This window comes from Perca flavescens, chromosome 13, assembly GCF_004354835.1.
Source record: "Perca flavescens isolate YP-PL-M2 chromosome 13, PFLA_1.0, whole genome shotgun sequence".
NCBI lineage: Eukaryota > Metazoa > Chordata > Actinopteri > Perciformes > Percidae > Perca > Perca flavescens.
Window position 1 is genome coordinate 28,607,560 of NC_041343.1, and position 72,089 is coordinate 28,679,648.

General features: G+C 42.5%; 1 protein-coding gene across 5 annotated transcripts; it reads right to left on the reverse strand.

The window, feature by feature from the left end:
* Positions 1 to 2,724: 2,724 nt before the first annotated feature.
* On the reverse strand, positions 2,725 to 39,967 carry nsd1b (nuclear receptor binding SET domain protein 1b). 5 transcript variants are annotated; one of them, XM_028594787.1, is made up of 25 exons: positions 39,888 to 39,951; positions 39,693 to 39,775; positions 36,767 to 37,674; positions 31,085 to 31,223; positions 28,063 to 28,235; positions 23,447 to 27,890; positions 21,794 to 21,906; positions 20,585 to 20,840; positions 19,576 to 19,676; positions 19,360 to 19,402; positions 18,978 to 19,252; positions 17,616 to 17,753; positions 16,891 to 17,014; positions 15,843 to 16,043; positions 15,569 to 15,748; positions 14,414 to 14,570; positions 13,181 to 13,386; positions 12,956 to 13,068; positions 11,852 to 11,998; positions 11,617 to 11,739; positions 10,354 to 10,470; positions 8,996 to 9,137; positions 7,051 to 7,157; positions 5,772 to 5,973; positions 2,725 to 3,651 (listed from the first exon to the last, which is right to left on the reverse strand). In XM_028594787.1, exons 3-25 carry the CDS (start codon positions 37,655 to 37,657, stop codon positions 2,990 to 2,992), a joined length of 9,054 nt encoding a protein of 3,017 aa, XP_028450588.1. In that variant the 5' UTR covers positions 37,658 to 37,674; positions 39,693 to 39,775; positions 39,888 to 39,951; the 3' UTR covers positions 2,725 to 2,989. The 5 variants fall into 5 exon arrangements, with proteins under 5 accessions (XP_028450588.1, XP_028450585.1, XP_028450587.1 ...); XM_028594784.1 differs by lacking the exon at positions 39,693 to 39,775 and having other exon boundaries at positions 39,888 to 39,967; XM_028594786.1 differs by lacking the exons at positions 39,693 to 39,775; positions 39,888 to 39,951 and adding an exon at positions 38,828 to 39,457.
* Between the last annotated feature and the right edge of the window lie 32,122 nt (positions 39,968 to 72,089).

The following is a 72,089-nucleotide window of genomic DNA, read 5'->3' on the forward strand; positions in this document are numbered from 1 at the left end:
CTCCTCACTATCAGCTAGCTGCCTGTCCCCTGAACACACTGTAAAAAACATCTCCTCACTATCAGCTAGCTGCCTGTCCCCTGAACACACTGTAAAAAACATCTCCTCACTATGTGCTAGCTGCCTGTCCCCTGAACACACTGTAAAAAACATCTCCTCACTATGTGCTAGCTGCCTGTCCCCTGAACACACTGTAAAAAACATCTCCTCACTATCAGCTACCTGCCTGTCCCCTGAACACACTGTAAAAAACATCTCCTCACTATCAGCTACCTGCCTGTCCCCTGAACACACTGTAAAAAACATCTCCTCACTATCAGCTACCTGCCTGTCCCCTGAACACACTGTAAAAAACATCTCCTCACTATGTGCTAGCTGCCTGTCCCTGAACACACTAAAAAACATCTCCTCACTATCAGCTACCTGCCTGTCCCCTGAACACACTGTAAAAAACATCTCCTCACTATGTGCTAGCTGCCTGTCCCTGAACACACTAAAAAACATCCTGGCCAACCTGCACCACCAAACGTTACAAACAGCCTTCCAGCCAATAACCGACAAGAAGGATTTGGGGGTGGGGGTTGGGGGGGTCAGTGCGCAGAAGGGAGGGAGACGGGACAGGAGGAGGAAGGGGGGAGCTAGCCTCGTTTTGTTTGAAAATATTTTGAACGTCAACAAGAGGTGCCGTCACCCAACGTAGCTTAGAGCACCTTTAAAGCCACATATGGATTTAAAAAAAGTCTGACTAAAATAATTGACGAGACGCTCAGAGATCTACATTTGCTATGTAGCTTTATGTTGAACCAAGAAATGAAAGAACGAGGCCAGTACAAGGCTTATTTCATAACTTCTTTTCTTATATATGTATGTATATATATATATATATATATACATACATACAGGTCAATGGTGGAGATCTAACACACACACAAACATTGCTTGTCTGGCAACTGTAAAAAGGCATTAGTCAGGGACAAGTGGCTTTCACGGGCACCAAACCATTCCTTAAAAATATCTCCAAAGAAATACACTCTAAGGCATCGGCAGATAACACAGAGACAATATTAAGCTTGAAGACAGAGCGAAAACACATGTAGCAAGAACACATACTCAAGTGCAAGCGTCCGATCAAATACTTTTCGTTTCCCCTCGACAGAGAGTCAAGATGAGGAGGAAAAGAGGAGTTAACACCCCCCACTCTCCTTGTCCTTGTCCTCAACGTTTGTGCGTCACAGAACAGGATATAAATAAAGACTACAGAGCACCGCATACACACCGGAGCAAACCTAGAGCTCTCTTTGCATTCAGACCGCCAGCCCAGGAGCGTGATGGAGGGTAAGAGCTTCAGGAGGGTCCACTCGTCTCTCTGTGGATCCGCCTAATAACCCGCGAGACGGCTTTTGCATCCCGTGGCGCTATAAACACTTTTCGCCGAGGCGTGAAGACTACTCTCGGTCAAAACACTGAATCCTCGTCAGTTTGAGATCCATTTTGCTTTTGGCTTGAAGTTTTTCAAATGAAGGGAATTCCTGGATACTCGCTGTTGGCAGCTTCGGTCCAAAACTAGCAGGTATCTTGTCGTCGTGTGAACTAATGTTGGGGCTCCACCAGGCAGCCGATCACGTGGCACTATCACATTTTATCGTAGATCGTCTGATCTCGGAGCAAAACAAACGATCTGAGGCGTCATGAAGAATCTGGAGACGCAGGGGAGTAAAATCCTAATTATACATCACTGAACTGATTTTATTTTTATTTTTTTTAAAGTCCTCGGACCACAAGGAACAACTTTCCGTCCACTTTGGAGCTGGGTGCGTTTCATTCGTAGCGATGCTCATGTTTGACAGCAGAGAACTGGTTTATTTACGGGGAAATTCATGTTTTTTGTTGTTGTTGTTGTTGTTGTTGTTCTGGTTCTTTTACAAAAACGTGACCGTGACCCCCCCTGCCTTGACAGGAAAGCTACAGAGCAGTCTTTTTCTAGCACAAAACACCTACAGTACACACTGGCTCCGCAGATACAACAACTGTCCCCAAGTACACAGATAACGTTTTTGCAGTTTGATTAGCTGAAATACTACCGAGAACAGATACCAAAACAAACCAGCAGGGGGAAAATCAGTGAGAAAACGAGTGTATTGGAGTGAAATAGGTTTCACAAATCCCAAGTTCCACTGTGCGTAGAAGTTCCAGATATACTTTGTCAGATCTCTCGTACAGTATGAAGGTAGTAGGGTCAGCGCCAGTGTGTGCAACGTCACTGTGTCGTTAAACCTAGCGTGCGAGGACAAAACTAAATAAATACTGTCTATATCTGTCTTCCGTGTATAAATATGGCTCTATACAGTTTGTATGCTGTTTATTTATTTGATCTATGAACAGTCTATTTATGTGTTGATTTAGTTCTGTCCCAAACATTTCTCCGTCCATCCAAACAGTGACAGACTGGGCTACTCGTGTTCAGTTCGTCTTTATTAAGTTTCTCACTGCCAGGCCGTCCTCCAGGAGGGTCTGGCGAGTCCGCACAGCATTCTGGGATGGGAGAAAAAACGTGCTCTGGTTTATCGCCATTTCTTTAAACCAATCACAATCGTCTTGGTCGGAGCTGAGCTCCGCACGGAGCAACGCTGCCGCTGCAAAATAGTCTTGGGAAGGAACTTGTTTTGGTGGAACACGTGTACGTTTAAAAGTAGTTTTAGTCGTGCAACAGAAAACTCTGATTGGACAGATAGCCTAGCTAGCTGTCTGGATTTACCCTGCAGAGATCTGAGGAGCAGTTAACCATAGTCCTCACAAATCTACCGGAGGTTAGAGCGCCAACACAGAGGAAGAGGAGGGTAATGGATATCTGAAAAGAGGGACATCCGGCAGAATTTCCGGCAGCACCGGAGCAATCCCAAAAGTGGAACATCGTGGACATACAGTAGATTACCGCTGTAGTGAGTGTGAGGCCTCGTTGCTTTTAGTTGTAATAATAATCCACTGTGCGTCACTCCTCTTCTTCGTCCTCTTCCTCCTCGTCCTCTTCCAGGTATTCCATCACCGTCTCTCCATCCTCTTCGTGAGCACCTGATTTCTGCCTCCCCACCTCACCATCTTCCTCTGACTCTTCCTCCACTTCCTCCAGCTCCTCCTCTTCGACATCCCTCTCCTCCTCATACGAGGAGATGGGCGAGTAGTGCGGGAGGTCGTACGCCAGCGGGCTGCTGGGAGCGTCATAGCTGCCGGGCGGAGGCGAGGAGGCGGGCGCTGCCACGGGAATCGTGATGGCTACCGGGAGGGAAAAAGCAGGAAGCGGCTCGGTGGCAGCCGCCCCGGCGCCGGCGCTGACCTCCGGGAGCTTCCTGCTCGGGTTTGGACCGGCAGCGGTGCCGTTAGCAGCAGACGCAGCGGTAACGGGGGGGATGACGGCCATGCCCAGCCCCGAGGTCAGGGCTCCGGGCTCGGCCGTGTACTCGCGGATCTCCCCCGGCTCCAGCGGGTCGGGCCCGCAGGGGTCGTGTTCGCTGCAGCACAGCTTGCCGTCCAGCTTGGAGATGAAGAGCAGGCCGTCGCGGTGCTGGTTGCAGAAGGAGCTGGGGCACATCTCGCAGAATGAAGCCGCCTCCTTATTACAGATGTCGCACTGGTGCCACGGACACTCCCAACGACCTGCGGTGAACACACAGACAGGAACTTCAAGGAAATTGTAAAAAAATGACTTAAATGTTAGATTATAGAATATCAAAACACTCTAGAAGGTATTTCAACATTTTTAAAGTGCCCATATTACGCTCATTATCAGGTTCATGATTGTATTTTGAGGTTGTACCAGAATAGGTTTACATGGTTTAATTTTCAAAAAAACACCATGTTTTTTGTTGTACTGCACATTGCTGCAGCTCCTCTTTTCACCCTGTGTCAGGTCTCCGTTTTAGCTACAAAGTGAGGCCTCACACTGCTGTAACATCTTTGTTGGAAGTCGCACATGCGCAGTAGCGAGGTAAACATTACATCAGATAGCTAGCGGTTTGTTTCTCCAACTTCAGTCAGTACGAGGCAGGATTAGCCGGGAGACTTCAACTAAATGAGGGCGCACTTCCAACTTTGCGTGGAATACCTGCAGAACAGGGACATGGAAGTAGTTCTTTTGTAGATTATGGTGAACTAGTGTGTGTTGTAGCAGTGTTTTGCCATTCAAAACGAGCTAGCATGCTACGGTTAGCCACTTTGTTTCGGCTAGTGACGTAGAAAGCCGTGCAGATTTGGACCAGCTCACCCGGAGACTGAAGGCAGGACACATTCAGAAACCGTATCTCACTCAGAACACCATGGGTGATTTTTTTTCTCCAAGTTTGTATGCGTGTGGAAGCAACAGAGACACAAAATAACACCCCAAATCAAATCAAAAAGTGATTTCTTTTCATAATATGGGCACTTTAAAGCACATAAAGCCAGTGGTGAAAAAGCAACTCAAGTATTTACTCAAGTACTGTGCTTCAGCTCCACGACATTTCAGAAGTGAACAGTGTTCTTCCACCATTTCTACATGCATTTGAAAACGTGAGGGAGGTAAAATGGTAAAAATGACCACTTGGTAGTACTACAACCACACTGTAAAAAAAAAAAAAGTTAAGTAAATGTACTTAAAAGTATCAAAAGTAAAAGAACTGGCCCCATTACAAAGGTCAACAACAAAAGGCTATGCAGTCTACTGACTTTTTCCACTAGGCAAATGTTTGGCTTTTTTGGGATCAAGGTCATCAATCCAACAATAAAAGTCACATGGCACAATCTTGTAATGGAGTGTATTCCCAATGAATACATTACATGTATGCTTTACTCATCACTGAAAACATTCTATAAAGTTACTTGGAAAGTATTGGACGCTCTCTGTAATCTTCCATATTACAAGGGTTTCCTAATACAATCTAGCCTATGTTTGTATGTAAAAAATTGTGATCTTGTAGCATTACATTACATTACATGTCACTTAGCTGACACTTTTATCCAAAGCAACTTACAATTGCTATTTATGTCAGAGGTCACATGCCTCTGGAGCAACTAGGGGTCAAGTGTCTTGCTCAGGGATACAATGGTTGATGTTTTGCAGTGGGAATCAAACCAGGGTCTCCCACACCAAAAGGCATGTGTCACATCCACTGCGCCATCACCACCCAGCCTTACTATTCGTCTGGTGATGAATGATGGTATATTATTCTGTGGGTCGGGAGCCAGTAATCTTAAAATTTGTATTTTCTACAGTTACTCTCTCGTTTGGTCATGTCTTGTCTGTTTGTTTGTTGTTGTATATGATAAATCCAATAAACATACTTATTAAAAGCAAAAACAGCTACTCCCGTTAATATCCATCTGTATTTCTGTCTTGTGTGTCTTATTTACCACCTGCATGGACGATGAACTTATGTTGTCTTGTTAGTTTATTGTCTTCTCTGTTTAATGTGTTACATTTAACAAAATAAGATTAACAAAAACTGGTGTTTTGCGCTTCTCTCTCTACCTCTCTAGCCAGGTTTCCATCCAACTGTAGCACAAATATTTTCAGATTATCTGCAAATTAAAATGTGTATTAAAGCATGTATGTTTCCATCCCCTACTGTTATTTGAACATCAGGAGTTTAGCTGTAGGTGGCGCTGATGCTCCAATGAGGTACCATTCAACCATAGCAGAAGAGGACTCATCGAGATGAGGTCATTAAAAAGAGCTCCAACTCAAAACCTCAAAAAAAGGTTGAAGAAAATGTGGAAAACATGTTGGAAATGTGACTGACCGGCAGGCCTCCTGGTGAGGTTGAGGCAGTCGGCGTGGTAAACTTTGGGACAGCCGGGTCTCTTACAGGAAACCATTTGTCCTCCGTCTCCGCAGCTGAAACACTCGTCCTCTCGTTCTTTGGTCACCACCACCTTCTTCTTCCTCCTGCCGTGGCCCCTCCTCTTCATCTTACGGCCTTTGTCTTCAGACGGAGGGTTGTTCTGGTTTGGAGGGGAGAGAAGGTTTTAATTGAGCCAGCTTTATGTGGTCATGTCTCAGTCACTACGTTCACGTGCACATAATATTCCGGTTTTCGCCCTTATTCCGAAAAAAGACAATATTCGGTAACACTTTACTTGAAGGTATCTACATAATAGTGACATGACACGGTTATGGACACAGTCATGACGCATGAACCCTAACCCTAACTCTAACCCTAACTCGTCGTGACAAAAATGAATGACACTTGCTAAAAGAAGTGTTATGTCATAAATGTTTATGACTTGTTTGTAATTTTTATGACACGTTCATGACCGAGTCATGTCACTCTTATGTAGATACCTTAAAGTAAAGTGTAACCCAATATTCCATCTCAGCTGTTTACATGGCTAATGAAAGTGAATATTCTACTAATATTCCTGTTTACATGCAGCAGTGCAAAATACAATTTATTCAAAGTTTTCGAGCGGTGGAGGACTTGTCGGAGCGTGTGAACACAGCTTCCCTCTTTCATTCCTTCAAACAGCTTCTTGAAAAGGTCAGCGTAGCGATGTGTGGGCATATCCAAAAACCTGTTGATGTCCAAGTCTTTGATAATGTTTAAAAGTCGCTGTGTTTCTCCTCCTTTTCTTTTGGGCATGCATGTCTACTGCAGCCCTGCAAACTGTTGGCTGGTTGGTTTGTGTATCCAACCATAGCAACGCACAGAGCTGACTGTAAGCCGTAAACAGGCATGAGGCTGTAAACTGTTACAAACTGCAGTAAAAACACAGATTGAGACATCTTCTGAATGCTTTGTATACATGTCCAAAGAATGCTTCTATAACCAGAATAATACCAGAATATCCTACATGTCTTAATCGGAAAATGTTAAATTCTGAAAGAGGCCTTATTCAGAATATCCAACCAGAATATGCCGTTTACATGACCTGAATCAAATTCGGAATATTGTCATATTCGGAATATGAGTGAAATATTAGTGTGCATGTAAACGTACTCAATCATGGACTGAATTCAGCACTTCAGAATAACTTAAATACAATATATGAGTAGTGTTTTATGTGTGTCCCGCCCCTCACCTTTGGCCTGACGCCCAGGAAGCCGCTGCAGTTTGGTGCTCCACATTTACAGACCGTCTTCCCGTTCCCCAAACACTCCAGGTTGTAGTTGAAGGTGAGCTCTGTGCCTGAACAGAAACACACAAACAACTTTTGGAAGATATAGTCAACCGTTTGGACAGGATGCTCCATCAGATGGTTGAAAAATCTGCTTCAGGGACTTTAGATTTTGTTCTTCATCACTTACATTGAAATCACAAGAGGAAGGGATCGGTATGGACAAGAGGGACATTACAGTGACCCATAACTCTTCAAATGCACATATCAGCATGTGAGTATTGTTTTAAGACAGACTTGAAAAATGCAAACGGATCCTTGAAATTCAAATATTTACAGTGTGGCTCATAAGTATTCACACCCATGCTAAAGTTGACTAAAAAGAGGAATAAAAAAATCATCTTTTGGAAATTGATCTTAATGCCTTAATTAAAAAAAATTAGGAAAAATCCAACCATTAAGGACACCAATTTTTTTTTGTGAATGAATTGAGATAACTGAGATAAGATCCATATCAATGTAAATCAAACCAGCTATTAGGCTAACTGAAATAAAACCATGCCAGTCTCTAGGTATGGTGAAGGGTATGTGATGATGGGGGCTATTTTAATTCCAAAGGCCAAGGGAACTTTATCAGGATGCATAGTATCCTGGATCCATGAAATAACTGGCCTTTAAAAATAAAAATCTGCCTGCCTCTATGGGAATTTAACATAGGGGTATGTATAATTATTGTCCCTGTATTTTAAGGAAGAACATTTATTTATTTACGATACATTATTCATTCACAAAGAAAATTGGTGTCCTTAAATATTGGATTTTTCCTCTTTTTTTTTTTAATTAAGGCATTAATATCAATTTCCAAAAGATGATTTTTTGTATTCCTCTTTTTAGTCAACTTTAGTTAGCATGGGTATGAATACTTATGAGCAGCACTGTATATATATTTTTTTGCCATCAATCGAGGGCTGCCCCTCTTAGTCGATTAGTTGACTAATTGGTCTTTTTGGTCTTAGTTGATCCCATTTACCTATTTCCAAGAAACTTATGAGTGCATCTCTGGTAAACACAAGATTTAACGTGGTGCTTTTGGATGATGATTTGTGGAGAAACTCAGTTTTACAGATGAATGAAAGTAATGACAACAAAACTATTGGCGCCTTCGCATGATACGAGCTCTCCGGGCACAGCCGGGCACGCACGCCACCCGCCGGAAAAGGGACAGAAAGAAGAAGAAAAAAAAAAAAGAGACTGCCGGAGGATAACTAGCCAGTGGAGATCGCGTGTGTGCGTCTTTGAGAACTTTAAGTCGTATAACTTATGCTGTCAGTTCATTGTTAGCTGGTGATTTCGTTGGTTGTGTTTTTCACCTAGCTAGCTAGGTTGCATGTGGCTGTTGATTCGATATAATGGCGATTGGCGAACGCCCTTGCTCACGTTAGTATATTATGTGCGTTATTTACATGCTACAGTAGTTACACTGCATTAAAATAATGTAATTAATAGTGGGCTTATTGTTATTATTTGCTAACCTGCATTGTGTATGGTAGCCTTTACAATGTTATTAATTTACACCAATTGACCGGCATAAATCGGCATATGTCAGACTGACCGGCCAGTCGCCGGTCACGGCTGATCACGTGAAAATCGGCCGATTCGGGTCACCAGCCGGTCATTCGGTGCATCTCTAAAAATAATGAAATGTCTCCACATAAAAATCTTTACACGTTTTCTCCATTTAACCTTTTCCCTGTTGACCAACGACAAGATTTAATGGAGCTTGTGCGTGTGATGTTCAAAAAACTGGACGCTTAAAATCGGACTCCTGAAGCGGTTGGTGCTTTGAGAAAAACAAGCCCCCAGATTACAGCGGCGATATCTTATATCTTATATCTTATATCTCATTCACCTGCAGCAACGTCAACGAGAGCAAACAGTCCCACGTGGGTGTCTCCGCTCACCGTCCACTTCTGCGTCTCACAGTTGGGCTGACAGCAGTGGTTCATGAAGCGAGCCTCGTTCCCTTTCGGCCCGGCATCGATGATTCGATCCTAACACACAGAGGTTTACTGAAGTAAGTAAAAGTCCTGCATTCAAAACCTTACTGAAGTAAAAGTGTGCAAGTTTTATCATCAAAATGCAATTCAAGTAAAACTACTCTATTGTGCAGTAAAGTGTTCCCTCTCTCTCTTCAGTCTCTCTCTCTCTCTTCAGTCTCTCTCTCTCTCCAGTCTCTCTCTCTCTCTCAGTCTCTCTCTCTCTCTCCAGTCTCTCTCTCTCTCTTCAGCCTCTCTCTCTCTCTTCAGCCTCACTCTCTCTCTCTCTCTTCAGTCTCTCTCTCTCTTCAGCCTCTCTCTCTCTCTCTCTTCAGTCTCTCTCTCTCTCTCTCTCTCTTCTCTCTCTCTCTTCAGCCTCTCTCTCTCTCTCTCTCTCTCTCTCTCTCTCTCTCTCTCTCCAGTCTCTCTCCCTCTCTCTCTCTCTCTCTCTCCAGTCTCTCTCTCTCTCTCTCTCTCTCTCTCTCTTCAGTCTCTCTCTCTCTCCACCAGATAACGTTAACAGGCGTTCGTTGAGGCTCCGTCTAAAACTCTGCCATTTCGACCAGCTGTTTGTAACATAAAAATAAAATGGATTATGGATCATTTCATTTCTATAGTTTTTTGCCAACTTTACCAGCTGACTTCTCTATTGGCTGTTGAAACAGGAGACGTCTCTTACGTTCTAAAACCAGCCTCTGGAGACTGGACCAGCTGAGTCGCAGCGAAACCATCAGCTGGTTTGAGGCGAGCTGAGACGGGCCGGTTCAGACCGCTGCAACTTTTACCTGCAACAATCTGAAATGGTTTCGTCTTGTCGCAAATCTTTGGTCTGAACTGGGCTTAAAGGAACACTTCTTCCTCCAGTTTATCCCAAACATTAAACATCAAAATTGTACTTAAGTACTGTACTTCAGAAAACTTTTAAAAGGCACTATTAACACTAAAATTTGGATCTTTCGGTTTACCAGATTGAATGAATGAAAAAACACACGGACCAGACGAACATCTACTTCTGCTTACCACCACGTCTTGAAAGGATAGTACGGTTATTTATAACTGAATCATTTCCTTTCTTGTCCCCCCACTGGCAAAAGAACACACACACACACACACACACACACACACACACACACACACACACACACACACACACACACACACACACACACACACACACACACACACACACACACACACACACACACACACACACACACACACACACACACACCTTGTCCAGAGTGAGCATGTAGAAGTTGCAGATGTCGTTCTCCTGGGCGTGTCTGATCCTAGACCTGCACTCCTCCTCGTCAATCACCTCCCCGACGTACTCGCTCACAAACTGACCCTGAGAGAACAAAACGGTCGACATTATTCCCCCTGACCCAGTCCCCCTGAACACATCACACCTCCTGATGGTGACAGTGGGACAGAAGGGCCAGTACTATTATTGTGGGTAGTGAAGTTACTAGGCGTGCATGATATATCGACTCAATATCGTTATCGCGATATCACGTTGCGCAATATTATATCGAAAGTGTCACGATAAGTATGCAATATTTGGTTTACTTTGTGGAGCGCTGCGTCCCGTCCGTTGGCGGTGTGGCTTAGTTGTGTTCGTGCACGGGTCCACTACGTGATAAACCCTATGGAGCGTACCACGTGTGGGCATATTTTGACAGAGTGACAGTGTAAGCGAAGAAATAGATAGAGACAACAAAATGGAAAGAGTCAGAGAAGAGAAAGAAAAGTTGTGTCCTGTTCTCTTTATTGATTTATTTTATACTGTCCAACCAGTAGAACATGTCCTGTTCTGTAGACATGGTCCTTATTGATTTAGTTTATACTGTCCAACCAGTAGAACATGTCCTGTTCTGTAGACATGGTCCTTATTGATTTAGTTTATACTGTCCAACCAGTAGAACATGTCCTGTTCTGTAGACATGGTCCTTATTTCAGTCCTTTCAGAAAAATGTGGAGTTTTTTTGTGATTGTTGCGGGCAAAAATCCTTGATTATGCGGCACGTTTTCTTAAAAAAATGTGATGGAATATGCTATATGATATTTATGCAATTTTATGTGATGAAATTTTGGGAACTTGCAAAAATTGCGGTTTGATGAAAAAGAGAAAAAGAAAAAATGTGATTCTCCCCCCAACACCCTGCTTTTCGATGATGTTCACGTCGCGGAAATCTGCAATTTATGCGGTGAAAATGCGCCGTATTTGAAATAATTTGTCCGACATTGGCTGATTATGCATTGATCGCATAATCGCGATTTTCTGGAGGGACTGGTATTTATTGTCAGTTGAAATAAACCTTGTGTTGTCAGAAAACTTGTTTAATTTGTCATGAATCTAATTTGATTCGTTTTCCCGTAACTTTTGTAATTTTATACGGGTTTAAAAATATCAAAATTAATATCGATATCGCAATATTCATAATCGACATCGCAATATCACATTTTGTTAATATCGTGCAACCCTAGAAGTTACCTTCTTGATGTCGTGGACACAGCGGAGCCCCCAGCCTCGGGACAGTGTCCTGAAGATCTCCACCTGGCTGTACTGACGCTTGGTGAACGCCTGGTTGAGGCAGCGCTCTCCCGCCGGGCAAACCTGCAAACATTTCAACCTTTCAGATTTACTCTTTTTTTAAACATCATTGAATGTGGAGCACTTCTATAAAGATATAAAACATGTTGTGAGTGTGACGAAGGGGTTCCTGTACCTGCGGGTGACACTCATACAGCAGCATGCGGTTGATGCACTCCGAGTCCATCCCACACGGGCTCTCATCGGTCTCCTTACAGTTACAGCGCGGGATCTCCGATAGGTCGGCCGTGAAGATCTGAACCTTTCCTATTGGTCGATTCACCTGAATACGTCAGAAAGTTGGAAGGACACATGAACGTCTGTTTGTATTTCTAAATCACATTTAAGGCTCTTTACTAAGTTAATAATCTATTCAAGTCAATATAGCCAGTCTGTCACAGCTCAGTATTATTTAGCATGATTTTATAATTTTGTTTTAAGTCTACTAATGTTCAGCACCAGGATAATAATAAATAAATACCTAAATAATACATAAAGTCTCTAATTTACTCACCTTCATGGTACGAAGAACAATACCATTTATATGGAACAGTCTTATACTGTATTAGAGACAGGACTCAATTCCTTAGTGCTAATTTCTTCCCTTAAAAAAGGTATGATATGCAATGCTAACCTTAAAGAAACTACGTATAGACTAACCCGTTTTCCACCATGCGTGTCTGCGCTGCGTTCTGGAGGCACCGATGGCCCCCGTGAGCAACGGCGGCCATTCAAGTCAATGTTTGCTATCCCACCACCGCGTCCCAGAACTGTCTCTCCGCTCCGCTACAGATACGCGCCATGGCCTATTTTCACGTGAGCAACGGGGCGTTCGGACAGCCAGGCAGGAAGTGAAACAGCGAGAGCATCCAGTCAATTTACCAAAACACCCAATATCGTTTATGTCTCCTTTACAACACCACGGACGACGGGAGATTCATCTAAGAGGTGGAAAAACACAATACGACACCACAGATCCTTTTTATAAAGGACAACGCCAAAAAAGAGAAGGCATGGAGTTTAATTGCAGGAGTGCTTAGAGTGGAAGGTAGAAACTAGCTTAATACAAATGGGATTGTTCTGTAAAGTACTTGTGGGGACAATAAAATCTTTGAGTCGGCCAGGCAAGATGCTCTGCTTCGGAGACGCTCCCGGTGTGGTATGGAGCGTGGCGGAGGACTGAATAAAACGCAGCACAGAACGCGCCTGGTGGAAAATCCGGGCGATACTTCTCCCTGACCTTTATATGTTTGTACGGAGGAGGTTTCCTGTCGTTCTTCCTGTCCTCCTGAAGCTGCCGAAGCTCCTTCTCCGCCTGCAGCTCACGAAATCGAACAGCCGCCTCCTCCAAAGCTAAAGAGGGAGATCAACAGGCAGACACTCAGTCATCATAGCAGGTACAAACTACAACACAGTGACAACTTTTACTTTCAGAAACTGTAGTTTTGCTGAACACACTGGATACCTTTCTTGTAGGTGGCGTCAACACCTTTCCCCATCTTCTCCTTGCTGTTGGCGTCCACGTCCATATAAGGGAAGACCCTGGCCTGGTAGGTCCACAGGTAGTCGTTGGAGCCGAAGAAGTGAACAGGAAACTCCCCGACGTCGTGCCTCATCCGCTGGATGTTCTCGGGGATCGTTTTGGGATGGCTGACCTCCGCTGGCCACCACCTTTATGGAGCAGGAGAGAAAAAAACAGAGATCAGATTCAGAGATCTGTTTAGCCAACATTATTTTTATATATATAAAAAATCTGTAGCATAAGGCAAAGCTTGGTTTGTTTGGCACGTGTTGCAGCATTCTTAAAAAGCTACGATCGATATAAAGTGATGTCTTGAGTTTTTGTGATAATAATAAATATTTGTGTTTGTTAACAAGAAGTGTCTTGTTAAAATCAAATAATTCGGTATTAAGAAACATTGACAAAGATACGTCATTAAAGTCATAAGTCAATTAACAAACTCATAATGACAATGCTTACATGCTGATGTTTAGGTAAGTATATTTACCACATTAAAGCTATGGGAGATAGTTTATCTTTGGCGTTGTTGGGCAAAAAATCATTAATAATCTTTCAGTATACTGTATTGTAATTCTCTTGGCCTTATTTTTAACACTTTAAATAATCTAGCCCGTGACGGGAGACTTTGGCCAATCACAGGTCATTACAGAGAGAGAGCGTTCCTATTGGCTGTTCTGCGCATGCATTGCCCGTGCGACAGAGATCAGAGAGGGAGAGCTGCAGGAAGAGGTCTCACTACTTCAAATTCTGCCGTTTTCTATTTTTTTTTTTTTTTTGGCATTCTACCCACTGCATCTTTAACCCTGTTAGTTTAGCGTGTTAGCATGCTAACATTAGCCGACAAATTACAAAGTAAAGCTGATGCTGTAAGAAATGGCATTAGTTTTTTGGGAATTTGCCTAAACGAAAGCATGGACAAATTAAAATGTTTACCTTACGGTGGCACTAGATAAAAAGTCAATCACCAAAAGTTGTGCCAACTCATCCTGAGAGGAACATGAACGTCTGAACCAAATTACATGGAAATCTATTCAATAGTTGTTGAGATAATTCCCCTTAAAAGCACAAACATCACAATCATGGTGGTGCTCAGGAAACGTTGGGTCACAGACCGACAAAAACATATCTTCTCTCCTTCTTCTTCACAAGAATTTTGTTAAAAAGAGAAAAACTGACCTATACCGCCCAACCTTCACCCAGAGGATGTCCTTGTAGTGAGGTTTCTTCCCAGCCTTGCAGTCGTTGCAGTACCAGCTGCCTTTAGGCATTTCCATGTTCAGACACTCCCGGTGGAACGCAGCAGGACAGGACTCGCAGCACAGCAGACTGCCTCCTGGAGGACGAGAGGGCGAACTGCATTGTTTATCCGTTGATTGTCATAGTGGGAGTATGTGAAGGATGGCTAGAGCTACATTAAGGTCAGACAGACAAAAGTTTGACACTAGCTGGTCAACAAAGTGAAACATTTAGCAGCTAAAAAGCCAGATATTTCCCTCAGGAGTTGGTGGAGACCAAAACAGAGCTAAAATGAGAGAGAAGATTGGACTTACGATCATCAGGTAGACAGCAACACAAGTCCCAATGAATTGTAATGTTGCTACGTAACTGCTGGATGTGTAAATAAGTAGCTGCTTGCTAACACGTTAGCTGTAACAACTGTAACAGAAAATAATACGTCAGTTCTGTGTTTCTGTCAGCTTGCTATGTCATTTTGCCCCCTAGTGGCCAGAAAAATCAAGTACTTTAAGGAGTAACTCAACTACTAATACCCATTTGTTTTAGTTTTTTAAATCATATGTACAGTCACTTTATTTTACTATCAATTGATCCTGGTCCCAGTCTATTTCATTACAACAGAAGTTTTATTTCCTTTCCCCCACAAATATTACAACTTTGAAAGAACAACAAAAAATACTGCATGTTAATCAGTTTTACTCACTCTAATTACAAGTTTTTGGTCCCAAGACCCTCATCAGGTAAGTTTTATATCGACAACGGTAACAACATCCACCTACCAGCACCGCTAAAGATCACTTATTAACACGTTTTATCTTGTTTGTTTAATCTGTACAAAAAGTGAAGTGTAAAAACAACAAAATGCTATTTTATCGCCTAATAATTTCTTGGTCAGGAACAGTTTTCCTGCTATTGTTAAGCTAACATAGCCAGCCGAAAGCGACTAAGCGACGAGCGTGTTCCCCAAAATGTCAAACTTTACATTAAACTACTGGCTTTGGGCCAGATTAAGGCTGTGAGACGACCCGGGCTGTGTTTTCCATCAATCGAGCCGCGTCGGGCTGAAATGACTCCACGTGCTCCTTAAAGCCGTACCTTCGGTGCAGACGAAGCACCAGCTGACGTTGACGTGCTCGTGGTTCTTGACGCCGCGGCGGGGGGTGAAGTGGTTAGGACAGACGATGCTGTTGTTGGAGAGGACGACGCTGCCCGCTGCCATGCAGAGGTCCGTAGCGTGATAGGCTACCGGGCAGCGCACACACCGAACCAGACGACCTACAGACCAACAAAACGCACAGTCAAGAGCTCGGAAGGTGCAGCAAACAACACAGGCAATTACGGCAAATCAGCCGCGCGTCCTCCGGTTTACCTTTGGAGATGGACGAGCTGTTGGGGTTGGCGATGAAGCAGGTGAGACAGACGTGGATGGAGCAGCGGAAACCTCGGTTCACAGGCGCGGTCGGGGCGAAGTTGGCGATACACTCGCCGTGATAAAACTTCCCACACACAGGAATCATACAGCGCCGCACGTCCTCGCTGCGCTTTTTACATACAAAGCAGGTGTGGATGCCTGGGGAGAATTTTTTTTTTTTTACTAATCATCACCTTTTGTACGTTTAACGATCCATGTTAACATCAAATCATTTTTGTATTTAAATACCAAGAGATCCATTTCAACAGAAATCCTCTAAATCCTCTAATCTAAACCCGTTCTCGAGCAAACAATCCAAAAATATTATACAATCAAACAGAAATACATAAAAAAATTAAGTAAGAATAATAATGTGCACACACTGAGAGTTGGATTTATCACACCAGTACAGAAAGTATACATGTTGAGCATGCTACAAGTTCATTGTCACTATATTATTTTATTATTGTTAATGCGGTCCAAGAACAAGTCTTACATCCTGAGAGTCCGAATACGACCTAGGTTGCTATGTTATTATATAAATGTATTTTTGTTTATTAGAGAAATATAAAATTTACATCTTTTATAACTCTTTTACGCGACATTTTACATTTAAATATATTTACAATTTTCAACCACATTGCATGAGCAGAAATGAAAACTTTTCTAGTTTTTTTTGTCATTACAACAATTTAAAAGGTGGAAAATTGTGAAACAAAAGAAATGCATATATATATATATATACATACATACATACAGACACACACACACACACACACACAGTATATATTTGTGACATTTTAGTCCCCTATTGTGTTTAATGTAATATTGTTTTTTGGAATTGGAGAAGCTCAGTAGGGTTTTTTTTTTCCAGTCAGATGAATGCTGGAAGGTCATAAATAAAGAGATTTATTTTGCTTCCACAGTCAATAACACAGACGTTTGGCCCAATAGACTTGGTATCTATTGATTTAATTCAGTTGTATTACTTTTACACTTTTTTTACCTGATTTGCACTCCGGACAGACAAACTTCCCTTTAGGGGCCTCGGCCAGAGAGATGCAGGGCAGGTGGAAGGCTCCACAGCACTGACCCTCACAGAGCAGCAGCTCCCCCGTCTTTTCACACACCTGAGACAGAAAAACACAACCTACTGTAAAAGACCTGACATAACAGGAGTGATTCAAAGTAGCCAAGTTTTACTATCAATTACTTTTTATGTGCCAAAAGGGAAGTAAAATAACCATTGCAATGATACAATAAAAAAAAAATTCAAAAAGTATCAACAGAGATGTTATGACAAATGCTTTAGAATGTTTTATGATTTAAGTGTCACTTATAATTTGCCAGGTACTATTTTCTCTTTTATCGGGTCTTAGGTCTGCCATTATGTATGCTGTGCACACGGTGTAACCATGGAGCCCTCCGACCCACAAGCCCTACACGCTGCTGGATGTTGGGGTTCAGCCGAGAGTTTCTGCTCCATTTGTCTTTTTATTAGAATCCTATGGATGGGATTTTGAGAAAGGCAACACACAGATAGCGGAAGGGACAAAGCCTGACTTGTACGTAGGGTCACCTGACTCATGTTCCAGCTTTACTACAAAACTTACAGCTTGAACCCAATCAAGATAAACTGCATCACATTTTAAACTGCATCTAGAAAATAAAAAAACGCAGCTCTTGAGACCTGTTTCCATCAGTAAATTGGGCCTTGGCGGGAAAGCTCACCTGACATATGTTCTCCTTCATGGAGGCAGGACCTCCTCGGTCCCCTATGATCTTCCTCGAAGGTAAAACAGGATCGTCACACAGTGATAAGTCGTCCTTCATGGAGGAGAAGCTGTGATCCAAGCTGGATGGTTCACCCTAAGAGCCAAAGGACAAATTCATACAGCAATAATTCAGGGCCCATATTTAGTTCTGATCTGACTGGACCCAATCAAGCTTTTATAGCAAAGAGGCTAAACTTTTGTGAGTGGTGGGGAACTGATATGAAAAGCTGTGGGAGCGATTTAAGTTTGATTTATTACCGCAAAGACTATTAGTTGTCACAGACATGTGCATTTTCCCTGCTGAGTCATTGCTCTCTTTTGCCCGTCATAAAAGGATTTAAAGATGCAGTAGGTAAACTAACTTTCTGTCATATTTGCTGAAACTGACCCTATGTTCGAGTAGAATTACATGAAGCAGGTAATAAAAATTTAAAAAAAAATCTGGCTCCTCTGGCACCACCAACAACATTTGCAAAAATCCACCGCTCCATGTTCAGATGCACCAATCAGGGTTAGGGTTATCTATCGTGCACAGCTCTCCCTTGTGGTGGGAGGGGCTTAGGAGATTGTTAGGGCTTTAGTGGAAACGGGGGAGGGACTGAGAAGTTGTCAATGTTCGAATTTTTTGGCTAAGTCCTGGATCTTCACAGTCCTACCTACTGCACCTTTAATCTTTGTCGAAAGGGCCTCTTTTAATTGTCATCAATAAGTCTTTCCTCCCATAGAACGCTCTCTTAATCTTTGTTTGAACACCATCTCCTGGCAACTCATAACAGGTAAGGTCACCACTGGAGCTCTCCTAAATACTGGGATAAGATTAATTGCCTAAATTAAGAAAGTTGATAGTTGACAGTTAAAGATGTGGGTCCTGATTAGAGCTGCAAAGATGAATCAATTAGTCGTCAACTATTAAATTAATCGACAACTAATTTGATAATCAATAAATCGGTTGGAGCTAAATTCCAGCTCCTTAAATGTGAATATTTTCTTCTCTCCTCTGTCATAGTCAACTGAATATCTTTGAGTTGTTGACAAAACAAGACATTTGAGGACGTCGTCTTGGGATTTCGGAAACACTGATGAACATTTTTCACAATTTTCTGACATTTTATAGACCAAACAACTAATTGATTAATTGAGAACATAATCGAAAGATTGATCGACAATGAAAATAATCCTTAGTTGCAGCCCTAGTCCTGATATAAAATTCAGCATGGTAAAAGACACCACAACTACAGTAAATCAATCATTAAATGACTTTACTGTACTAACAGTTCCTTCATACAGTATGATCAAGAGAAGAAGAAAGATGGCTGACCTCTGACTCTGCGGTGTCCTTTTTGTCTTCCATTTGAGGAGCATCAACGGCTGCTGACGCCGTCTCCACCTGGGCGGGTTTGGGCGGGGCTGGTGCCGGTGCCGGTACCGGTGCCGGTACTGGTACCGGTGCTGGTACTGGTGCCTGAGTGGAGGGTGCAGGAGAGCTGGGAGGCGGATCTGTGGAGGTACCCGTGGAAGCATCTGTGGGTGTCGGCGTGGAGCTGAAAGCTGTGAGCTGCTTACTCTTTGACTTTAAAGATGACGGTCCAGAATCTGGGTGTAAGAAAGACGTGTTAGTGCATCACAAATATCTATTATTTATCGTTTACGATATTATGTAATTGGTTTAAATATTTCATGTTGAAAGATGATTCACTAACCTGATTGAGGAGCAGGATTTGGATTGTTCTTCAGTGTTTTGACCTGTGACAAGAGAAACATCATCATGTCAAAGAAAACTTTCTAAATCATGATGTCGTGGTGAATAACATTTTAAATTTAGTAAAAAGTACAATATTTCCCTTCAATATATCAAGTAAAATACAAGTATTACAGCTGTACCACACATGAAATGTACACACAACAGATATATTGACCTTCTTCTTGGGCCCTGTTGAGGCCTCTGCCTCCAGACAGTACTCCAGGATCTTCTGAGTGGGTTTCCTCTTTCGCTTCTTCTCCAGCATGGGAACGTTTCCTGTGGATTTAATGTCACATTAAAAGACTTAATCCAGTGTTGAATATTTAACCAGTGGTTCCCAGTCTTTTAGGCTTGTGTTTCTGGAGAGACAGATTGCGGTGAGTTGTTGTTAGCGTTATCAGAGGGAATCCGTTCTAAACTTCTGATGGCTTCATTCAAATAACGAGGTGAAATAATAAAATATTTTCACAAAAACAGCAAAGATTACAGAAAAGTCCCAAAAAATGAAAACACATTTGTACAGCAGAACGTTTTTGTTTTTTCTTCTTTGCTCTCCAGTTAATCTTACGACCCCCTCGGTCATTTTTCAGGTAAAACCTTTTATTGTTCCAACTTCACAAATGTGAAGATTTGCTGCTTTTCCTTTTTATACAATTTAAATAATGTTAATGTATTAGTAATAATGTTGAGGTTTGGACTGTTGGTTGGACAAAACAAACATTGTGAAGGTGTCACGTTGGGCTCCGGGTAATTGTAAAAATGCCATTTCTCAATATTTTCACTATTATAAATAAATAAATAATCAGCAGATGAATCCATTTCCTGTTTCAACATGGCAATACATGCATAAAGCGAGGACAATAAAGAAATTTTTTTTCCCCCAGTTTGGTGTGGAAGATTTGGACCAGGACTTATCGCCAGACATCAGTGGCCGGCCTAATTAATGCTCTTATGGCTGAATGGGGGCAAATCCCCAGAGCCAGTATACAAAATCTTGTTGAAAGCCTTCCCAGAAAAGAGTGCAGGCTTTTATAGCAGCAGATTAGAAACAAGGTGTCCACATTTGCTTGTCCATGTAGTGTATTGACATTTACCCAGAAGACTTCACTTTGGCTTCCCAGACAGTCTTTGTAACTTTGACAACCAATAAAATAGCAAAGAAAGAAACACAAAGACTTCCTCACCGTTGCCTTTGACAAGGCCTTCTGACGGCGAGGGGTCAGCTTCAGGAGGAGGGGTTAGTGTGTCGATGGAAAGCACCGGTGCATCTTGGGGGGTTGTGTTTTCAGTGCTGGGAATTTGCAGTTCAGAGGGCGTTGTTGCAGCAATTTCCTCAGGAGGTGGCGTCTGTATTTCAGGAAGCAAGCTCAAGGATGGGTGGTTGTGTGTGCTGTTGTCCGATCCCGGGGGTTCGGACATGGACGAAATGGGCTGAGTGGCCTGAGAAAACAAATGACGTGATGTCATTGTCAATCAGTGATACAAGCTTCATGTGTGGCTGAAAAACAAGTGATACTGGATGCTTAATACCATATGCATATATAACAACATGTAATTATTAGGAGTATAACGGTACATGTACTCGTACCGGACCGTTTCGGTACGGGACTTTCTGAACGGTAGGTCTACAGGATTTTCGGAAATGTACACAGAATGCAATCTTCAGAAATTATTAGGCTTGTTTTGCGTGTGGAACATACTTCAATTCCGAGTTCCCACACAAACACATTAAGGGGCAGACCAAAAGTTTAGTCTCTGCCCTGCACTTTGAGCACTTACACACAGTATGCTTATACCAGCCAAGCCTCTTGTTAGCTAGTGTCATGGCCAATGTAGAGAAGCCAGAGCTTGAACACCCTGCGTTATCGTTAAAGTCTCCTATTTGGGAAAACTCCGGTTTCCCGGTAAAATACAACGGACAAAAACAAGTGGATATGACAAAAGTAGTGTGCCGACATTGCGCATTAGTGATCGGGTATGTTTCTGACAACACGTCAAACTTGTTAACTCACTAAAAACGGCACCACATGAACGTGAATATCGCTGCTACAAGGAAACAAACGAGCGTAGTGCAAACGCAGCTCAACTCTGCATTTAAACAGACGTTTGCTGGTAATTCAGATCGGGCCAAAGCAATAACAAATGCCATTGGTGTTTTTATAGCAGCGAAGCTACTTAACACTGACTAACCATCACCGCTGATTGGAATATGGTAAGCCATGTTCAACAAGCACCTGTGTTGCTTCTTTACTTTACTTGTCTGTACCTTACTGTACCGAAAATGAACCAAACAGTGACTTCAAAACCGAGGTACGTAACGAACCGTGATTTTTTTGTGTACCGTTACACCCAATTATAAAGTTACAACAGATCTTACTTTGTGTAAGTTTTACCTTTCCGATCGACTGGAGAGGCTTTTTGATTTTCTTCCTGGTGGAGAAAATCTGATCATACTCTTCAGTCCATTCAATCAGCCTCTTGCTTGGTTTTCTTATTCGCTTTTGTGCTGAAAAAGATATATAAGATCCCTTATAATCCCTGTTGTTTATAGTGTGTAACATGGAGTAATATAAACAAGAAGACTTTAATGCATCCTATCTTATCACGCTAATACCATGGCTACTTAACACAGGCAAAAATATTTGTTTTTGCTTAACCCCTTGGTTAGTTTAATTGTCTGGGACCATACAAAGAACTGTTGCAATGGATACCTGCAGTTTTTACATTAAACTTGATCGCTATAAATATGTGAGTACAGTCGAAAAAAAACAGAATCGGTCTTAGCAAACTGGAGTTGCTGCAGCTAATGCCCATAGCTCCCAGCGAGCTACAACGGCAGTTTTGGGGGCATATTCTAGAGAGTGCCTTTGTGCCTCTTAACAGACACAAAATGCAATTAAAATGTCTGTGCAACATGAACAGGGTTCTTACGTGACAACAAGATGCGTTTTCAACTCAGACATCCTGCCGCTAGCTCGCCCTTGCCAGCTACTAGCTGACGTCCAAGAGTGTGTTCAGCCAGGCTTCTGTGATAATGATCACGCAGCAGTTCCGTGTGTATTTGTATATTTCATCTATTGTGTGACATCGATCTGGCATTGGTGAGTAGGAGTCTAGGCAGTGGCGATCTGTTTGGTAGTTTCCATAGCCGGGCTAGCAGGCCCGACCGGCCTCCTTGCTTCAGCTTCCTCCCTGGCCGCGGCCAACAACAATCCAACGAGCGCCCGCTGGTCTGGTGGATGTCCTCCAGAAAAGAGGTCATGCCTTTGCGGTGAAAGATTTTAGTTTATTTCCCCCTCAAAAATAGGTAATTGAGCACTGTAGTGTTTATGACCATATCAGTGACTATGTAACTACATGGAAACGGGCCAAATTGTGTCTGTGCCATGTACAGTAATAGCATTACAGAAGGCTAGCTGTAGCTGTAGTGAGGAGGAAGCTGAAACAAGGAGGCCGGTCGGGCCTGCTAGCCCAGCTAAGGAAACTACCAAACAGATCGCCACTGCCAAGACTCCTACCACCAATCCCAGATCAATGTCACACACAATAGATGAGCTACAAATACACAATGAACTGCTGCGCGATTATTATTGCAGAAGCCTGGCTGACTCTCGGATGGCAGCTAGCAGGGCGAGCTAGTGGCAGGATGTCTGAGTTGAAAACGCATCTTGTTGTCACGTGAGAGCCCTGAACTGTGTACAGTTTAGATTATTTGTTGGTGAATAAATGCTTTCTATGATTTCTAAGTGGATTGATGGACATTAATTGTCCAATGGACATCTGAGATAATAATATCCTCGGAAAGTGCATGTCTCACTATATCTAAAGATATGTGCATCATTTCGGTGTTAAGACTTGACTGAGTTATGACTCTGAGAAAGATTGCCTTTTTTGACGCAAATTGCTTGCCATATCAGTAGGCCAAACTACAATAACTACAACTTCTAGTTGTTTTTAGAGCAACAGAATGCACCTGGGATTTGGGTCAGATTGTGCATACACAACGTGTACTACGTTTGGCAGACAGTAAACTAGACTGTCCTTACCTTTTGGAGCTTTGTCGCCTTCTCCAGCGTTGTGCATCAAGCTTGTGTTAGTCTCAGTGCAGTCTGCAACAAGGCCATTCGGCTGTTCCAGACACAGCGTAGTGTTGCATCCCCTCTGCTCCAAAGGCACCATGTTCTGTAGATTCTCATTTACTTTGCTCCACCTTTCCCCCAGTTTCTCCTCCCCAGCTACTCCTTCACCACCTCCAGCCTGCCTCTTCCAGCTGCTGGTCTGTATGCCTAACAGGGACTGGACTCTTGATGAGCAATCCGCTCCTGATGTTAAGTCCATTGCTGGCAAGGACTCCAGTCCTGGAATACCAGGTCCAGACCTGGCAGGACGACAAGGCACTTGGCGGTTGGCTTTCTTTTTTACCCCAGTGGAGCTGCCCCTTCTGTTATAGAGCCTCTTGGAGGTCTGACTTGTGCTCTCCTCATTGTGTTTGATTTCAGTTTTGTCTGGAATGGAATTTGAATTTACATGTTCAATTTGTGGATCTTGGACTGCAGGTGTAGCCTCCCCAGGCATCACCAAGGGTTCCTCCTTAACATGTGCACTTGGTGGCCCAATTTCCAGTTCTAAGGGGGTCCCCTCTCGCTCTCTAGTGTCATGCAAGTCCTTCAGCATCATGAGAAAAGTGCTGAACTTGTAGTTTGTATCTGGTTTGAAAGAGATGGGTTTACCATCTCCCTCATTTGTCAGGGACTGGAACGATACCTCATCCACGTTTTTAAAGGCATTCATAAAAGAAAATGGTGATGAAGGTGAGGACGAGGAGTGTACGTCAGAGGAATGATCTTCCTTCTTTGCCTTTATCTTAGAAGTAAGGGGTATGAAGTCCATTGGTGGAGTTGAGGAGATTGAGAGGTCTTCATCTTCGCTCTTGACATCAACTTCAAAGTCAACTAAATCAGTAAACGTCAAAGGGGTGCTGCTACAGCTAGAAATAGTGTCCTGATCACACTTATCATTGTTATTATAATATGATTTCACAGATTCTATTTTAGTGCAAAAGTCCAGTTTGGACTTGTGTGCAGAGGTGCATACAAGGTCCTCAGCTTTTCTGTATGGATTCAAGAGTTCTTTCTGCTCAGACTCCTTTCTGGCTTTTTCACGCTTTTTCTGCTCCGCCTCCTGCATGGCCTTCAGGGCTCTGGTCATCAGGCGACTGCTGGCTGGGAGGTGGACAGGTGGTTCATGGACTTTTTTTACTTCATCTGGTTCTTGCTTTGATTTGTGGACAACTTTCTTGGATTTCGCAGAAGACAGGCCTTCAGGCACATGAGCTTCCCTACATACTAAATCCCCATGCCGGTGAGAAGGTAGAGGAGTTGTATTAAAAGCTGTACTAGTGGCAGATGATTTTTTTTTCTCTGAGCTGCCTAACCGGTCAGATGACATGCTTGTTACATTGGATGCAGGGGGCTTCTTAACTTTAGACTGTTCTGATTGGTTAGAGGATGAGTAAGTCACATTACTTGGGCTTACATTTAAACCTGGTACCCTTTCCGTTTCTGGGCTACCTAACTCATCAGACACACTTGCCACATCTGAGGCAATGATAGTTTTACCGTGTGATGATTCTGACGAGAGACGAAGTATACCACTCCCACCACTTGCTTTCAACTTCTTAACTGAGACCTTTATGGATTCTGAACTTACTGCCTGATCTATGGAGACACTTGCCTTGTCACCTACCCAATCTGATTGTTTAGAGGACTTTTTACTCACATTAGTATCTGGTGTTTTTTCATTCTTTGTACATCTAGGTTGTTCATTGGGACAAATGGTTACACTGGAATTTAGGAACTTCTTACCTTTGATGTCCTTGCGTATTAATTTGACAAAGGGCACCCTACACTTAGAGACAATAATTGTTTGCTTTTCTAGCCTTGCTAATGGGTCAGTAGTGTCAACATTCAAAGTGGACGCAGGAGTCTTGATGCTTTCTTTTTCTTCTGCTTGGTCAGAAATCCTGTCAATTACATGGACTTTTTTATTTTCCATCGTGTCTGAATGTTGAGTTTGACTGACTCTCTTTACACTCAATCTGGATAAGTCATTGAAACTGACTTGACTGGGCTCCAAGGCCTTTTTACCATCTGAGCTACTTAATTGGTCAGACAATGATTCAGACACAGTGTCAACTGTATTACTGAATGTCTTTCTGCTCTTTGAAAATTTACACTTGTCAAAGAGCAAACCAGTCTCAACAGACACAAGCGACTGCCGTTTGTCTGGCAATCCTGACTGGTCAGTGCGACTGTCAGTTGTACCAAAAGGCCTTTTAGCAACCGGGGTGTTTTTATGCTTCAAATGTCCTGACTGTTCAGGTGAAATATTTGTTTCAGCAGGTGCCAAAGTCTTTTGCTTATGTGGTAATCCTGACTGGTCAGTGCGACTGTCAGTTGTACCAAAAGGCCTTTTAGCAACCGGGGTGTTTTTACGCTTCAAATGTCTCGATTGTTTAAGTGGAATATTTGTTTCAGCAGGTACCAGAGTCTTATCCTTGTCAGACAATCCTGACTGGTCAGTGCGACTGTCAGTTGTACCAAAAGGCCTTTTAGCAACCGGGGTGTTTTTATGCTTCAAATGTCCTGACTGTTCAGGTGGACTATTTGTTTCAGCAGGTACCAGAGTCTTTTGCTTATCTGGTAATCCTGACTGGTCAGTGCGACTGTCAGTTGTACCAAAAGGCCTTTTAGCAACCGGGGTGTTTTTATGCTTCAAATGTCCTGACTGTTCAGGTGGAATATTTGTTTCAGCAGGTGCCAGAGTCTTTTGCTTATCTGGTAATCCTGACTGGTCAGTGCGACTGTCAGTTGTACCAAAAGGCCTTTTAGCAACCGGGGTTAATTTACGCTTCAAATGTCTCGATTGTTTAAGTGGAATATTTGTTTCAGCAGGTACCAGAGTCTTATCCTTGTCCGACAATCCTGACTGGTCAGGGGCACTGCCAGTTTTACCAAAAGGCCTATTAGCAACCGGGGTGTTTTTATGCTTCAAATGTCCTGACTGTTCAGGTGGACTATTTGTTTCTGCAGGTGCCAGAGTCTTTTGCTTATCTGGCAACCCTGACTGGTCAGTGCAACTGCCAGTTGTACCAAAAGGTCTTTTAGCAACCGGGGTGTTTTTACGCTTAAAATATCTTGATTGTTCAGGTGAAATATTTGTTTCAGCAGGTGCCAGAGTCTTATCCTTATCCGACAATTCTGACTGGTCAGTGCGACTGTCAGTTATACCAAAAGGCCTATTAGCAACCGGGGTGTTTTTATGCTTCAAATGTCCTGAATGTTCAGGTGAAAGATTTGTTTCAGCAGGTTCCAGAGTCATATGCTTCTCTGACAATCCTGACTGGTCAGTGGGACTGCCAGTTGTAACAAAAGGCCTTTTAGCACCCGGGGGGTTTTTACGCTTCAAATGTCTTGATTTGTTAAGTGGAATATTTGTTTCAGCAGGTAGCAGAGGCTTATGCTTGTCCGACAATTCTGACTGCTCAGGGGGACTGGCAGGTGTACCAAAAGGCCGATTAGCAACCGCAGTGTTTTTACACTTTAAATGTCCTGACTGTTGAGGTGGAAGATTTGTTTCAGCAGGTACCAGAGTCTTACGCTTATCTGGCAATCCTGACTGTTCAGAGGGACTGCCAGTTGTACCAAAAGGCCTATTAGCAACTGCAGTGTTTTTACACTTCAAATGTACTGACTGTTCAGGTGAAATATTTGTTTCAGCAGGTACCAGAGTCTTATGCTTATCTGACAATCCTGACTGGTCACTGGATGCACCACTGGAAGAGGAGGCACTAGGAACCAGTGACTTTTTACTTACAACAGATGAGTTTTTTTTCTTACAGGGGACCTTACTAAAGAGAGTGCGGTCTGGCATTGGGCTAGTTGTTTTAGGTCGTCTGTCTTTGCCTGATTTACTGAACCAAAGACCACTCTGAATCTCTGGCTGCTTCTTTACCTCTTTGACAACTGTAACAGATGGCTGTGTTGGAACTAGCTTAGACTGACGTTCAAGTGCATTAGGACACAAAATCTTGGGGATTGAGTCAAGGTCAGAATATGGGCACTCTCCATTGTCTCTATCTGATTGGTCAGGGCTATTACGCAACGTCTTTTTAGAGTGCTTAGTACTTATGTCCTTTGATTTACTTGGTTTCTTCTTGCCAGAATATTTCCTTAAAGTGCTTGGCTTTGCTGGAGTTGTAACTGGGGATAAAATGGATCCATTGGTCATGTGCAAAGTCTCAGGAAGGGTGGGTGAAGTAGAGAGAGGAAAGATGGGACGTGCCTTGTTCTCTTGTTCCGGTGTGGGAGTGTCATGGAAGGCATCATCTATCAACGAAGTAATGGAGGAAGCCATTTTGGATCGCTCTTGGAGAACAAATTCAGCTTCCGCCACACTCATTTTCCAAGAGTCCTGAAAACGCTTGGCAATCTGCAGAAAGATAAAAGGCACACTGCTCAATCGTTGCACACATAACATACCGGCTTACAGAAAAAACTTTCTTTTGTCTAACACGATGATCATCCACCAATGATGATGCTTTAGACCAACTTTTTTTTAAGGCATGCAAGTAGAGACTCATCATTCATAAAATAGTAATTACAGTGTATTTGTAGTTCTGCTCCCTTTGCTTCCCCCTCCGGCGCAGTAGGGTGAGCTGTTCAAATTCAAAGCCTCCGTGGAAACTGTGAGTTGCTTTTTCCTCCACCCAGGTTAGCTCAACAGGCTCCCCAAAGGTCCTGACATGGTAGAGCCGACAGGGCCGGTCACTGGGTTCTAAGACAATAACAAACATCAGCCTCAATCTCATGAGACGCATATTAAACTACATCATCGTGCACAGGAAGTACACAAGTGCATCAACTAAGCAAAGGGAGCTTTAAAATGCTAGAACGCTAAACTCTTTACAGTTTTACATAACCACAATCAAATGTGCATACTAGTGTCAGAATTTTGAGCATGACATATTGTTACATGGCCAAAATATTGATGTATTAAATGTCTACATGATTAACTAGACAGTGAAAATAAACTTAAACCCACAATTTCAGCAGTTTGTGGCATACCTCTGAGTTTGTGACTAGACTTAAACTGAAAAAAAGTCTAAATATTTATAGCATGAAAGCATAATGTGGTCAGTGTACATGTCAGTAGATGCAAGTGCTTGAAATAACCACTTTCAAAAGGGAAGGATAAGATGCATTGGTTGAAAGTATAATCTGGTTTTAGATGGCAATGTGAGAAAATGTGAGAATTTTATTCTAAAGCCCAGTTCAAACCAAAGATTCTCGAAGACACGAAACAGTTTTAGAACGTCGCAGAGAAATGTTCCAGCAGTCTGAACCGGCCCGTCTCAGCTCGATTCAAACCAGCTGATGGTGGTGCCTGTGACTCAGCTGGTCCAGTCTCCAGAGGCTGGTTTTAGAACGTAAGGGACGTCACCAGTTTCAGCAGCCAATAGAGAAGTCAGTCAAGACGGTTGTGCGAGCTAGAGAATGACTGAAGAGAGGGAGCGCCTAGGACAAAGCCACGAATCTGAAAAATAAAACGTGTTTTCGCCGATTCATCACTAGAAATGTAACTGTAGCAAGCATCTCGCTATCACAAACGTTATCCACATTCATATTTAGGCGCAACAAACGATACATCCAGCTACAAAAAGGCCTGGAAGTCAGAAGTTACAACAGAAGTAAGAGAGTAAGAGTAGTTGCTATGGAGAGGATACACCGTCTCGTCTCATTGGTGTGAACTGGCAGGTTTGAGAACGCTGCAGACCGGTGCGTTGTAAGTAGTGGCAAGTTCCAACTTGTCTTGTCGCGAATCTTTGGCCTGAGCTGGGCTTAAATTACAATCTAATTTTATGATATTTAAAAAAAAAAAAATGGTTTTCATGGTTCTCTTCACTTGGTAACCTGACCGTATATGGCATTTGACATGCCAACTGTAGTAAATAGAACAGTTCATATTATAACTACATACAGTACAGGCCAAAAGTTTGGACACACCTTCTCATTCAATGCGTTTCCTTTTTATTTTCATGACTATTTACATTGTAGATTCTCACTGAAGGTATCAAAACTATGAATGAAAACATATGAAATTGAATTGAATTGAATATGGAATTATGTACTTAACAAAAAAGTGTGAAATTACTGAAAACATGTCTTATATTTTAGATTCTTCAAAGTAGCCACCCTTTGCTTTTTTTTATTAATAAGGGAAAAAATTCCACTAATTAACCCTGACAAGGCACACCCGTGAAGTGAAAACCATTTCAGGTGACTACCTCATAAAGCTCTGAGAGAACACCAAGGGTTTGCAGAGTTATCAAAAAAAGCTACTTTGAGGAATCTAAAATATAAGACATGTTTTCATTTATTTCACAATTTTTTGTTAAGTACATAATTCCATATGTGTTCATTCATAGTTTTGATGCCTTCAGTGAGAATCTACAATGTAAATAGTCATGAAAATAAAGAAACACATTGAATGAGAAGGTGTGTCCAAACTTTTGGCCTGTACTGTACATTATATTATAAATAATTCATATATTATAACTAAATTTTGTATTTTCTTTTGTATTGTCCATATTATGATGAGTTAAGAACACAGATCTTACATGAAATGTCTGTCCAAAAACTTGACCAACTGTAGTGGTTGTTTAAATTTAATATTTATAAGTTGGCGACTTTTGTTTCTAAGGTTTGGCAAAAAAGACAAGAAGGTTTATTTGTTTAAGGTATGTGGTTACTTTGGCATCTGGTCCTTTGTCCTAGGTAATGGGGTCTTGTAAGCCCGTATGTGCTAGGCATATTTTATTGTATGCATGACACAATAATAAAAAAATATTCATTCATAACTACACATTTCTGCATGTGTTTTCCACATGCATCCTTTATTATGTCCTAAATTATTATCCCATACAATCTTATCAGCTTTTTGATGAATAGGTTGGGGCTGCACCTTCCGGTTGGTTGGTCAAAATGCTCTTGGTCAACCAAATTCTGATTGGTCAGACAATAGCTGGTGGCTATAAGGCTTTGCTCATAAGGCGTGTCTACCAAAGGTTTTTTTTCCCTAGCTGTAAACAGCAGGCGGTCTTCTGAAAACGGCCAGCTGGGAGTGCTTGAGAGTGCTTTGGAGGCGCAGCATATATTTTTTTGCTGAAACACTTAGGTTGGGTCTAGTTTCTTTGATACGGAATATCTGCCGAAGTAAAAATGTTGGCACAAGGAAGAGTACTTGCTAGGGAGAGAGGACGGACCCACCGGTCTATGTGGCCGGCAGTATTAATTTCTTCTGCATTGTTGTTCAGCACTCCAATGTTGGGCAATGTGACGGTTGATCTGTTTTGGTATTTGTCCTGCCTCTCCTTCCCTGTAATTGGTCAACTGGCCAAGGAAAAACGCTTTGGTGGACACACAACGCTTTGAGGTAGAGTGCACTCAAGTACTGTGGCCAATTTAGTTAACCTAGAGATAACGTGCAGATATTGCTAATCACTGTTCAAGCTGGGGTTGTCAATTAACTGGCTACCAAACAATCCATAGAGCATATCACACAATTTAAAACAACCCATATACAATGTAGGTAATCACATAAAGTCAACAATGTCTCAGGCCCACCTTTTACTCTGTGATAGATTCCCTGTGCAGGGTCAACAGTCACCTCACAGGGCCACCACGGTCTTCGGTTGAACTTTGCCCAAATAACTTCACCCTCTAAAAACTTTACAGGCGGCACAGACTTCTTCTTGAGGCTGCTCTGCTGTCGACAACATGACAATGAAGAAAGAAAAATCAGACAAATCAAAATTAGTTTTGTGTTCTCACCAAATGTTCTGTATCAGAACTACATGCGTGTTGGCCGCTCTTGTCATTTCAACATCGTGACCCACTGATGTACATTTACTCTACTTTGAAAGACATTAACAGACATGTTGCGTAACCCATAATGTGACATTTCACCACTGATGATCATACATGTCAGCCTATGTCAAACACCTGCCGATCTTCCAAGACTGTGTATTAAAAAAAAAATCATATATATTACATTTATGAAAATCAACCAAATAAGTAACTACTTCAACAATGCTAACCAGTAAGAAGATCATGTCTATTTTTAAAGCTCCAAGGCCAAAATAGGAGACTGCTGGGGATTTGTTTACCTGTAAGATTTTTCTGACCTTGCATGATGTGTCTCAGCTTCTCTGGGTTTTTCCCTTAACTGTTGTGGCAGGAAATGTGAACCAACTGTGAGATGCATACCTTATGCTAGGTTCAGACTCCACGATACCAGCCCTATTATATCCCAACCCGGCAGACGTTTTATCCTGAGTAGTGTGTCATAGTGCACGACAACCATCTGGGACGCCTCATTACCAGTATTACCAACTTGGCAACTTCTTTGCTAGATTTAGCGACTTTTCAGACCCTCTTAGCAACTTTATTTCAAAAAAAAAAAAAAAAAAAAAAGCAACTTTTGAGAAACTTATCGACTTAAGACAAAAAGAGATATATTATATTGTAATTAATTCCTGTGCATAATGCGAACAGTAATCACAGTTCCCGGCTCTTCGCCAACAGGATGGGGTCTCTCTGCCTCTCCTTTTGCAACGGGAGCAGCAGGCTGTGATGCAAATGATGCACTATGACGCATGTGAATGAGAGTATTACCTCATCTGGTTTGTTTACATTCTTGTTCCTGTAAGTCGGTTGCTATAGCGCCTCCTTTATCATGAAATTACATGTGTCGTGAATGATGGAAAGCTTTGATTGTTCAGGGACCAACATGTAGTCTGTCGTGTCTCTTGACCGAGTCACAACAAGAATGTATGAGTCTATACAGTACATCATCTGACACAGTGACCATTATAACAGACAGAAATATTGTGTAGTCTGAATCCAGCGTTAAAACATCAAAGATAAAGGCAGTGACATGAAAACTATTTAGCTACAACTTTTGTGTTTAAATTCTCTTCACCGTATACGGTTCCCAAAGGTCAAAGATTATCATTGATGCTCCAATCTTTTCTTTCTTTTCATCAATATGTTTTCACTGGACTGAACAGTACAGAAAAACATAAAAGAGGTAGACGAAGAACAGGCAAAGACATGCAAAATATGAACTGTTGGTTGCTTAAAATGATTACGTAGTTCCAGATCTGATATTTCATAACATTTGGGGTGTGCAAACCTTCTTCAGTTGGTGAAGGATAAAAGATGTGGGTACTCGATAGAGATTAACGGGATTCAAAGAATTATCAGTGAATCAGATATGAAGATACTGAGGTGCAGCTTGTTTGTTTGATGTGTGGGGTAAATGTGTGTTGTAGGTTTTGTTTTCCTGTCTTGGTTTGCTTTATCGTTAAGATTCTGGGTCTTTTGGTGTGGGAAATGTATATTAAGAAATCTGAATATAATCTTATAAATTTTATACTAGGACTACAGTTGAAAATTAGCTGACTGGCTAACACTGGCGCATTTACAGAAATGTTGATTAATGTGCATTGTCCTAATCAAATAAAACTTAATTATAAAAAAAAAATTTATACATAACACTGCATAATGGATCAAAGGTTTTAGCTTCTGACCAACAACGTTCTCTACAGGCTTTTTTCTGAGGTCTAATTTTAGTCCTCTCTTGTTCCACAACAGGTTTCAAACCATAACACAAATCACAGTAGAAGAATTTCACAACCTGGTTGCACTAGTGGCTACTGGATCCTTTGTGTTAATGGTAGTAATTGCTCACAGCAGCAGGTTGAGAGGACTAGCGGGGTACATGAGCAGGCCTGAGTAATGACCAGCATGAAGCAGGAATGGCCAGAGGGCCGATACTGGCTGCTGCTATGATGTAACCTTGGCTGGAGCATTTTAAAGGAATAGTTCAACATTTCGGAAAATATGCTTATTAATTTTTTCGAGAGTGTGATTAGAAAGTCAATATTAATCTTGAATCTTTCTAAAGCTACGACCACAAGATGATTAGCTTAGCTTGGTATTAAAACAGGAAGCAGGGGGAAACAGCTAGCCTGTAGAGGCGTTTAGTACATGTACAAATTAATCTTTAACACTGAATATTTGTAGTAAATAGTAGGCTGTTTAGCCATTAACTTTATAATCTAGCCTAGCTTTTTACTGAACTGAACGTGACAGCTTGAACTGGCAACAAACTGGCTGGTCTTTATGCATTTTTTCTTTCTGGAGCTCAATAAAAATTGTATCTTTATATTTTTGACCATTGTATGTCACAAAGCCAGAATAGATTGTTAAAAAGCAACCTGCATAAGAATGTTATAATTGTACACAGCTAACTGCTAACTAATATGGTGGTACTGAAATATGTAACCTAGTTCCAGAACGGACACATTTCTTAAGGAGATGTTTCAACATTTTGGGAAATATACTAACTTAACTTTGTGGCTGAGTTTCATGACCAGACAGAAACGTCTGTATGCTAAATATGAAGCTACAGCCAGCAGCTGGTTAGCTTAGCTTAGCATAAAGACGGAAAACCAGGGTTTCCCCCAGAAAAGTTGTTTAGCCTGGTGGCAAGTGTCCCGGTTCGGGCCAGTCATATGGCGCTTTTCCATTACATAGTACCTGCTCGACTCGCCTTTTTTGGTTTACCATTAAGGAAAAAAAAGTACCTGGTATCTGCTAACAGGTACTTTTTTTAGTACCACCTCAGTCGAGGTTCCAAGCCAGCTGAGGCGATACCAAAAAGTGATGTGAAAACCTGCAGACTACTGATTGGTCAGAGATAATCTGCATTACTAGGGACAGACGGGGGGGTGTCCTGAACAAACCTGGCATTTTTAAATAGTTTAGCCAGCAGTGTTTTTTTTTTTTTGCTGCCTCCAGCTTCTTTTGAAACAAGAGTAGCCGTAGCCTACGCAAGTGGCCTGATGTGTATACTTGTGTGCGTTGAGTGTGTGGTGAAACAGGGAGAAGTGAGACATTGACGGTGATTAGCTTCGGAGCGAGTACCGACTCTAGAGTCGTAATAGTGAGAGAAACAAAAAGTGTCTCCCCTGTTCTTTCTGACCACGGTGGGAAATCTGTAGCAGGAAAAGTTAACCCTCTCCTTGATTTCATGTTTTTCATGGAGAAGGAGAACCAGGAAATGAGTTGGGGGAAATGCAACACTACCAAGCAGCATTAATGTAGAGCCCAATAGTTTCAGTGATTCCAGGATCATGGATGGAATCGCGAAATTGAGAATAAGAGATTCCATAGGGCCCTACATTAAGTCAGAGCTAAAAGCTGACTGATTTGAAAATATGACTATGTCTAAGTTTCCAACCGTTTTAAAAACGTCTTAAAATATGTTAAAAAATAATTCCTAGTGGCTTAGGCCTAGTGGGGGGCAATTTAGGCCCGGTGGGCCACTAGGCTTGCAATACACTGGGGTAAACACTGGAAACAGTGGGAAACTGCTAGCCTGGCTCTGTCCACACAGTCAAAACAATCCACCTAGCAACACTTATAAAGCTTACTAATTAACACATTAGATTATGTTTGTTTAATCCATACAAAAACTGGGGTCTCCACTGGTTGCCTGGTAACCTCACATTGCCGACAATCTCCAGGATCTAACTATAAAACCACAACCTGTTGTTTTCTGTAAATAGAGGCCTCGAGCAGAGTGTGATTGGAGGCTAATTACAGATTCAGGGTAGCATCATTCCTAACTACCTCTTAACACAGGTTTTTCCAGGTAGTTGCGTTGGTCAGGGAGGGGTGTAAGATTATTTAAACTATAGGACACTAAAAACTGTTATTTTGTTAAACTAAATAGGTGTTTTTGTGACCTTGCCATCAGCGCTTTTGAATGTAATCAAAATCTGCTAATTGTGTCCTTGCGGTTGCTGTTGCCACATGTGGACACATGAAGGCTTTTGTTGGCTGTGCCAAAAGTTTCCTTGAATAAGTGTTCCCGAGGTGGGCAGAGAACAGTGGAAACAGAAGCAGAACCTGTGAAAATGAATACAAGTTATGGGTCGTGTGTGCTTGTGTCTGCATGTCTACTTGCATGTCATCCCCATAATAAAGTAGGTCCGGTGTTTTCAAAGTCTGACACTCTGCACAGAATTGATTGATTGAATTGCTTAAAATATGTTTTTGTCTGTATGTCCACAGGTTATCAACACACAGTAAATATCTGTATATGAATAGATAGAAGAAAGTGTCTGTGTTCCAGCAATACACAAACCATGTTGATGGGACATTCATGATGCCTCATTGCGGTCAAAAAATACAGTATATAAAAGGCATGCAACACAAAAACTAATTATTGGATTTCGTCACTCAAAATTATAATTCTTTGTCTGACTTCTAAGACATCTACAACTTAAGCCCCCTTCTTTTCGGCTATATTAGTTAACATTTTATTAAAGCTATGCAGAATTAGCTATTAGCAGCTCCTGTTTGCAGTATACCCATGGATGCACAGACAACTCACTCAATCACTCTTACTTACATTACTTTGAGACTGAAGAAAACCTGTGTAATGTAAAATGCAAATGTAAGGACATTTATTTGTGATGTACATCAGAGATACTGATATCCTCAGAATGTGTAAGTCACACTGGATCTAAACTTGTGTGTATCATGTCTGTGTCTTCAGATTTGACGAAGTTATGACTCAGCGAAGGAGTGTAAGTTTTGCAGGGTTTTTATAAGTACCTAAATTACCTCCATGAGCCCCCATTCAGCTCCCCTCACAGTCTGAAAACCTCTGGAGAAGCTGAATGTTTTCTTTTAGTTCCTTGTAAAAAAATTAGACACCCATATTTATCAATGACAGAGCTATAGTTGTGGAGCCGTGTCTCGCCTGTGCCCAACCATTATTCACAATGACTGATATTCTGTTAAAACAGGTGAAAGGCACTGCAGTTGTTCAGTAGCAGTGTTTACTCTATGTTGATTTTGTAGTGGCGGCCCACCACAGCAAAATTTCTGCCACCACAGTATCAGAAATAGGGCTGTACAAAAAAAATGTAGTCGCGGATGCCTTTTAAATTATTCTGCCGACACAATGTACCCCCCCCCCCCACACACACACACACCTGTTGGCTGCCGCTCACATTGCAATTTAACAACAAGTAGAACTATTTAGACTATTTAGTTATTGGACGTGTTCAGTTGTTGTTCGGACAGACCTGCCCCCACTGCTAAAAAAAAAATCCTAAAGGAAACACTGTCAGTAGGCTATGTCATGCTCAGGGTTTGCGTGTGAAAAAGTTGGGGGGGACCCTGAAAGCCGTTCTTTTATTTACTTTGGGTAATAAGGATAAAACTTGCCATTGAATGCCTTGAGGGACTATCTCCAAACAGGAACAGCTCGGTGTCGCTCTCCCACTCGTCATCGGAGCCGTCCCAGTATCTCCTGCGCTGACCCGAAGACTGGGACCGGGTGACCACCTTAGCGGACGACAGGGTAGCAACTTTGCAGTCCGAATTCAAGTGTCCAGGAGTGGACTGACGATCATTCCCCGCCCTCTCCGGTTTGTCCTGCGAGCCTCCTCCCAGAGGTGACACGGTGTCGCGCTCTGCATCGTTGTCGTCATCCTCAAACAAAGAGGATTCAAAGTGGAGGAAGCCGTTAGCGAAGGGGCTGTTGCTATCGAGAGAGAAGGCCGGGCTGGGCGGGCCTGAGAAACAACCTTCTGTCTTTTTCTCGGAGACCATAGGATCGCTGCGATTGGCTGCTGGCACGTCTCGACTTCTAGTTTGGACCACAGGTTGTTTCTGTCCAGCAGAAGAGCCACCAAAGCTCTCCTCCCTGCTTGTGTTCCCGGTGCCAGAATAATCACTGCTATTGCAATCAGCCCAGGAGTCCCTCTCCCTCTCCTTCCCCCTCTCCTTTTTATTCACCCCCCACTCCCAGCTCCTCTCTGGCTCCCTCACCGGCAGAACCATGTCAGGCTGGCTCACCATGGTGGTGAGATGTTGTAGCCTCCTGAGAGGACTGTAGGAGGAAGAAGAAGAAGAGGAGGAGGAGGAGTGGTCCCTTTGTGTAAACCCATAGACGGAGGCATGCTTGAGGGAGGAGGCGGCGGCAGACATGGTTAGCCCGACCCTGCGGTCATGGTGTCTGGAGGGGCAGGAGTGGGCGGAGAGGTCTCGGCTGGAGGTCAAAGGGCAGCTGGACTGATGAGTTTCTCTGCCAGGGCCTGGGTAAGGCCCGCTCATGCTGACATGGTTCCTCCCTAAAACATGAACAGATAATGATCAGAGTGGAGCTTACCAAAAATTCATAAACATTAAAGTTGGGATGACTTTTAAGGCCGCAACTAACGATTATTTTAACTGTCAATTAATCTGTTGATTATTTTGTCGATTCATCGATTAGTCGTTTGGTCTATGAAATGTCAGAAAATTAAAAAAATGTGGATCAGTGTTTCCCAAAAAGCCCCCAGATGACGTCCTCAAACGTCTTGTTTGGTCCACAACTCACTTTTTCATCATAAAAACACGACTCGAACGATTGAAATAGTTGGCAATTAATTTAATTGTGGACAACTAAGAGATACATCTTTGCATTCATTTTACATACATTTGTTTTGATTTTACACTTCATCCATGTATCTACAATCTGTCATAACATCGCTGCAGCTTATCTAAAGTTATCCCAGGCAGCTTGTGGTGACATCTTTTTTTTTTAAAGTGACACAGCTCAGACACCAAATCCGTGATAAACAACACAATCTGCCTTCACACGATGTCAAAAATAAAACGTAAACAGACTCACGGACGACGAGCAGATCGACCTAATGTGACATTTTTTTGGGAGAGCTTCTGCGCAAAACACCGCAACGCCAGCTGTAAAGCCTTTGATGTAAATGAACGCGATATGATGAAACTGATAAGGTCAGCAGCCTGTAAACTCACGCTCGTGCATACAGTAGTCACACACAATTAAGGCAATAAATTACAGCACGTCAGATATCAAGCCGACGTGAAAAACGCCGGCAATGCAACCACAAACTGGAAAGAAAATGGACCCGTTCGTGCGCGCGCGCGCGCGTGTGTGTGTGTGCATGACGCGCGTGTGCATAGGTGTGTGCAACTGCATGTGTTTGTGTGTGTGTGTGTGTGTGTGTGTCGCTCGTGGCTTACAGTGGCTTCCATGCTTTGCACGAAACAGAAACACTAAACGCCACATAACACGAGACGACACAAAACAAGTTCACCAACACACACTGACACACACACGCAAAGACACACACACACAGGCTACTCCCCCCCCCACACACACACACACACACACCCTCCCCCGACAGATGCAGGCTATGTGTGCATCAAACAGCAAAATCACGGATAAAACACCAAATGACACGGGATCTGTCGCGAGAATCTTACCATTCCGGTGTCGGCCACCACTAACGTGACCCTCAACCCGCTCATTTTGGCGTTTAAATGTGCCAATTTCCAATTTTTTGAAAGCGGATGAGGAGAGTCCCAGCGGCAATACTACTAGGCCTGGATCCTGTGAAACGTACTCACTCACTGCCCCCTCCACCTCCCTCCTCCTCCTCCTTCTCCCTCCTCCTCTCTACATGCGCTAAAACCTGGTCCAGCGGCCCCTGGAACAGAGATTCAGGCTCCTCCAACGGCACTCCCCCCCTCTCTCTGCTTTGTGATAACTACAACTTTATAATTCGCCGTGTATGGATAGATCCCTGCTCTGTTGAATGGCTATTTCCTGCCTGCAGACTCTGCCTGCCCCTTGAAAGTCAGTCTAGCTCTCTCTCTGCTGTGCGCACTCACTGCCAGTCGTCACCGCTGCCTCCCTCCCCAGCCGGTCCACAGCGTGGAGCGCAGAAGGGGGCCGTAAAATCTCTCTTCCAAGAAAGAAAAAAAAAATAACTCAAAAATCTGATCTGACAAGCCACCAAAGAAACACACGGGGCGACCACACGACACCTCCAATAACCCGCCCCGCCCCTCCCATTAATTACAAGCATCGATTATTAACCTAAACCAGGCTGCCGTCACCAATGACATGTCACATGCCCAAACTTGTGGCAACAAACTGGCATCTTCTTCGCGGCACCCCCCACCCCCCTCCCCACCCACCCCACGACACGCACTTGGGCAGCACACACATGCGCCCAGAGAGTCGAAAATAAAGAAATAGAAGTCATTCAAAAATGTCCACCACTAACACATCTGAGAAGCAGTGAAATGGTTCAGCAGGCTACCCGGGAAAAAAAAAAACACACACAGATGGGTTTCCTTTTTTCTGAGACGAGTTGCTGTGTAGTCTCTGGCTGCACACCCGGTCCCTTCAAAATGGAGTCCTCCAGCCTTAGAGGAGGAAAAAAAAAAAAAAAAAAAAAAAAATGCAGGCCACAAAGTGTTAATATATGCCCGATATAAAGTTCACCCAGCCACGGAAAAACTGAGCCTCAAAGCGTACCTCTTTCTGTGCAATGGAGGCTGTTGAGTACTGAATCAGCCATGCCACGACAGGAACATTTTCTATACACGTTATGCCTCCCAAAGTCACTGTCTTATGAGCGTTTGTGCCACGACAAGGGGCGACTGAAGCACAGTTATCCTCTGGTGTATGTGTGTGTGTGTGTGTGTGTATGTCTGTGGCAAAAGCACGTCTAACAGCAAAAAAAAACATTTCTTGACACATTTAGCGTCGACTGTGCTGGCTTTTTGGTTACTGGTGGGAAACACGGTTTATTTATTCCAGAAACGAAGGGGTGAAAGCTGGAAAACAACTGCAGCTTCTCGGCCAGTGAGACTGAGGCTGAGCTGCGAGATTTCTGCTTTTGGTCTGGTTGTTTTTATTGGTGAGATTTTGGAGACGATATGTCAGTGAGAACAGGGAGGGCGGGTAGAGGTTGTTTTTTCCACCCCCCAGGTGTAAAAATACCCCCTCCCCACACACACTTGTCACCCGGAGGCGATATGGAAAACGGCGGTTATGATCGACAAACAGCAAATCCCCCTCCTCTGCTGGGTCACTGCTGAGCCCACAGCAGAACAGACGACTCTCTGCACGGCTCTTGGTGTGGATATTTGACGTTTCCTCCTGCAACCTCTCGCTGAATATCAGCTCTCATATCAATATCAATATCAGTGCTTTTTGGACACTGAGCTGAGAACGCGGATGACTTAGGATGCGTTTTTAGTTTTTCAAGCCTCGATTTATCAGACGAGGTTTTGGCGAGAAAAAGAGCGAGACAGGCAGGCAGACAGACCGACAGGACAGGACAGGGCCTGCTGCGGGTTCATTGAGCTCGCAGAGCAGCGCAGCGCCGCGGACCGGCAGCAGCGCGCTACTCCCGGAGAACCGCCGTCATTATTACCATTAACGTGGTTTCGTTGTCATTTAGAGCAACCGTGTCAGCCGGGGTTCCACCTTCCCGGACTTTCCGCTGATGCATCAAACCGGATTTTGGTTTGACGAAGCATCTCTATGAGTCTGAACCTCAAAAAACAAATTCTTATTGCATATCTGTAAGTCCCCTTAGAGATATGATACCAAAGAGAACCACAAGCTTGTTAATGAGTAATTAATACGCATTTAAGTCTCAATAGTAACATCATAGTGGTATCAAATCTGTCATATGAGATGCAAACATAAATACAAAAAACATTGGTGGAAGACTAAGATATTTTACTTATATAAAATAATACAATACCACTGTGTCAGGTTAGGTTAGGTTACTTTATTGGTACCCATAGGTAAACTAGTTTTACAGTCTAAGAGGCAGGCATCCTTAAAACTTTGTAGACCACAACATAACATACAACACAAAAAACAAAACATAAAACACGTAATGACACGTAAAAGAAGAAAAAAAAACAGTACATGACATGACCAAAGTGCTTGTGCGTTTTGTAAAAATAATAATTAAAAATAATTAAAAAAAAAAAAAATAATAAAAGCAAAACCGTCACATTAAATCACTTCTTTTTTTTCTCATTTACAATATCTCTTACTAAAAGGCAGGTAAAGGGTATTCAATATAGGCTATACAATAAACATATTGTTTCAAGTAAAAACTCAAGTAAAAGCACAAGTATCAGCATCAACATGTAGGCTATTTAAAGTACCAAAAGTAAAAGTACTCATAAATGCAAAATATTACGAAATGATGAGGTTATTAAATTAGGTTTATTAGGTTAGTAAAGCCACAGACATTACTGACCAATCAGGACACATCTAGGGCTGCACGACATTGGGAAAATATCGAATTGTGATTATTTTGGCTGATATTGCGATTTGATTCACGATATTGGAGGGAATTATCATTTTTGTATCGTTATTCTCATTTTCATTGAAATTTTTTTTGCGAGGATCTCTACCAAACACAGATTTGTTCTTTAGTCTGTAGGATACAGTTTGTAGGCCGGGACGTCTCTGCAGCACCACAATACTTGATTTTAGAATGGTTTGACACATATTTTACCTTTAACAAATATTACGCCCCCCTGCGATTTGGATATTGCGCTAGTTCATATTGCGATTTTGATATTGCGCTAGTTCATATTGCGATTTTGATAAAATTGCAATTAATTGTGCAGCTCTAGACACATCTATGACATGTCATGGCACACGGCTGAACCGAGCCGTGGTTTATTTCCTGGTAATATGAGGCCATGGTTCTAGACCTACTTTGGTTTAACAGGCTTGAGCCTGTTTTATGTAAACATACACAGGTAGGGCATTATACTGCTTCAGGGCTGAAACACTGCCGGAAACATCATCTAATGCACGTGTCAAACTCAAGGCCCGCGGGCAAAATCTGGCCCCTCGCAAATTCTGGCCCCTCGCAAATTCTGATCCGGCCCGCATATCAATTTAGGTTCACAAAAAATCTATTTTGGCCCGCCTAGTTGTGCGCCAAACCAAAAGCATGGCAAACGGTTTTTCAACTTGCAATTATGTGACGCTCAAAGCAGAATTTGGCAAATTTGCTTCAGAAATTCCCCCGGAAGCAGAGAGTTTGCATATTCAGGCTGTGAAAGAGCTTGTTGTGAGTCAGCTGTGTGGTAGCCTACTTAAAAAATGTAATCACTGTTATGCTTAATTTGCTAAATTCTAGGATGGCTTTGGAACTTTTTTGCTTACTTTTTCATGGCTTTATGTGGACAAAACTGTAAGTGAGAAGACTATATGATACATGCAATAATACAGTCAAAGATATTTGACTTTTTCAATTAAATAAAAGCATGTCAATAAACTATACATGTCTGGCCCTTGATGTGATTCTCTTTTTCCAGCGTGGCCCTTAGCGAAATTGAGTTTGACACCCCTGATCTAATGTAATGCATTACGCAAGTGGTGGAAGAAGTACTCACATAATTTACTTAAGTACAAGTAGCCCTACAGTGTAAAAATACCCTGACTACTAAAAAGTCCTGCATTCATTAAAAGGACAAAAGCATTAACATCAAAACATACCTAAGGTACGAAAAGTAAAAGTACTCATTATGAACAATAATATATTATATTATTATATTATAATTATTGATGCATTATCATTACTTTAATGCTGGTAAAGGTGGAGCTCATTTTAAATTTACTGCTAGTTTAATCTGTAATAATAAATCATTTATTGGTTGATTATATTTTGTATTAATACAGATTTCCCCTCTGAGATGTAGTGGAGTAGAAGTATAAAGTAGCATAAAATGGAAATACTAAAGGAGTACCTCAAAATTGTACTTTAGAACAGTACTTGAGTAAATATACTTAGTTACATTCCACCACTGCTAATAATGTACAGTCCCCTCCAAAAGGATTGGAACGGCAAGGCAAATTCCTTTGTTTTTGTTGTTCACATTTGGGTTAAAGATCAAAAGATGAGTATGAGACAAGAGTTCAGAATGTCAGCTTTTATTTCCTGGTATTTGTTAAACAACTCAGGACCTATCACCGCTTGTTTGAACCCACCCATTTTTCATGTGAGCAAAAGTATTGGAACATGTGACTGACAGATGTTTCTTGGTGCCCAGGTGTTGCTTTTTAGGTTGATTGTTCAAGCATAGAATAGCTCTGCATGACTGGTCTAAGTTGTTACCCTTGGTTTAAACCTATAAAGACTGCATTTCTTGTTAAAGAGGATAAACCAACATGAAGACCAGAGAGCTGTCTATGGGAGAAAAGACAGCCATTTTCAAGCTGAGAAAAGAAGGGGCCCCTTATTGAAGGGGCGTGAAAAAGAAAGAAACTACTGGTGTACAGAGCAACAGACGTCGAACAGGTCGGCCAAGGACAACAACACTAGTTGATGACAGAAATACTGTGAGAGCTGTGAAGGAAACCCCAAAAACATCAGTAATGGACATCACCAACGACCTCCACAGTGCAGGGGTGAAGGTATCCCAATCCACTGTTCGAAGAAGACTCCGAGAGCAGAAATATATCGGCCGTACCACAAGATGCAAACCACTCATCAGCAGTAAGAATCGGAAGGCCAGATTGGAATTTGCAAAGAAGTAGCGAGATGAGCCGCAAATGTTCTGGAACACAATCTTATGGACTGATGAGACCAAGATTAATCTCTCCCAAAGTGATGGAAAAGCCAAAGTGTGGAGAAAGAAAGGAACTGCTTATGATCCGAAGCGTATACAAGCTCATCTGTGAAGCATGGTGGAGGTAGTGTCATGGCTTGGGCGTTCATGGCTGCTTCTGGAACAGGCTCATTCATATTTATTGATGATGTAACTGACGATGGTAGCAGCAGAATTCATTCAGAAGTGTACAGAAACATTTTGTCTGCCAATTTACGGAGAAATGCATTTAAACTAATCGGGAGGAAGTTTATCATGCAGCAGGACAATGACCCAAAGCCAACAAAACAAAGGACTTCATCAGGGGGAAAAAGTGGAAGGTTTTAAACTGGCCAAGGCAATGAGCTGACCTTAACCCAATAGAGCATGCATGTCACCTCCTGAAGAGGAGACTGAAGGGAGAAACCCCCTTGAAACAAACAAGAACTGAAAGCTGTGGTAAAAGCCTGGAATAGCGTCACAAATGAAGAATGCAAAAGTTTGGTGATGTCAATGGATCGCATGCTTGAGGCAGTTATTGCAAGCAAGGGTTATGCCACCAAATATTAAATGTTATTTACTTTAAGATTATTTGTTCCAATACTTTTGCTCACCTAAAAAGGCTGTGGTCTAATACAAACGGTGATGTGTCCTGAGTTGTTTCACACATCTAGATGGAAATACCAGGAAATAAAAGCTGAAATTCTGAACTCTTGTCTCATACTCATTTTTTGATCTTAAACCCAAATGTCTTCAGTGAACAATAAAAACAAAAGGAATTTGCCTTGCTGATCCAATACTTTTGGAGGGGACTGTAGTGCTGTAAAGCTGGTAATGTGGGTAATGCAGTGAAAGAAATATGTGTCATACTTTGTGTGCACAACTTCATTCGACTTTTTAAAATTACATAAAGCAAGGGAATAATAATAATAATATTAAGGAAATAATTCAACATTTTGGGTTTATTTTCTTTCTTATTCAGACATGGATGAAAAGATTGTTACCACTCTCATGCTTGTATACTGAACATGAAGCTACAGCCAGAAAGACAGTTAGCTTAGCATTGCATGAAGACTGGAAACAGGGGGAAACAGCTACCCTGGCTCTGTCCAAAAATAAAAAATCTAAAGCTCACTAATTAATACAATCTCATCTTATTTGTTTAATGTGTACGCAAACTATAGTGTAAAATTAATACAATTTTGAATTACATTACATTACTTACATTACTTGAGTATTTCTATTTTCTGCTAATTGTACTTCTTACTCCATTCTTTTGCAGATTCAGATTATACCTACAAAATATAATCAACAAATAAAGTATGATTTACTATTACATATTAAACCAGCAGTATATCAAGTAATTAAAATGAGCTCCACCTTTACCAGCTGCAACATTCAAGTGGTGAACACATTAATGTATCAATAATTATCATATATTTTATTATGAAATGGGCCATTCTGCAATATAAGTACTTTCATTTTTGGTACTTTAAGTATATTTTGATGCTTTTACTTACTTACAGAGTATTAGTACACTGTTGTATTGATATTTTTACTACTAAAATATCTGAGTACTTTTTCCAACACTGGTAAAACAACAACTTATTGTTTTTACATTTAGGTTTTTGTAGCTCCACAGTGCTGTAGAGTAAGGTCTGGCTACACCACAGATATGCTACCATCATGGGATAGGAGAAAAAAATGCTCTGGGTTGTTTGCATTTCTTTAAAGTGCTCATATTATGCTCATTTTCAGGTTCATAATTGTATTTAGAGATTGTACCAGAATAGGTTTACATGGTTTAATTTTCAGAAAACACCATATTTTTGTTGTACTGTACATTGGTGCAGCTCCTCTTTTCACCCTGTGTGTTGAGCTCTCTGTTTTAGCTACAGAGTGAGGCATCTCACTTCTGTTACATCTTTGTTGGGAGTCACACATGCGCAGTACCTAGGTAAGGACTACTAGCCAGTCAGAAGCAGAGTATGAGGGTGTACCATGCTAGCAGCTAGGCGAGCATTATAACGTGTGTTACAAAGTGACCACGTTTGTCTCTGAAGTAAAGGCTGGACTACAATAGAGCTGTTTGGAGCAGTTTGTGAACAGTGCTTTCTGTTGGAGATAGTAAGTCCCTTTGGGGGGGGACTTTGGGCTTTTTCACTTTGTAAACCTATAACATGCACAAAAAAGATATAGAACACAATAAAGGAAAGGGAAAAAGCCAAAAAGCATAATATGAGCACTTTAAAGCAACACTAAAGCACTTTGGTCCCCCTACAGGTTGAAAGCCGCTTTACCGCCAACCATTACCGCTGTCGTAATGTCTCATTGGAACTTCAGATCCACTACCCGATCTGGCAAACTTGCATAGTGCGGTTATAGTCGGTAGAGGGGCGCAAAGCGCATGCAGAAATGCCGTTCACCCTGTTACGAGTTGATAAGAAAAGAAAACGATTTTGGAAACATTATTTTAAGGTACATTATTTTGGTGCAAGTTTTGCCAGATCAGGTAGCAGATCTGTAGTTCCAATGAGACATAATGAGACATTACGACAGCGGTAATGGACAATTCTGCTTCCAACCTGTAGGGGGACCAGAGCGGTAAAAGTGCTTTAGTGTTGCTTTAAACCAATCACAATCGTCCTGGGCGGCACTAAGCTCTGGACGCAGAGACACGTGGCTCTGCAAAATAGTTTGGAGAAGGAACTTATTTTGGTACATTTGCATCCCGCAAAAGAAAACGCCACATACAATATTAAATTAAGTTAACTGTTCATAATAAACAGTAACGTGAGCTATTTAAATTAGCTGATACATGGTTAAACCTCATTATCTCTTACCAGTGTATCACCGTGTATACTTCAGCCACAGCTATCCCACCAATCGCTCCCAAACGTCTTAGAGAGGAAATGCTGTAAACATATTCTCTGTAAAATTTTTACAATCATTCCCCGTAAGAACCAAGCAGGCAAGTTTGTTGTTGTTTCTCGTAGCGAAGGGATTTGGAGAACGGCAACACACAGAGAGCAACAGGAGCCATTTATCCTGGAAATGTACTTGTGTTAATCCAGACTGAGGTTTTTTGTATGGAGATGCAACAAGTTAATTATTGAGCTTGAGAAGAGCCAGGCTAGCTGTTTACACCTGTTTCCGGTCTTTATGCTAAGCTAAGCTAACTGCCTTTCTGTCTGTAGCTCCATACTCAGCATAGTGGTATCAATCTTCTCATCTAACTCAATAAAATGAATATTATTTCCCTAAATGTCAAAGTATTTCTTTGACATTTGAAGGAACTCATTAGTTCAATTCAATTCAATTTTATTTATAGTATCAAATCATAACAAGAGTTATCTCGAAACACTTTACAGATAGAGTAGGTCTAGACCACACTCTATAATTTACAAAGCCCCAACAATTCCAACAATTACAGTAATTCCCTCAAGAGCAAGCAGTGCAACAGTGACAGTTTCTGCCCCCCGAACCCAGATTGGGAGCTGGTTCCATAGGAGAGGAGCCTGATAACTGAAGGCTCTGGCTCCCATTCTACTTTTAGAGACTCTAGGAACCACCAGTAACTCTGCATTCTGCACTAGTGCCATCATTCACAAAAAATGAAATAAATTCAGTCATTAGGAGAAGATCTGCCATTTATGTAATGTCCTAACATGCATCTTGTTGAAGTGTTGTGTTTGTGTACGGATACCAAACGAAAACTGCCTCCTTTGCTTATTTTCTCTGGTAACAAGGTTTTATTCTTCCTGTGGAGGCTGGAGAGGAACAGAGTACAGAGGAGGGAGCAGGGCTCAACGCTAACTTTATAAAGTGGTTGCCGGCTTGGCAACCAGGCATCAGCTTTTGGTTGCCGAAATTGACAATGCGGTTACCAATGTTTTAAACTGCCTATATTTGGAGCAATTAATTTCTTATGAAACTATACCACACATTTTAATAATGTAACAATGAAAGAATGGCTTGCAATATACCCAGAGAATTTGAAATTGTTTTTTCATAAAACAATGACTCAAACCAATTAATTGATTATCAAAATAGTTGCAGATTAATTTAATATTTGACAAGTAATTGTTTAATCTTTTAAATTTATTTTAAAGTGCTCAAATTATGCTCATTTTCAGGTTAATAATTGTATTTAGTGGTTGTGTCAGAATAGGTTTTCATTGTTTTAATTTTCAAAAAACACCATATTTTGTTGTACTGCACATTGCTGCAGCTCCTCTTTTCACCCTGTGTGTTGAGCTCTCTGTTTTAGCTACAGAGTGAGGCATCGCACTTCTGGTCCATCTGTGTTGGGGGTCACACATGCTCAGTAGCTAGGTAAGGACTACTAGCCAGTCAGAAGCAGAGTATGAGGGCGTGCCCTGACAGTACCTAGGTAAGGACTACTAGCCAGTCAGAAGCAGAGTATGAGGGCGTGCCCTGACAGTAGCTAGGTAAGGACTACTAGCCAGTCAGAAGCAGAGTATGAGGGCGTGCCCTGACAGTATCTAGATAAGGACTACTAGCCAGTCAGAAGCAGAGTATGAGGGCGTGCCCTGACAGTATCTAGATAAGGACTACTAGCCAGTCAGAGTATGAGGGTGTGCCCTGACAGTACCTAGGTAAGGACTACTAGCCAGTCAGAGTATGAGGGCGTGCCACGCTAGCAGCTAGGCGAGCATTATAACGTGTGTTACAAAGTGACCACGTTTGTCTCTGAAGTAAAGGCTGGACTACAATAGAGCTGTTTGGAGCAGTTGGTGAACAGTGTTTTCTGTTGGAGATGGTAAGTCCCTTTGGGCTTTTCACTTTGTAAACCCATTGGTGTAGTCTAATATTGTAGTGGGTATACTGTACCACACACACACACACACACACACACACACACACATATATATATATATATATATATATATATATACAGTATATAAACAATTCTGAATCAGAATGGGCCTTTTGGGTAAAGTGATTACATGAAGTTATACTTAAAATTTTATCCATTCAATCTAAGCTCCTTCGCCTCTTAAAACAAGGTGGTGCCCTATATTTTACAAGTGCAAATAGTATTAATCTAGCCTAGAAATCTAGACTCCCCCTAGTGGCAGCAAATTTATTTGGCAGCCAGGGGGGGAGGGGGGGTCTAGGCACTCTCCGTTGACTTTCAAGCTGCAAAAACCAAATTTTGGTCAGTGTATAGAGTGGGTGGGCGGGGCTTATGGCTGCTGCTGCTGGGAACAGCGGTCTTCTGGAAGACTTGGAGTTCAGCTTTTCTTTGATAAAAGAACAAAGAACGGCACAGAAATCATTCTTAAAAAATGAAGATGTGTTCGTAGTTTTGCCGACCGGATACGGCAAAAGTTTAATCTATCAACTAGCTCCGCTACCTTCTTCGTTGCTCTGCCTGGTTGTAGCGCTATCCTATTACGTGCAGAGGGAATTTGAAAGACAACCGTTTATCCCGCCCCTCGGATCGTCAGTCAATTGAAAAAATAAAATTTGTGTAGTAAACCATTGGTTCACGCTACATTTGTGTTCTCTATAAAGGCCAATCAGAAAAACTGATGATGATACGTGCTGACGTGCAGGCTAAGAGTAATTTCTCCCATCTGTTTCTACAATAATTCAGATAATGGTGCTCTTGAGTATCTTATAAATTTTGTTATTTTGTATGCAAAATTCTATATTCACAAGCAGAAATTTTCTAACTCTTCTCCTAACTTTGTACCTTTTCTCATAGAATTTAAATCTCTACTGAAGTCACTTAGAACGTTGGATAACAAAAAAAGTATTAAAATTGTAGATACTGTAGAGCTTTTTTTCCCTGAAACCTCTGACTAAATTGATGTCTTCTTGTACTTTTTTTTTTTGTTTATGTGTGTATATGTATATATATGTATATGTGTATATATATATGTGTATATGTATGTATGTGTGTATGTATGTATATGTAGGTATATATATATGTGTAGGGGTGTGTGTATGTGTTTGTTTTTATATATGTATTTTTTTAAATTTTTATTATTTTTATAAGTTTGTAAACTTGTTGTTCACGTGCTATTATTGCTTACCTGATTTTTGTAATCTACATTTTGTGAATAAAAAAAAAAAAAAAAAAAAAAGTAATTTCTCCCCCAGGGTTATTTTGAACGTCAAAGACTTTCCTGCATTCTGATACACTTTCATGCACCAATGTATGGTGGGAATACCTTTATTTATCCTATGAGAAGGTAAACACAAATGACATTCAAAATATATAAAAATATAATGGAATATAAAGCAGTAAGGGGGCTTTCACATCAGGGACCTCAGCCTGGATCACAAAAGTTGACCACAAAGCAACAAGGACAAAATAAAATAGGCTTCTTATATCCATCTTAAATGTGCGGTGAAGGGAGGATACCGGCGTTAGTGTAGGTGGAGCATTTGAGCACATTTTTAACTAAACAGTAATCTGAATAATTATAATTATACATTTGATAAGCAAACACCTTCAGCTCATCTTTCTTTATGGTTGCTGTAGATGGTGGTTCAACTGACATGCAACAAGAACATTTTTGTATTCTGGACAAGTGTATCAGATGTATGTATTTTGTGCATAAGTAAATAAATGAATTTGTATGTCTCTAAAGCACAGACCACAGAAAGTAAACTTTTCACTTGAAGGGAAACTCACCAAACCCTTTTAAGTGATGATGCCTTTGTTTTGTTTTCTGTTTATATTTTAGTTTATTAGAAGACGTGTCGGACGCCCACACAGGCTTCCAGCCGTAGATGACAAAGTTACCATCATCCTGCCGGCAGAAACAAAGACATTTGATCACTATCAGAGTGTACATCTTCAAACACTTGCTCCCTTTTGCATTTACTTTTTACACTAACCAGTGAATATGTATAATGCATCTTTATACTGTAAATGTTTGGAGTGCACAAATATTCGGTGTTACTCACCTGGAAGACAGCCTTATACTCCCCGTTGTTGGAAATCAGAAAGTCTCCCTTGCGAAGCTCATCGTTTTCGGACAAGAAGTTCCTGCTCATGATTCCGAAACAAAAATAAATTCTTTTCTGTGTCTATCCAACACTGAAAATGCATTGAAAACATGTGTTTTGTGCGTTGGTTTCCAAATATGAATAGTAGTTATTTCCCCCCTTGTTTATACCCACATAAGTATTATGCACCAATTATAAACTTAAACTGGATGTACCTATTATAAACTGATTTAACAGCATCGTGCAACAACTCTGCGTTAAACTACTCTTGCTCAGTAATCTACATATGAATCCATCAGAGTACTTACAGTCTTGAATGTCACACACCAGTCACTCTGTGAGCAGAAGTGAAGGAAGTTAAATTTACATCTTCTTTACATCATCTGATCTGTACGGTGGCCAACAGGGGCAAACGCACTGCAACTTAATGAAACACACGCAAACAGACAAAACACAATCAAATTAAGAAAACAAATGTCAAAATTTGACAACACATGCGCAGCATTTAGCAAACGCGCAGCAAATTCACACAACACAACCAAATTCACAAACACGCTGCAAATACAGAAATGATCCAAAAAGAACAGTACACAAACTCAGAAAACAAATGCAACAAAAAAACCATCCAGATTAAGGCATGGATACCCGAACCGAGCCCGATGGGTCCCGACGTTACCCGAAGGGCCAGGCCGGGTTTGGACAGATATTTAGAAATGATGGTTGGGTTCGGGTCGGACTCGGTCACATCAGCGCAATAAGGCATTTGTTGTAAAATGGTGCTGCAGCTCCTTTAAGAGAGCTCAGTGCGTGTTGGTGTGTGTGTGTGTGTGTTTGTGGTAAGTGGGCAGAAGAGAGATAGAAAAAGAGGAAGCAGACGAGTTGTATGCAACCGGAGCAGAGATGGTGCAATAAGTTTAAATTGTGTACACAGTGTGTGTGGTGTCCGAGATAAAGCCCAGACTGAAAGCCAAGTTCATTCATTGTCTCACCAGAAACGGGATTTTAACCCCGACGTTATTCATGTTATAACGTCGGCCCTGGAAGTAACGAGTCTCCCCTGGTTTTCTGATCACGGTCGGAAACGAAGCGATCAGGAAAGGTTAACACATTAAACTTTTTAACAGCTTATTAACGTGCGCTTGTTGCCCCGTGTGTGCGCTGATACCTCATCTGTAACATTTCCGAATGCCTTCCTACAGTTGCTTAATAAAAGCTTTCCACACAAAAACGTAGCCTACATGTGTCATTAGTCCATCCATCCATCCATCCATCTTCGTCCGCTTATCCGGTGTCGGGTCGCGGGGGGAGCAGCTCCAGCAGGGGACCCCAAACTTCCCTTTCCCGAGCAACATTAACCAGCTCCGACTGGGGGATCCCGAGGCGTTCCCAGGCCAGGTTGGAGATATAATCCCTCCACCTAGTCCTGGGTCTTCCCCGAGGCCTCCTCCCAGCTGGACGTGCCTGGAACACCTCCCTAGGGAGGCGCCCAGGGGCATCCTTACCAGATGCCCGAACCACCTCAACTGGCTCCTTTTCGACGCAAAGGAGCAGCGGCTCTCCGAGCTCCTCACGGATGACTGAGCTTCTCACCCTATCTCTAAGGGAGACGCCAGCCACCCTCCTGAGGAAACCCATTTCGGCCGCTTGTACCCTGGATCTCGTTCTTTTTCGGTCATGACCCAGCCTTCATGACCATAGGTGAGGGTAGGAACGAAAACTGACCGGTAGATCGAGAGCTTTGCCTTCTGGCTCAGCTCTCTTTTCGTCCTGGCGGTGCGATAGATTGAATGCAATACCGCACCCGCTGCGCCCGATTCTCCGACCAATCTCCCGCTCCATTGTCCCCTCACTCGCGAACAAAACCCCAAGGTACTTGAACTCCTTCACTTGGGGTAAGGACTCATTCCCTACCTGGAGAAGGCATTCCATCGGTTTCCTGCTGAGAACCATGGCCTCCGATTTAGAGGTGCTGATCCTCATCCCAACCGCTTGACACTCGGTTGCGAACCGATCCAGTGAGTGCTGAAGGTCGCAGGCCGATGATGCCATCAGGACCACATCATCTGCAAAGAGCAGCGATGAGATCCCCAGCCCACCAAACTGCAACCCCTCCCCACCCCGACTACGCCTCGATATCCTGTCCATAAATATTACAAACAGGATTGGTGACAAAGCGCAGCCCTGGCGGAGGCCAACCCTCACCTGAAACGAGTCCGACTTACTACCGAGAACCCGGACACAGCTCTCACTTTGGTCATACAGAGATTGGATGGCCCTGAGTAGAGACCCCCTCACCCCATACTCCCGCAGCACCTCCCACAGTATCTCCCGGGGGACCCGGTCATACGCCTTCTCCAAATCCACAAAACACATGTAGACCGGTTGGGCATACTCCCAGGCTCCCTCCAGGATCCTTGCGAGAGTGAAGAGCTGGTCCGTTGTTCCACGACCAGGACGGAATCCGCATTGTTCCTCCTCAACCCGAGGTTCGACTATCGGCCGAAACCCTCCTTTCCAGCACCTTGGAGTAGACTTTACCAGGGAGGCTGAGAAGTGTGATACCCCTATAATTGGCACACACCCTCTGGTCCCCCTTTTTAAAAAGAGGAACCACCACCCCAGTCTGCCACTCCTTTGGCACCGTCCCAGACTTCCACGCAATGTTGAAGAGGCGTGTCAACCAGGACAACCCCTCCACACCCAGAGCCTTGAGCATTTCTGGACGGATCTCATCAATCCCGGGGCTTTGCCACTGTGTAGTTGTTTGACTACATCAGTGACTTCCGCCTGGGAAATCGGCGACAATCCCCGTTATCCTCCAGCTCTGCCTCTAACATAGAGGGCGTATTAGTCGGATTCAGGAGTTCCTCAAAGTGCTCCCTCCACCGCCCTATTACCTCCTCAGTGGAGGTCAACAGTGTCCCATCCTTACTGTACACAGCTTGGATGGTTCCCCGCCTCCCCTCCTGAGGTGGCGAACAGTTTTCCAGAAACACTTTGGTGCCGACCGAAAGTCCTTCTCCATGTCTTCTCCAAACTTCTCCCACACCCGCTGCTTTGCCTCTTTCACGGCAGAGGCTGCAGCCCTTCGGGCCCCTCGGTACCCTGCAACTGCCTCCGGAGTCCTCCGAGATAACATATCCCGGAAGGACTCCTTCTTCAGTCGGACGGCTTCCCTGACCACTGGTGTCCACCACGGTGTTCGTGGGTTACCGCCCCTTGAGGCACCTAAGATCCTAAGACCACAGCTCCTCGCCGCAGCTTCAGCAATGGAAACTTTGAACATTGTCCACTCGGGTTCAATGCCCCCAGCCTCCACAGGGATGCACGAAAAGCTCCGCCGGAGGTGTGAGTTGAAAGTCTGTCGGACAGGGGCCTCCTCCAGACGTTCCCAATTTACCCGCACTACACGTTTGGGCTTACCAGGTCTGTCCAGAGTCTTCCCCACCCCTGACCCAACTCACCACCAGATGGTGATCGGTTGACAGCTCTGCCCCTCTCTTCACCCGAGTGTCCAAAACATACGGCCTCAGATCAGATGAAACAATTATGAAATCGATCATTGACCTTGACCCTAGGGTGCTCTGGTACCAGGTACACTTATGAGCATCCCTATGTTCGAACATGGTGTTCGTTATAGACAATCCATGACTAGCACAGAAGTCCAACAACAAACAACCACTCTGGTTTAGATCAGGGAGGCCGTTCCTCCCAATCACGCCTCCAGGTGTCTCCATCATTGCCCACGTGTGCGTTGAAGTCCCCCAGCATAACAATGGAGTCCCCACTGGAGCCCCATGCAGGACTCCAGTCAAGGTCTCCAAGAAGGCCGAATACTCCGAACTCCTGTTTGGTGCATATGCACAAACAACAGTCAGAGTTTTCCCCCACAACCCGCAGGCGTGGGGAGGCGACCCTCTCGTCCACCGGGGTAAACTCCAACACAGCGGCGCCAGCCGGGGCTTGTGAGTATCCCCACACCCGCCCGGCGCCTCACACCCTGGGCAACTCCGAGAAGAAAAGAGTCCAACCCCTATCCAGGAGTATGGTTCCAGAACCGAGACTGTGCGTGAGGTAAGCCCCACCAGATCTAACCGGTAGCGCTCCACCTCCCGCACCAGTTCCGGCTCCTTCCCCACAGAGAGGTGACGCCCACGCCCCCAGAGCCAGCGCCTGCCGCCCGGGTCTGGTCCGTGAGGCCCCTGACCTTCACTGCCACCCATGTGGCATCGCACCCGACCCCAACGGTTCCTCCCACAGGTGGTGGGCCCATGGGCTGGAGAGATGGGAGCCACGTAGCTTGTTCGGGCTGTGCCCGGCCGGGCTCCGTGGCAAACCCGCCACCAGGCGCTCGACGAGCCCGCCGCCTGGGCCTGGCTCCAGACGGGGCCCCGGGCTTCCTCCGGGCAGGGTCACTCCATCTCTACCTTGCTTCTTCATTGGGGTTTTTGAACCATTCTTTGTCTGGCCCCTCACCTGAGACCACTTTGCCTTGGGAGACCCTACCAGGAGCACAAAGCTCCAGACAACACAGCCCTCAGGTTCACAGAGACACACAAACCTCTCCACCACGATAAGGTGATGGTTCACGGAGAAAAAAATGAGATGTTAACTATGTCGGGCTCGGGTCGGGCTCGGACACAAATTTCTTAATGCCTGTCGGGCTCGGGCCGGGTTCGGTCACGGCTCTGTCGGACGTGGGCCGGGATCGGACAGAAAAATTTGTCCCGATCCAGATTCTAATCCAGATTACACAACGGAAGTTCTCCAGGCCTCTAGGGGGAGCGCTAAGTGAAACAGCTTGATTTTCGACACCTATGACCTGAGCCAATACGCGCAACCGCCCCATACGGGTACTTCGCTAAAACTAGATACAATAGATAGAATAGAAAACAGACGGTCCCATAGAAGTCAATGCAATTTGACGTGTGTTTGGATCATAATTTTGACAAATGTGTGTGGATTTCTTTCTTGTTAAACAGATGGTTTGTTTTACACACATGTCTAATTTTTATTGTATAACCTTGCCTGAACTTGAGTATTCACGATACCTTAATAAACTAAGGTTGATTGCCATCATGTCCCCTGTCTTCCCCTGTATCAGTAGATCAATGACCCATCATGGTGGCCGCATACTGCTAAATGTAGAAATACATATCTGATTAAATCACTATTGTTAGGCTGAGTGTTATTAATAACCATCTCTTTGATCTATAAACTGAGATTTAGTTGGAGACGACAGTCTGATGCTGCTAACCTGTTATCAGCTTCCCACTAAAGCTAACGTTAGCTATCCATCAGTAGTAACTGTCACCAGCATCATTTACCACACTGACTGACAATATTCACGTGTCTTATGAGCCTCATATCAGTGTGAAAGTCTTGATTAACCCGCTACACAACAGCTGTTTCTCTTCTGATGTGAAGTGGGATTCTTCCCTCTCGTAGAGAGCCTGGTCTGGTCTATATCCTGGAGCCAAAGCCCATCTATCAGGATCTATGGCAAGAGGACAAATCAAAAACCGGGGTTTTTGGATGTATTGTTGGTGCAACAAACTACTCAGTAACCTTTCGGCATAGTTATTAGGGATGGGCATGATCGATAATTCATTATTAAGAATTTTGTCAATCACGTTAATTTGTTATCGATTAACCTAATACTGGTTGCGTTGCGTAGTGTGAGTCTTGAAGCAATGAAATGAATTTCACAATGTGGCAGCAATTAAACATTTTACCACCTGGGGGCAATATTTGACTCCATTCTCCGTTACCTGGCTGCGAGTTTCCGTTTTGATTTCAAAAGTAATCATGAAGAGGACACGGCGAAGTGTGGCCTGGGACCATTTTGATTTAAAAAAACAACTTAGTTTACTGCAAACACTGTACAACACGGCCACGACTCAAATGATGTATCCTACCACTAAACAAAGTGCACCCGACCCTGGTTAATGTCGGTGGCGGCCGCGGTGCAGTCCAGCCGCTCTCAGTCTCAACTTAGCATCAACTCGGTGTTAGCACGGAGGAGCTGCGATGCACAACGAGCAGAAAATTATAATTTAGTTTAACTGGCACAAGTTGTTCTTCTAGTAATTAAGATCTCATCGAGGAAAAACACACTGTATTTTTTTTATTTTCATTGCATTTTTAATTTATAAAAAGTTAAATAAATAATTAATTTTAATATAAAAATATACTAGACACACCCACCAAACAAGAGAAAACATATCTCAAACATAGACTTAATATTTAAAGTCGATAATCTCAAAGCAGTTTCACAATGGTGCCCCGGAGCTCTCTCTCCCTCCCTCTCAGTGTGGTCAAAAATCAAGCTGTGCCACTTAGCGCTCCCCCTAGAGGCCTGGAGAACTTCTGTTTTGTAATATGCAGCGTTTTTTTTGTTGCATTTGTTTTCGGGGATTGTGTGCTTTTCTTTTTGCATCGTTTCTGTATTTGCAGCACGTTTGTGTATTTGGTTGTGTTGTGTGTATGTGTTGTCAAAATAATGAAGATGTTTTCTTAATTTGCTTGTGTTTTGTCTATTTGCATTTCATTAAAAGGTCCCATGGCATGAAAATGTCACTTTATGAGGTTTTGTTAACATTAATATGTGTTCCCCCAGCCTGCCTATGGTCCCCATGTGGCTAGAAATGGTGATAGGTGTAAACCGAGCCCTGGGTATCCTGCTCTGCCTTTGAGAAAATTAAAGCTCAGATGGGCCGATCTGGAATCTTCTTCTTATGAGGTCATAAGGAGCAAGGTTACCTCCCCTTTCTCTGCTTTGCCTGCCCAGAGAATTTGGCCCACCCATGAGAGAGAGAGAGACATCATGGCTTTCATATAATGGTTTTATAAATTTTGAATTGCCACCTGTGTTTTCCTTGGCATAAATAAAGATATTTCCACCATTAATTGATGCCGAAAAAAGCACCAGAATGCAGGAAATGAAGTGTTTAAAGCTCAGAATATCCTAACCCTAACCCCAGACCCCCGCTTCATGTGTGTCCCCACCAGTGTTCAAGTTCAATGTCATGGTAGTCTTCATTAATTTGTGGAGCAGCCAGCAGCTATCATATACAATCATTACAAACAAAACAACAATACAGTAAGGATTAACCGTTAAGTGCACGTATAGCAGCAGCAACAAATTCGTTTTTTAATCTGTTAGTCCTGCATCTGGGAAAGCTGTACCTGCAACCAGACGGGAGAAACTGAAATACCTGTGACAGAGGTCGGTTGTGGTTTGCCAAGATCGACTCCGCCTTCTTAAAAACTCTCGCTTTAATAAACTGGAGAGGTCGCTCAGAGTAGTGCCTGCAATTTTTCCAAACACTTTGACAATGCCCTGTCGTCAGTTCTTATCCTTTTGGCTCAGTGAACTGTAACAACTTAAAGAAAGGTAAAAGTAAGTGATTCAATGAAAAAACAATAAAACATTTCCATCAGAGTCACATCAATGTTAAAACTTTGGAGCTTACAAAAGAAATACAAGCACTGGTTGGCTTTCTTACACACCGTGTTGACTTGAAGGTCCAAAAAGGACTCTGTTGTCCAAGACAAGTGGAATTTCTTTGCAGTATTTATACTTAAAAATAAAGCTCTACACCAGTTAGTAAAATCATCAATAACATTACACATACAAGGAATTTGATTTTGATTTCTGTTGCTCTCAATGTAGATAAAAAAGACATACAGCTTAAACATGGACAACAAAGCTGAACAAGGTTAATCTGCTCACTTCAATGATACATTAATACAATAATAATAAGCTTTGCTTAGAACTCGAACCTCCTATGGCGCCATTTTGATGCTACAAAGGTATCACCTCCCGTTAGCATTCCACTGACTAGCATTCATGCGTTTAAAGACTCTATTTGTCCGTTGTTTATTTCTAAAGAAACACGACAATGTATAAAAGGCTCCATTACCTTGTACCTCACGTTATGGCTCCGTAGCAGACGCTTTTATAAAAATAGGCTAACGATTGTGTCACATAGTAGAGGAATTACCGTATAGTACAGGAGAAGCTCGCAGGCAGTTTGGACTTACATGAGCTGTTTAGGTTTAATTACTAATGTTAACTAGCATGTTAGTTAGCAATAATTAGCCTGTGCCCATGTTATCTCCTTACATATACCTACGCTCTCCGTCTCTGTAAGATTGGGAATGATTGAGATTTCTCTTGGCACAGCTACCAGAAGACTTACAACTTTCAGACAGGCTGCTCACGTCACATTTACGTTGTCTCTCTCAGTTGGAGGCTGCGCAGTAAAGCAAGAAATCACCAGAAAAGTGCTTCTAATATCCTTCACTGGTCTCTGTCCAGAGCAACGGGGTCTGTTGGTCCATTATATACTGTCTATGGTCATAAATGGCCCAAGTGGCAACTTCCGGGTCTAAAACGTGAAGCTAATCAGCATCCATGAAGCCAATGCGAAAGTAGGCCTAGCTCATTTCCAGCAGAAAATTTGCTTACTTCTGCCTTGATTCATTACCCTTAAAGGTGCGGCTATAAAGGTGCTCTAAGCGATGTGATGCGTTTTTTAGGCTACAACATTTTTTGTCACATACAGCAAACATTTCCTCACTATCCGTTAGCTGCCTGTCCCCTGAACACACTGTAAAAAATGTGGTCTCTGTAGACAGGCTCCAAAAAAGTAACTAACTAAAACTAGCCAACCTGCACCACTAAACATAACAAAGAGTGTTCCAGCCAAAAACTGACAAGAAGGGTTTAGGGTTGGGGATTGGGGGGTTAGTGCCATGGATGTAATAGTACGTGGAAGGGAGGGGAGGGGATGGGATGAGGAGGAGGAAGGGGCGAGCTTGTTTGACTATACTTCGAACGTCAACAAGAAGTAACGTCACCCAACATGGCTTAGAGTCCTTTTAAGTAAACATTTTCCTAATGAGATTATGGTCTTGATCGCTAGTTTCAAGTTTTTTTCAATACAGCATGATGTTCATTTTGTAAATTATGGTCCCATTTATTTTAAAATAGGCAATAAAGCAGGGGATACTTTAGGGTGTGGGTGGGTACACACCGGCCTGTTAATCAGGACAGAGGCTTAGCAATGCTAACCGTGGCACTGTGGACTTTAAAGCAACACTATGTAACTTTTTCTGCTTCGGTCCCCTTACAGGTTGGAAGTGGAATTGTCTATTATGTTACATTGTGCAAGTTTGCCAGATCGGGTCGCCTCGGATCTGTAGTTCAAATGAACTCAATTGCAATGAACTGGACAATGTAATGTAATGGACAATTCCACTTCCAACCTGTAGGGTGACTGAAGTAGGAATAGTTTCATAGTGTAGCGTTAAAATAGACATGAACTTGTTTTTGGGGGCTGTCCATGTTTTCGTCTTGAACTTTGACCCACTGTGTGTTTCACCTCTCAATAGTTGACATTATGGTCGCCTAAAATGTTTTGTTTAGCGATTCATAGCACCTTGCAGTTGCCAACCAAGCTAGCTAGTGCTTAGCCTGTGCTAGTGCTGAGAGTCTGGCTACTCTCCATTGACAAGTGTTAACTTCCTTGAAGGCGGGTACTTTGCTGAAGTTTAAAACTATTGGATCTGCCCAGAACCACTCTGGATCTGCCATAACCAATCGCTAACGTTTGGTCGTGACGTATGTCATGCGCATGTGCATTGTTTTCTTCTGTATATGCTATGAAATGTTTTAATATTGTTTGATTAAATGTAGTGTTGGACCCCAGGAAGACTAGCTGGTCGTCAAGGCGTCAGCTAATGGGGATCCTTAATAAACTAAACTAAACTAAAGAGAGGAGACCGCCAAGGCCTATATGTAGCATTAGCTTCACTAGCGTTAGCCTTAGCCACTCCTTCACCACTAACAGAGCGAGCTGGAAAAAACTCTTCCCGAACCCCGTGGGGAGGAGGGCTACAACATCATGGCCACCAACAAAACTCAGCAAAGATTGTTCTTGCTCGGGCTTTAACTTCTGGATATTCGGTAGCGTTGCCACAACGGACCGAATGGCTTCGCTCGCATCTTTCTCCGCCGCTATTCTAGCGCACGGCCTCAACGTCATCGTTCTCAGCCACTCCCTCTGTTCGCTGATTGGACCGCCAAAAATGTTTAAGGAGAAAATCCAAGACTACACCGCGAACCCAGACGTAGTACAGAAGGGAAATGAAAATTGAGCCTAAGTACGTAGCAGGGCCAATCATAGGAAACTCCTTGAAAATTTGCTTTGCTGTCCAGACACATGGGATGTAACGTAAAGCTTTGTGACCGCTCTCCTGTTTGGTATAACTACAATTTATTACAGCATTCTGGTCCCTATTTTAATGACAGTTGGGCTTCTGGAGGAATTAACCAAGATCTATATGACAGAAATGGTTTGATTTCACTCCAAAAGCTTAAAGAATGTTATTCTCTCCCTGGGTTTCCCTGGTTCTTGTATTTCCAGTTGAGATCTGCAATCCTTGCCCATGGAGTTCCATGGGATTCACCTTTACCCTCTCATCCGCTGGACACTTGGATTTCCTCTCGAACACCCTCTACTGGATTAGTGTCCATTATCTACAATGACCTGCTCTCTAAAAATGGGAAACCTTTGGGAGTGATCAGTTCTTGGAACCATGAACTTGAGGGTCAGGGTTATGATCTGGACTGGGACAATATTTGGACCAACATACCCATCTCATCAAAGAATCCAGCACATCAATTTATTCGTTATAAGTTTGTGCATACTTTTGATGTCACACCATACAGATGCTTTACAATGAAACTGACAGATGAGCCCAGCTGTACAAAATGTGATCAGAACATTGTTGGCACATACCTTCATGTCTTTTGGGAATGTCCCTCTGTGTCTGGCCTCTGGTCCAAGGTGCATAGGTGCCTTGAAAATATTGTAGGATTTCCCATTCCTATGCACCCCCCCCACTACTATTCAATGATGACTCCGTTTTTAGTGGCAATACCAGAGGAAAAGTGGCACAGAGTTATATTTGCAGGATTGAGTGCCGCTAAAAAGACCATAATACACTGATGGTTTTCCCCGGACATCCCGCCAGGAAAAGAATGGCTAAATCATTTTAGAGACATTGCTCTTTTTGAAAGGTCAATGGCTGTCATACATAAAGCGCGAGCATCTATTGTGCAGGTCTACGGTGTACGCTCTTATCAGTTCTCTTTCTGACATAACATTGCTTGATCACATATAAGGTGTTACTGTGAATTATGCTGTGTGACTGCAAGACTCTCTGTCGTCCAATGCAACAAGTTCCCACTGGTGGGTCTGGAAAATGTCTGTACCGCTCTTTTTTTTTCTTCTTTTTTTTGGGGGGCTTTTTTGTTTTCCTTACTTTATCTTTGTAGGTCAGCTCATCTCCTGTCTTCTATTTCTCCTCTTTCTATTTAAAACTTTCTTTAATGGCAAGGCAATGGCACTATGTTTGTAATGTAATGTTCAAATTGTTCAGTAAAAAGTTTGTCACAAAAAAATACATAAATATAAACCAAACTTAGTTACCTTTTACATAAAAATAACACAATATACTTATATGATATGATGCAGTAGGCTACAAATACTTCTATTTTACCCAGAAGTATACAAAGAAATCTAAAAATTGGATCCATGTTGATAACAAACTACATAATGCTCTTACATGTACATGTATTTATTAGTGATCAAGACAAAATAATATGATATTCTAAAACAATAACACTTTGAAAGGAGCCATTCTGCACAATGAGTACTTTTACTTTTAATAGCCTACTTTAAGTGCATTTTGTTAATAATACTTCTGTACTTTTACTCAAGTAACATTTTAAATTCAGGACTATTTCTACTTGTAAAGTAAGCTATCTGAGTACTTCTTCCACCACTGCTCTGCCACATTGTCTTGTAAAGACTTGTCACGTCCACTAGAGGGCAGCACGGCACATTAAATGAGATTGAGGTCTGTAACAACCATCTGACTAAAGCAGATCTCTTAATCAGTGTGAGCTGGGATCTTTTTTACTTTTACATGCTTCAGTGACTTCACAATATTTCATCTGGGTTCATGTAGTTTAATGAATACATGAATGAAAATAAGGGTCAAAAATATGATTTTTTCCCCCCACATCTGCACATCTTTGAAATCCTACTTTAATATTAACAGCAGTCTTGATATATGTGGTTCCATACTGAACTGGTCAGCACGTCTGCTTTACACGCACAAGGTCCTGGCTTTGAGACCCAGTGGAACCACTGATTTATAGTTATTAAGTACTTGTATGATTGTATAAATAAATAAATTCTGACCCCCTACCTTATCACCATACAGAGCAGCATGGTGCGTGGCTACACACCGACCTGTCAATCAGGACAGAAGTTTAGTAATGCAAACTATGGCACTGTGTACATTAAAATTGCGTGAACTTATTTTGGGTGTTTTAGTTCACCTAAAAACAATATAAACTGTATAGTAATCAGTGCATGAATTGGTTAAAAAAAGGTGCCAGTACCATAATTCAGCAGCAGCATGACATGATATACTTATATTTACACATATATCTGTAGGATGGACACTAGTCTATATCCATGACCTTCCACTTCTGGGATTTTTCCGGTGCTGCCGGAAATTCTGCCGGATGTCCATCTTTTCAGCTGGATGTCCGTCACCTTCCTCTTTCTTTGTGTTGGTGTTCTAACCTCTGGTGGATTTGTGAGGACTATGGTTAACTGCTCCTCAGATCTCTGCAGGGTAAATCCAGACAGCTAGCTAGACTATCTGTCCAATCTGAGTTTTCTGTTGAACGACTGAAACAACTTTTGAACGTACACATGTTCCACCAAAACAAGTTCCTCCCAGAGGCTATTTTGCAGCGGCACCGCGGCTCCGTCTGGAGCTTAGAGCCATGACGATTGTGATTGGTTTAAAGAAATGCCAACAAACCAGAGCACGTTTTTCTCCCATCCCAGAATGCTGTGTGGAGCCAGAACCTCCTCCTCCGCAGCGCTGTGGAGGAAGGTCTGGCAATGCGATACTAGGGGGGCACGAATAGTCGACTATTCAACAATAAGGAGCCTTTATCAGCTGCCAATCTCACAGCCGAATTAACTCAGTGTTTAAAAATGTTGTTGAAACGAAAGATCATTCCATTCAGGCTATGGGGGTGCTGAATGTCTGATTTTACATAGAATTGTTTGGTTTTTCCCAATAAATTATGATATGCCTATTTTGCTATAAATATCCACTTTTCAATAATACTCGTAATAAATATTGGAAGTAAGGGTACTCATGTGGACGAAAATCAGAAGTGCCGGTACTCAATATTGCTGAGTACTGATGCATTTCAGGCACTGATACTCACCATAGGCTCCCAATGGTCCCCAGCATATCAGTGCAAATAGACTTTGACAGAGTCCAAACAAAAGTATAAAACGTCCGAAATGTTTTTTGTTTTTGGGCGAACTATTCCTTTAATCACATGGCCACCAGGCTTTTAACTTTAACCATAAAATAAAATACACAGTTGTCTTTATGTGTTTGGGTTTTTTGTTTTCTTAGTCAAAAAATATCCTCACTTTACTTAAAACTTGGTCACTGTCCAAAGTCTAAAACTGGACACACACACACACACACACACACACACACACACACACACACACACACACACACACACACACACACACACACACACACACACACACACACACACACACACACAGTGAAAGCTCCTGGATTAGATACGTGGGAGGAAGCGTTCACACCACACTGATGAAGTTTTAGTCAACTGTCACACGAGAGATCCGGAGGCCCGCGCTCTCCTCCTCTCCCGGAAGAGTGTGTGTGTGTGTGTGTGTGTGTGTGTGTGTGTGTGTCCTGTTGTTTTAGATTCCGCTTCACTCCCCCACTGCTGCCAATCCATGACCTCTGACCCTGAACCCAGCTGTCAGCTGTCCTGGCCTGCATGGGACAGCTTTCTCTCTCTATCAACGTTCATTTTGTCTCAGTTTCATTCCTCTTCTGTTCCACTGAAGCTATTGGTCTTCTGAAGAAATACTCACATCCTCTACTTAAGAAATACCAGTCTAAAAATACTTCATTACAAGAAAAGTTTTAAATTCAAAATGTTAATTGAGTAAAATTATGTAGTAGTATTATAAGCAAAGTGTACTTAGTAAAGTATCAAAATATAAGTACTCATTGTGCAGTTAAATGTTCCCTGTCAGTGTTTTCCGTAATATTAATATTCCTGCTGCATTCATGTGTATGTTGCATTTTACTGCTGTAGATGTTTAATATATTATATATTTTTAATGTGTTATGTTTTAAAATGATTAATGCAATGGGGATGTACTGTATAAAATAAGTGTTTATTACAATATTGTCAAATTTCTAATTTATTAACCGTTGACTCATAAACAGATGAAAACGTGTTGGATTGTAGCAGCAGCTCTTCTCCACACAGGGGAGGTAACAGCATCTCTTTAAGAAGAACCAAATACATGAACCACAGTCTTGTCTTTTCATCGTACATTTTTAATCCAAAAAAACAATATCACTTTCATAGGTTGTGTTTTTTTTTTTTTAAGTATCTTGTTTACATATTTATAAAAATATAAGGATAAAGCAAATCAAAAGTCCGAGAACAGCTTGACGTTGAGATGTTTTGAAATCTTACACTAAATATCCTCTCTACTCTCATCAAAACTCATTACCTCGCCTCATATACATAATCCTCATTAATCCTACTTGTACTCACGAACAACGTGTGAAAAAAACACTCTTTGAAATGAGAGCTCGCTTCGTTTCAGCTTTGGCGCCTCCAGACAAAAATATCTCAGGACACCGTAAAAAAAAAAAGTCAAACTCAGTTATGTCTTTCTCTATTTCTTTCTGGGGTCTTATAAGACATCACATGCACGCACGCACACACACACACACACACACACACACACACACACACACACACACACACACACACACACACACACACACACACACACACACACACTTATGTACAAAACTGAATAAAAGGAAGAGGAAGTCCTGAGGGCTTTGAAAGCATGATTGGGAGAAAGCTCTTGTGCTGCTGAAAAAGGAGAAGGTGAATAACAAGCCCTGGTAGCCGGCAGCCAGCACAAAGTGGAGTGGAGAGCTCCATTCTCCCCGCCAGAGAGGGAGACTGCTCACAGGGGGTGGGTGAGGGCCCAGAGGGCCCTCCGCAGCCCGGGACCTTTGCTTAATGAGAAATTCCTGGGGATTTAGAGGGGCGCAGAGGTCTTCATTTTCTCACTGCGCCCACGGGCCCCCGGTAGCCGGTGGTGAGGGTTCTCTTTCAGCCCTGAAACGTCCCCAGAGGAAGGCAGAGTCCCCCCATTCAACAAGAGCAGGGGCCCGCCTGCCTGCTGGATTATGTATATGAGATGTGGGTTGTAGGATCACAACCTGCCACCTCCTGCACACTGCAAAAAATGTCAAGTCATTTAAAGCTGCACCTGCCTTCACAAAGTGGGGCTTCAGCAGGGAGGAGCGTCTCGGCCCCACTAATTAAGATGCTGTACATTCACACTGATGAATGTTGGTCCCCACAAGCACAGAGAAAAACACAAGGCATGTGCCAACATTCAGATTGTCTCAGGCGAAATCCTTATAACGTGTAAACAACTTTGAAAATTAGAATTGACACATATGAGGAATCTGACTCTCAATATACTTATTATACTTTCATACTTAACACAGCATCAATAACTAATGTATAAGAAGATACAACAACATAGCTAACAAACAAGCAAATCATACTTGAACGCAAAATGAAAATACAGAATTTCTTTAATTTTAAAGGTTAATACAAATTTTGACAACAACAAAAAAGTATAAATGTAAACTTTCCTCACAAAAATTATTCTCTTTTTCTACTTTCTACACTGCTTGCGTGTTGGTCTACTGTGTGTCGGCTGACAAAAAAAACATTTTGATTATGGTAATATTAATGGAAAAAAACCTTATATTTTCAACTTTATCACCAGACAAAATGATGATTTCATACAATCCTGAAAAAAATGCTCAGATTAAGCTCGATGAAGACATTTTTCAGTTGGGGATAGGTCGGAATGAAATTCAACAAGTTAACATCTTACAAGTAAAATAATGACACTGTGCAACAACAAAATATTTTAAATAATCTGCACTTGAAGACAGTAAATCACAACTTCTGGGAGCTCTGTTGAAATCCTAACTAAAACGTTGAGAATATCTGGCGATATGTAGTGAAACTTTGTGCAACTTAATATTTGAGACGGGAAAGTCAATGAAAAAGCCAACTAGCAACAAGCTAATGCTAGCCACAATGCTACTCTCCTGACCCTGACCCACATGGATAACCTATCGCTGGGCATTGAAGTGAGATTAAGTTAAAAAAACTGACCATGACCAGACAGTTCAACAAATGGATATGTCACTTAACAATCTGCAAACCAGACAAATTCAACTTGCTGCTCTAACCAGAGAAAATACAGGTTTGGAAATCAGGTCGAAGGCAGTAAACCACTTTGGCTCTGTCAGTGAAATGTAAAATTTAAAAACTAAACACTGTCCACTCTCCTCTGATTGCAGGGAAGTGGAGGCAGTTCTCCCTAGCGGGAGTTAATTCTCCAAGTGTCTAATTAGAAGAATGAGTGGGGAATTGAGGGGCCGCTGAGATTCAGCTGCCCCTGTCAGAGCCTCCCAGCACCAGGCCCTTGGAGCCACCCCCCTCGGCTGAGCTTCAGAGCTAGAGGGGCCGGGGCGTTGGACATTGTGTTAAGAGAACTCTTGCTGAGGATCGACTTGGTTGCCGACACAAACAAACCTCCAGTTGGTTTTTTTGACAGCTTCACAGGTGGAGAAACGGCGTCCTTTCTCCAGAACTCGACTCCTCAGGAAGCCGGCATTCATGATGGAGCATCAGGGGACCGAAGCTATCTGCATTCACATCAGCATTTGGTGCTCGCTGGTGACTTACAGAAGGTTTCAACCTGGGCTGACCTGTGCTGAGGCAAAACATGATGTAAATTTCAACACTACCGCTGAAAAGTTTGTATTTAGCTGTTATCTTGATGTTGTTCTTCTTTACTTCTAAAATAACAATTTTAACAGAGATAAAAACAGTTTAATTCAGACGCCAAAGGTTTTATTTATATTTGAAATAGTTTGGGCCCAAAAGAAGAAGAATTAAAGGTCCAGTATGTAGTATATTATATATATCTAATAAATCCAAAAATGACCCCAATGTGTCATCAGATATTAAGGAAACATGCTAAGCTGAAATACTATCTGTTCTGACAAACGGGTTTGCGATCAGAGACATTACAAACTCTGGGTAAATATTGGAGATGTATTTGAAAGATGGAGACAGCTTAGAGCCCAAAAGGATGCAGAGTTGGTTCATTTCCTCCTGAACAGGTAGCTAAGCATTAGCTTCAGGCTAATTTATCACGGCTACTAGGGACGGGCATTTTATGTCATTTCAACATTTGTGTAGCTACTCCCATTGAATTATATAGCTAGAGTACCCAAGTTAGTTACTCGCAAAAACAACTGAGACACAGCCAGTAAAGTGATCCCGACTGGTCCTGGCTAACGCTGCCATGCTAACCCTGCTAACGTTACCGGAGGAACGTAGCTGACAACGGTGAGCTATATTAAGCCAAGAGAGGTGGGGCTGTAAACCAGGAAGAGAGGACCGTGAGTTTACAGCGTGTTTAGCCATTGTTGCCGTAATTCTAAGCCAATAAAGTGTGTTCAGTCGGGGGGAGAGGATGGCAAAGTAGTGTTAATTTTAGCGGTTCCTACTGTAATTTTAAGCCTAGGAAGTGTGGCTGTCCGTCGGGTGGAGAAGACGGCGATGTTGTTGTGCTTTTAGCGGATCATACTGTAATTCTATGCCGAAAAAGTGTGTCTGTTAGTTGGGTACGTAGCTCACGGGCTTCTATGACTGTCAATATAGCCAGCATGTAATGTTAGCTACTCCGCTGTGCTGTGAAGTAATGTCTGGCTAAGTGAGACTAGCGTCTACCAACATTGTTGTGGATGCTGCAGTCTCAGTCTGGCAACCTCCATGAACTTCGAGACGACTCTGTCCAGTATTTTGAATTTGTACTGCAGTAACTATTTTAAACACTTGCTGTCAGTACTACATATTGCACCTCTAAATGATTGAAACTTCCATTTACTCGATGTCCCACAGTGTTGCATGACAGGGGAGAACACTGTTGGAACTTGGATGTTGAATTTGATTTCCAGGCCAGAAAAGCGTAATTGACCCTCGATCATTATTGAAGAACAACGGTGCAATTAGCCTCTAAATATTTTGGGAAACCTAAAAAGTCGAACTTTAGACTGATGGATAAGGATTAATAGATGATTTACTGATGATTAATGATAGGCAACGATACCACGTTCAACACCTATTCAGGTGTTGAACGTGGTATCTCAATTTCAAAACAACACCTCTGCCAGGATGGAAGCAGAGTACAGTAGCTTAGCGCTGACACACACACACACACACACACACACACACACACACACACACACACACACACACACACACACACACACACACACACACACAGCTATTTCAGAGCCAAACACGAACCCAAAGCACAGCCGGAGGCCTTGGCAGAAAAAGTGATCTCCACTCGGGCTCTCAGTGTGAGTCTTTGGACTCAAGCTTTGGGGTCATTGTGCAGCAAACAACGCTTTCACTTAGCTGTTGAGGACAGAAATGGCTGAACTTCACCTTCATCTCACTGGGTTAACTTTACCTAGTACCAACTTGTTTGGGTACTGGGTTTTAGCAGAAATATAAAAGTATTGGACAGTTTTCCACCACAGCAAAAAAAAAATACTAAACTAGAGCAGATTCAAAAAGGCTAATTACAAGAAAATCAGCCACAGCATAAGATTTTGGTAGAGTCTCATTTGTGCATCGCTGTCAGACTCTGGAAGTCTGGATGTGAAGCTGAACAACAACCATCAGATTTATTTCTGCTCTGCGGATGCAGTGACCGTCAAATACAGGCTTTAAATATTCACGAACACACTATTTAAAAGATCCCAGAGGCCCGAATCCAAAGCACACAAGAGAGAAAAGCTGAAGAAGTTCTGTTTTCTCCCTCCGGGATAAAAATGAGAGATCCGGGAGTGGCCTGTTCACTATCTAAGCACAAGTGTAAAGAAGTCGTCTTTGCAAGAGAAGTGTCCGGCTAATTGGTTTGTTAGGACGAGAGAGGGTGTGTGGGGAGAGACAGGGAGAGAAATTTTCCCTTTCTTTCAGTCCAGACAGGTTAAATGTGCAGTTAGGCCCAGACAATGGAGCCCTCCATTCACATGCAAAGATGAGGTATATGGAGCGAGCCGGGTTTTGTGGTGTTCAGTCTTCAATTGAGAGGCACCAAAGCGTGACGGTATCCCCTCCCCTGCCATGGCTCCCACTTTCCTTCCTTTCCTCCCCTCCTTGCTTAATTTCTTCCTTCGTTCTCCTCCACCTTCTCTTTCTGCATCCACGTTACCGTCCATCCTTCAGCCCAGGATGCCTAAAGAAGTACGTTCACATTGGACGATTCTGCACCTCAGATTTGAGCAGAGAGTGAAGGTGTGGAGGAGCATGAAGGAGAGTGAAGTATGCGTCCTGTCACGGACCTGTGTTTGCCTTTTTATTAACCATAACAATAATCTTTCCCTAACCTCAGTGGTGGGAAGTAACTAAGTACATTTTATTTGAATACTGTAGGCTACTTAAATACAGTTTTTTTGTATTTGTACTGCAATTTTATGCTACTGTATACTTCCACCCCACTACATTTTGGAGGCAAATATTGTACTTTTTACTCCACTACATTTATTTTATAACTGTAGTTACTTTGCAGATTCAGTAAATACAAAATATTATGAGCTAATAATATGATGTATTATTATAGATTACACTGCCCAGCAGTATATAAAGTCATTAAAATGAGCTCCACCTTTAGCTGCAACATTAAACTTTGTCACCTCATCATACAGTCACACATCCCATCGTCGATGGTTTCTTTTTTTATTCCTACTGTGGCCATGGGGAGGGGGAGGAACTGATTAGCTCTATATCCACTATACTCCACTCAGGTTTCGGTGGAAGGAAATGTTCTTACAGAACAGTATCAGTGTTTTGCAGAATAGGGTTGCCAAAAGGGTTTCCCATATTCATCCTGGGTGTGTGGCAGAGACTAAAGAAAGTGGGATTCTCTTTGTTTTATCTGCAGATTAGTGTTTACTGAGGTAGCTCAGAGACAAAAAGCTTTCTGGCCAATGAATGGAAATAAACTTTTTATGAAGCCCTAATTGATTCTCTGTTTTAGTTTCACTAATAATAAGGGGAGCTGCTGCGTCCCATTTCAAACGAGCACAACAGAGACAGGACAGCGGTAGGACAGGGAGGGGTTGTGTAAAGAAAGGAAAGAGGGAGAGTGTGGGGGTGGTAGAGGAGGCGATATCGGGTGGGGCAAGGGGGTTTGTCATACAAAGACTGAAGCCGTGAAATGGTGCTTGTTAAAGCCCGGCGCTGGTCGGCTCATTGAGTTGTCAATCCGCCCGGCAGGTCTCCCTTATGATGAGACCTGTCAGAGAGAGAACAGGAGGGATGGGGATGACCTAATGCTACATCACCTCCCTCCCTTTTCTCCACAGACGGGTTTGAGTGACACCCCCATCGGCCCATTATACGACCCCCGGGCACCAAGGCAGCAGACGGGTCGGACCAATTAGGACACTGGATGCTTGCTCGCTGGTCAGTGTGGAAGACTGGAGGACACTCGAGAAATACAGGAGGTAGAGAACAAGTAAAGAAAATTCTCTGATTGCATCTTTAAGAAGTGTTTTTCAGACAGCGAAGGGGGCAGGTGGCGACGCAATCAGCTTCACCCCCTGGCCTTTAGCTCTCCGTCACCTCCTTCCACCTATCACACCATCTCTTTGTCTGCCTCCGTCTCCCAGAATTCAACTCTCTGGACCAGACGCATTGTCCTGCGTGATGACTTGACGTCTCTGTCTGTCACAGAGACGCAGACACAAAGACGTGCACGCACAGTCTGGCATCCTGACAGATTCTCTTTCAAAGGTTACATGTCAATCTGATTTG

Coding starts and splice junctions, on each gene's coding strand:
- nsd1b (XM_028594784.1), bottom strand. CDS start 39,930: ATGGCTGATTCAGTACTCAACAGCCTCCATTGCACAGAAAGAG. Junction 17,754..18,977: donor AGGACACCGCAGAGTCAGAG/GTCAGCCATCTT, acceptor TTTGGCTCTTAG/GGTGAACCATCCAGCTTGGA. Junction 11,740..11,851: donor TGTATGAGTGTCACCCGCAG/GTACAGGAACCC, acceptor AAATGTTTGCAG/GTTTGCCCGGCGGGAGAGCG.